This window comes from Sapajus apella, unplaced genomic scaffold (assembly GCF_009761245.1).
Source record: "Sapajus apella isolate SASKATOON/1434 unplaced genomic scaffold, GSC_monkey_1.0 scaffold101, whole genome shotgun sequence".
Lineage (NCBI taxonomy): Eukaryota > Metazoa > Chordata > Mammalia > Primates > Cebidae > Sapajus > Sapajus apella.
Window position 1 is genome coordinate 7,584,825 of NW_022437041.1, and position 61,680 is coordinate 7,646,504.

At 46.4% G+C, this 61,680-nt stretch overlaps 1 protein-coding gene, 1 long non-coding RNA gene and 2 pseudogenes across 3 annotated transcripts; 2 read left to right on the top strand and 2 right to left on the bottom strand.

Moving 5' to 3' along the window:
• The first annotated feature begins 6,253 nt into the window (after positions 1-6,253).
• On the top strand, positions 6,254-36,585 carry LOC116536536 (annotated as a pseudogene).
• Positions 36,586-37,774: 1,189 nt separating this feature from the next.
• LOC116536525 lies at positions 37,775-39,427 on the bottom strand. Of its 2 annotated transcripts, XM_032258304.1 has the most exons (3): positions 39,351-39,411; positions 39,045-39,222; positions 37,775-38,580 (listed from the first exon to the last, which is right to left on the bottom strand). In XM_032258304.1, the coding sequence occupies exons 1-3, from the start codon at positions 39,405-39,407 to the stop codon at positions 38,168-38,170; spliced, it is 648 nt and encodes a 215-aa protein (XP_032114195.1). In that variant the 5' UTR covers positions 39,408-39,411; the 3' UTR covers positions 37,775-38,167. The 2 variants fall into 2 exon arrangements, with proteins under 2 accessions (XP_032114195.1, XP_032114194.1); XM_032258303.1 differs by having other exon boundaries at positions 39,045-39,427.
• A 1,457-nt stretch (positions 39,428-40,884) lies between these two features.
• Positions 40,885-58,108, bottom strand: LOC116536527. The gene is made up of 3 exons (XR_004262687.1): positions 58,099-58,108; positions 57,371-57,372; positions 40,885-41,128 (listed from the first exon to the last, which is right to left on the bottom strand). It is a non-coding gene; the product is annotated as an uncharacterized LOC116536527 (long non-coding RNA).
• Positions 52,805-52,900, top strand: LOC116536553 (annotated as a pseudogene).
• Positions 58,109-61,680: the final 3,572 nt, after the last annotated feature.

Sequence of the window (61,680 nt, forward strand, 5' to 3'; positions counted from 1 at the left end):
GAGAGTTTTTTCCGAATACAGTTAAAATAATTTCTGGCTACACCCAGGGACACTTCCCAGAACCACAATGACTTGTAGTCTCGTGCCCCAGAAAGCCAAAAAGGCCCAGCAATCCTGGTTGCCACCAGGCCCCCGACAGATTCTAAGGAAGAAGAGAGGTTCATCAACTAACACTCAGTGTGTCTGCATTTTTCTTCATAATTATGTAAGTTTCACTTAATGTGGGTGTCACTGTAGCTCATTTTAATTGCTAGACAATCAATGAGGTAAATATTTTGGATATATATCAAATATTACCATCCTGATGTTAGATATTTTCTTTCCAAAGCAAATAGAACTTTCATTAAAAAAGGATACTTAGAGCACCAAGAAAACAGCAGTAGCTTCTATAAAGCAGAAGTATGAAAAACACTGTGATACCAGTCCCAAGTGAAATTAAAAACAAAACTAGAAAATAAAAAGTTCTTTCTAACTAGAAATTTTAAACCTTTTATACAGTGTACAATCAAAAGGGAAGTACAAACTAAAACAATACAATTGTTCATCAAGGTATCAGGAAATAATTAAAATGCAAAAACAAATAGCCTTGTATCTACAAATAATAACCAATTAAAAGACATAATGAAAGGAAAATGTTCAAAGCCTACACAAAGAAAACTATAAGCACTCCCAAGAGACAGCTGACCTGAACAAATTCCATATTCTTGGTTGATATGTTAGATGATAGTTCTACCTAATTTAATTTACAATTTTAATACAGTCTTAATAAAAATACCAAGTATTTTAATGAAGTTGAACAAGCTGCTAATAAAGTTTATAAGGAAATATGAACATGCAAGAATCACTAGGAAAATGATGAAAATACAAAGCTGAGTGGAGACGATCTCTGAGTGGGGACTACCAGAAATTAAAACATATTACAAAGGATCTATATCAAAACAGTGAGGTACTGGCAAGTGAATAGACAGATCAATGAAATAGAATAGAAAGTCCAGGATAGACCCAAATACATGTAGAAATTCAATATATAATCAAGATAGTATTGCAAATCACTGGGCAAAGATTGGTACATATTAATTATGTTAGGACAATTAGAAAAATAAGATGAATTCCATACAACGTACAAAGGAATAAACTACAAATGAAGTAGAGATCTAAACGAAAACAATAAAACTATACAAGTCCTAGAATAAAACATGAGTGACCTTCTCTATAACCTGGCTTTAACAAAACCGGTTGGAAGTCTAGACACAATAAAAGAGGTGTCTGTGTGTGAAAGACAGAGTGAGAGAACAAATGGTGAGACAAAATAAAATCTAGATAAAGGGTGTGTGTGTGTGTGTGTGTGTGCACGCGCGTGCACTTTGAACTGTTTTTACAATCTTTCATAACATTTAAATTACTTCTAAATAAACTTTTTTAAACTCAAAAAGTATATATAGTACCATCCAATTTTTATAAATTTATGTCATCTAAAGGAGACAGATAGATAGACAGAGATAGGTAGATAGATAGAGAAGATTGATGCACACAGACACATTTACAGACATGCACAACCGAAAAACATTTAATAACTATTTCTAAGTAAGTGTGATTTTAGGTATTTTCACACATTATCTTTTTGGTTTCTCTATGTTTTCTTGCATGAATATTTCTTTTCACATAAGATAATTTTGTTAATTAAAGTTCTGGCTGGGCGTGGTAGCTCATGCCAAGGCAGGCCGATCACCCGAGGTCAGGAGTTTGAGACAAGCCTGGCCAACATGGTGAGACCCCCCATCTCTACTAAAAATAAAAAATTAGCCAGGCATTGTGGTGCACACCTGTAGTCCCAGCTACTCGGGAGGCTGAGGCAGGAGAATTGCTTGAACCTGGGACGTAAAGGTTGACATGCGCAGAGGTCATGCCCCTGCACTCCAGCCTGGGCGACAGAGTGAGACTCCATCTTAAAAAACAAACAAACAAGGCCGGACGCGGTGGCTCACGCCTGTAATCCCAGCACTTTGGGAGGCCGAGACGGGTGGATCACGAGGTCAAGAGATCGAGACCATCCTGGTCAACATGGTGAAACCCCGTCTCTACTAAAAATACAAAAATTAGCTGGGCATGGTGGCGCACGCCTGTAGTCCCAGCTACTCGGGAGGCTGAGGCAGGACAATTGCTTGAACCCAGGAGGCGGAGGTTGCGGTGAGCCGAGATCGCGCCACTGCATTCCAGCCTGGGTAACAAGAGCGAAACTCCGTCTCAAAAAAAAAAAAACAACAAACAACAAACAAATAAAAACAAGTAATAAAATGAAGCAATGAAAAAAGAAACTTTCACTTTAAAGGTGATTAATATTAGAGAATTCCTGTGGCACTATATAACAAGAAAACATTACTTGGATGAAACTGCAATTGGTTAAAAATATTTAAAAATAACTTAGGTTTTCCTAAATATATATTGAGAGAAAAGATGCAATGAAGCAAGTATAACCTTTTTAATCATAGTTTGTAATGCTCTCTAATCCAATTAGTGAAAGGGCAAGCAGCAATAACTTATGTTCCTATTTCCCTTCCCCAGTCTCCTTGGCTTTCATTAATGAGTATGTAACAAAGAACCATACGTAGGTTTGGGACTTGAAAAGTAATATTCTTCGGCAGTTTAAGTTTGTCCTCATGATCTCATCGTTGTTTGCACAGAAGGGCTGCAGTCCATTCTTGGCCAAAGCTGCACAGTTCGCTTCCGTAAGACTATATGCACTTCAATGTCATTAAAGTATGTTTTCCTGGAAATGATAGTGCCATGCCTCATCATGCTCAACATGCTTCACTTTGCAGCACATGGCACAGAAAGAAATGCAACGCTGTTTGCTACACATACAAAATCTATATATTTTTTTACAATATTTAAATGGTGATAACTTTGATGGCTGGAAGTTTGTTTGGGTAAAAGCTAATTTAGAAGCTTCTCTCTCTCTCTCTCTCTTTTTTTTTTTTTTTCCAAATCTGCTTCTAAAAAATAGATGTTTTAATAATAAGTATATTTCAGAGAGGCACACATTTTCTACTTTCTATGTTACAGTGCAATCCTCTGTGCTGTTAGCAGAGCTGAGGTCTTCCAAAAGACAACATTACAGAATAACATGAACCATCTGCTTCTGTAAGAAGCCTTGAGTGATGCACAAACCCAGGACAGATACAGAGATGCAGACAGAGAAGATGTAAGATGAGCAAATGGACCACAACAGAGAATTCTATTCAGAGTACTGTTTGCCTAAATGTCATAGCATTTTTTCATAATTCAAAATACATAGATATTTACATTATGGATATATTTATGAATGATTGTAAATAATCTAATAACATATTGTCAGATACGATTTGCTAAATATTCATCTGTGACTATAGTATGTGTGTATATATATTCATGAATATATATATTCATATAAGTTCATATATTCATAAATGGGACTTGGGTATGAGTTTCCTTTTTCAAAATGTCCTTGTCAGGTTTTAGTATCAAAGTTATACGGGCCTCATTAAAAAGTTGTTGAATGTCTCTAATTTTCCCAAAGAGTTTGTAAATTGGTGTCTTACCTTATTGGCTGCACGCAGTTGATTTATTTAGGAAGTAATCTCAGGTAACAGAAGAAACTGGGAAAAATGAAAGTAGGAAATAACAAAAGCAAACAGAAATGTGGTGGGGACAACTGAGGCTTAATTCTTCTGGAATCTCTCTTGTAGTGATATAGAATGGAGTACACTGTCCAATCGAAAGAAAGAAAGGAGCAGCAACCAGTTTCATACAGGTGTAACGTGACAGCAGCTCCCTGCATATATTTCACCTTCCACCCCATGGCTTCTCTGACCTGTGGGAACCTCCTTACCAATACCCACTTATACATTTACAACCTGAAAATGCAAGGGAGTTAACACCCCAAGGACAAATATTTATCAGCGGAAGACAGGAAACTAGATAAATTCCCCCCTCCCCTGGATTAAAAGGCAAACTGGCAGAATGTGTCTTTGAGCATAAAATTGTTACAACTGGTATTGTTTTTTCCTCAATTGCTTGGCACAATTCACTGGTAAAACATGAACATAATTTGCCTATGTTCTTCTTATGGGAAGATTTTAGTTACAAATGCAATTCATTTAAAAGATACAGGTCTATTCAGATATTCCATTTCTTCTCGTGTTTGGAGGTCGAGTGAGTAGGGCCCAGGGAGGCGGCCGTGGCACGGTGGGAGCCTCGTGTTCAACGGCTCCACCCGTGGGACCAGACCCCTGAAGCTCCCCAGCCAGCAGGGCCAGGACCTGCCTCGGGAATCTGAGTGCTCCCCCGGGCCCGGAGCATTCGGGGGCGCGGTGCCTTCCAGTGTCTGAGCTCCAGCCCCAGTCTGGGAGACCAGCCCGGCGCACCTGGGTCCGGGTGCACCCACTCGCCCTGGCTACTCTCCCAGTGGGGCCCGGGAGCCAGGGCCTCGTGCAAGCCCGGCTCCGACGCATCCTTGTATTCCATCTCTTCCCGCCGCGCCGTGTCGCCGGGAAGCCTTTCCCGCCCCAGTCACCCAACAGAGGGTGAGGCGAAGTGAGCGGTTGGGGCTTGTGCCCCGCAGGCTCAGGCGAGTGCGCGTGCGCCCGGTGGAGGCGGCCCTGCGCGCTTGCCGTAGGTCGCTTCCGGGACGCGCCCAGCCGCTACTCCGGTGCAGAAAGCGTGTGCGGCTCGGTTGGGGCTTGCTGGGCGGCTCGGCTTCGCGGACGCGGCGGGCTGCGACGCGGTGGGACCGCAGCGCGCTGGAGCAGCCCCGCGCCCTGGCCAGGTAAGCTGCGAGACCCGCGCTGCCTGACTCGCTGGTGGCAGCCTGCGGCCTAGCGGGGCGCCGCAGGCACCGGGACGAGTGGAGGGAGGCGCGTAGCTGGCTGCCCTTGTGCCCGGAGCGCTGCCCTCTGGACTCCACTGGGTTGTGGGACGGCTGTTGCTGGGATCTGGGGGTGCAGACCGGCGGCCCCACTCCTCTCCCACGGCCACTTCCTCCTCCCAAGACCCACAGGCGTGTGTAGCGAGGACAAGGCGGCGGCTGTTGCATCCCGCGCGGGGGGCCACTGCAGCGACGGGCCACTTCGTTGCGGCTCAGGCGCTGTCTGGTGGGGTGTGGGTGTGGGTGTGGGTGGTGGTAGGGGTGGGGGAGGGAGGTCTCCCTTTCGGGTCCCACCAGGCTGGCCGTGCAGCTGGTGCGTTCCGTGGCCGGAGAACCCGAGCCCGGATCTTGTCCCGTTTCCGTTTTCTTTTATAGTAAGGTCCAGAGGGAAAACCTTGTCAATTAAAAATCCCACACCCTGTTGCCCCTGGGCCGCAGGCTCCGGGTTGGGTGTGTGTGGCTGGGCACCGGCTTGCTGAGGAGCTCGGCTTCGCAGCCGAGAGGGCGGCGGCGGGGCGGGGACGGCAGCGCGCTGAAGCAACCCCTCGCCCTGGCCAGGTAAGCTGGAGGTCCCGGGCTGCCTGACTCGCCGGCGGTGGCAACCTGGGGCCTCCCGCGGCGCTGCAGGGACCTGGATGCGTGGGGGGCGGCCGGAGGTTGCGACCCCAGTGCCCCGAGCACTGCCCTTTGGACTCAGCTGGGCTGCGGGGAGGCTGTTGCTGGGATCTGGGTTTCAGCCCAGCGGCCCTATTTCTCTCCTACCGGCCACTTCCTTCTCCCACGACGAGTGGGTGGGTGCAGCGGGTACTAGGCGGTGGCTCTCGCATCGCCGGGTTGGGTCGGGGTGGAGTCTCGCAGCCAATGGCCACCCGGCGCGGGCTAGAGACGCTGTCTGAGGGTGGAGGGGCGCCGGTGCGTTCCCCCGTTGCATTCCCCCGTCCTCTCTTGGCGCTGGCATCAAGTCCTGGTGCGGGGCGGCAACTGGGTGGGGGTCACCTCTGGGTTAGCTGTCCCCAGAGATCCCAAGCCCGGATCTTCGCCCCCTTTCCTTTTCCTTTATAATAAGGCCCAGAGAGAAAAACTTCTCAATTAAAGACCCCACATCCCATTGCCCCTGGACTGCAGGCGCCAGGTTGGGGGCACGGCAGGGACCTGTCCCTGGGCGGGGCCCCTTCCCCAAGGCAGGCACTGTCTGGAAAGGCTGTTGGAGGTAGATCTGTCTATAGATGGTGAAGGAGAACATTGAAGACAGTTCCCCCCATTTTTGGCTGTGCTGAGCCCATCTGGAGTGTTTTTCGTTCAGTTTCAGTGGAGCTTATAGGTTCATGTCAGTGATGAACTTGGGTGGAGATGGTGACACAGCTTGTTCTCTCCTCCGAGGCTCTTAGTGCATCCAGGATCCTGAGCTGCCAGGGCCTGGCCACTCCCGCCCCGAGCCCTGCTTTGGCGGAGCTGGTCACTGCTACGTGTCCCGGGCTGCCGACCTGCCTGTCCTCTGCAGTGTGCAGGTATGCATGTGTGTGCATATGTACACGTACCTCACACACACCATGCCCATCTCACACACACCTCACACATACACGATACACACCATACACAACACACATATACCCACCTCACACACCACACACTACATATATACCACGCCCACCTCACACACTCCACACACTTAACCCATATGCAGCACACACACACCACACACATACCATGCCCACCTCACAGACATCACACCCATACCCCATACACACCATACAAAACACACATATATCCACCTCACACACCATACACTACATTATACACCAGGCCCACCTTACACACCTCACACATTGAATTTGTACGGATACATACTATAACCACCTCATACACACCATACCCATATCACACCCACCTGACACACCAGGAACATATCATATCCAACTCACACACACCACACACATACCCCATACACACCACACACAACACACATATCATACACACCTCATACACCACATAACACTTATAAACCATGCCCACCTCACACACCCCACACATTTAACCCATATACACCACACACGTCATTCCCACCTCACACCCATACCCCATACACGTCATATCCACTTCACACACACCCCATACATGCCACACACAGCACACATACACACCTCACACAGGACATCTATGTCATGCCCACCTCACACACACCACACACTTAACCATATACAACACACACCACACACATCATATCCACACCACACACATCACCCATGTATTACACCCACCTCACACTCACATCCCATACACAGCACATGCATATGATACCCACCTCACACACACCATACACATAACATAACCACTTCACACTGCACACCACATATACACCATGCCCACCTCACACACACCACACATTTAACCCATATACACCACACACACATCATTCCTACCTCATACACACATCCCATACACACCACACTCAACACACATCCCTGCCTCACACACCACATATATACCATGCCCACCTCACATACACCACACACTTACCCATATATAGCACACACACCACACATACACATCATACCCACCTCACACACACCACACACTTAACCCATATAGGCTACACACACACTACACCGATGTCATACCCACCTCACATCCGCTACACACAYATCGCACCCACCTCTCACACACCACAGACTTAACCCATATACACTACATACACACCACACACATACTGTACCTCACGCACACCATACACACCCCATATACACCACACAGACACCACACATATATACCCATCTCACACAACACACACCATATATATGCCATGCCCACCTCACACATACCACACACTTAACCCATATATACCACACGCATCATACCCACCTCTCACACACCACACACGTATTTTACCCACCTCACACACATACCCCATACACACCACATGCATATTATAACCACCTCACACACACCACATATATACCATGCCCACCTTATACACACCATGCACTTAACCCATTTACACCATAGACACCACACACATATACCCACCTCACACACAGCACACACTTCACACCACACATACGCCATGCCCACCTCACACACTGCACATATTGAACCCGTATATACTACACCCACCACACATGTACCCCATACACACCACATGCATATAACCCTCACACACACTACATATATACCATGCCCACCTTACACACACCACACACTTAACCCATATACACCACATACACCACACAGATATTAAACCCACTTCACAGACAGCATACACTCCCCTTATACACCACACACATACCATGTCCACCTCACAAACATTACACATATACTTCGTACACATCATGCACTCTTCACACATACCACACACCACACATATACCCCATACACACCACAGACACCTTATTTACACACAACACACATACCACACTCACCACATAATACCATACATACACCATATACATTTCATACACACCACACACTCCATACATGCCACACACACACAGACACTTCATAAATACCACATACACAGCACACCACACTCCACATACATATCACATCACCTGTACAACACACCACATTCCACACAGACAACTTATTCACACTACACAGATACCACACACACCACACAATATCATGCATACATACACCATACACACCTCATATATACCACACACACCCCATACAACCAGTTACATACACCCCATACATACCACACACCACAAACACTACACCATGCACATAAAACATACATACACACTCAACCCTTCCACACCACATCATACTCCACACACTATCACAGTCACATCACACACCACATACCACACACCATACATAGTACACTCCACACATTCAACACACCCTCCAGGACGCCCCACCACCGTACACACACACACAGCACACACTCCCTACTCACCACACCACACACACTGTATCTCACGCATGTACCACACACCCCCGCCACACACATTAGCATGCAGACTACTCATTTTGCATTCAAAGTACTCAATGAAACTGAATGACTTAGTTTTTCCCAAATTAATACTGCCTGTCTGTGTGCCCCGGCTGTGCTGGCTGGCACATCCCCTGGTCCTGCCCTCCCTTGGGTCAGCACCCCCTCCTGTGTTTTGGGTGCCTCTGGCTGTGCCCCGTGGAGTGCTCATGTCTGGATCTCGTGTGAGGCTGGCCCCTCTGCACCAATGGCTGCTTTCCTGGAGGAAACTGGCCTGTTTGCCACCTCTCCTGATGCCCAGAGCAGCAGCTGGTGCAGGAGGTCCCACTTCCTTCCCTTGGTGTCTGCCCTTCCCCATGGGATGTTTTCTCTCAGTTCTGACATCTCCGCAGCTGGAAGAGAGACCCTCAAAGGTGTGCAGGTCATTTTGATTATAATGCTGGTGAACAATCAATGCGTTTTGGTAAAACACTTAACCAGTACATACATCTTTAATAAAGTAAAATGTGCACAGCCCCTCTGCTCCCACCTCTCTCCCCTCCCCTTCCTTTCCCTCCCCAGAGGACATAGCTGACAAGCCACAGGGAGCTCCCCCTTTCTGTGTGCCGTTGCTGTCCGTGTATGGGCTGGGGAGTGTGTGTGTATTCTCTTGCCATCTCGACAGAGCTGGAACAGGGATCTACACACGTGCGCTCGCTATAGGTCACTTGCCATTTTCCATCCAAAACAGGCCTTTAAGATCCCTCACTATAGTGCGTGTTGTCCTGCCTCTTTAAAAATGCCATCGACTCCAGCACGCAAACTCTGCCATCATTTATTTAACCATTCTTTTATTTACGGGTACTTAGGTAGTTTCCAGTTTTTTAAAAGAATGCTGCAGTGAAAGTCCTCAGCTGTCATTTTTCCCATTGCTGTGGGAGAATGTGGTAGGAGGCACCATGGGGGTGAGTGACCCCATGTGTGACCAGGCTTTGTGAGATTTTGACTATGTCCTTCCCAGTGTTTCTCCTACAGCGGTTGCCCACGGGCGATGATGGCTGCATGAGTGCCTGCCATGGCCCACTGGAAATGTGAGAGCATGGGGAGCGGCATCCTGGACCACAGGGTGAGGCCAGGCCCTGTCTCCCATAGCCAGGAGTGAGAACGTGGAGCTGCCCTAGGAGGGCTGTGTGCCCGAGGGCCAGGAGCTGGCTGCCCTATGGCCAGAGATCTCCATGCCCAAGGAGCAGGAGTGCCACTGCCACAGCCCCGATGGGGACTGCAGCTCCGACTACATGCATAACACCTCTGAGGAGAAGGAGGACTACGACAAGGGCCTGTCGGAGGAAGAGGGCATCACCTGCTATATCCACTACTGCCCCGAGGATGATGGCTACCTAGAGAGCATGGACTACAACTGGGAGGAGTACCTGGCCCATGGTGTGCACCCTGTGGACACCGACGAGTGCCAGGAGGCGATGGAGGAGTGGGCAGAGAGCGGACTCGGTGGCCCTGCACCCTTACGGCCACCGGGCTGAGGGAAGCCAGGATTACCCGGGCAGCCACCTGCCCATCCTGGAGGATGAGCCCTCTGTCCTGGAGGCCCATGACTAGGAAGAAGATGGCCACTACTGTTACAGCAAAGAGGGCTACCAGGACTACTACACCATGGAGGCCAATGGGAACACCAGTGCCTCCCCCTACCACCTGAGGTGTGGCGATGGGGAATTGGAGGACCAGGAGGAGGACATCAACCAGATCATGACTCTGAGCATGACCAGCATCACTCGCGCTAGTGAGGCGAGCATGGGCCTGAGCCGGGACCTGGGGATTCTGCAGAGGTCTGCCTGCCCAGCAAGGCCAGCTGCAGCCCCAGCAGGCATGAAACAAGGCCCAAGTCACTGAACTTCCCTCTGGAGGCCAGGCACTGTGGAGACCCCCAGGGAGGCTTCAAGCCCAAGATCAGGATCCCAGAGGAGCGACCGAAGTGGCCCCACAAGCAGGTGGGACTCAGGATGTCTCAGGGAAGGTTGCAGAGGGCCTCAAGAGCAAGAAATGTCTTGAGGGGTTGCGTGCCTTGCAGTTCTTTTTTGTTGTTGTTGTTTTTTGTTTGTTTTGTTTTGTTTTTGCCTTGCAGTTCTAATGGTGGCTGAGCTCTTTATTGGTCCAGTTGCCAGGCATGTTGTGTGGCTGCTCCAGCCAGTCTTATGCTCACCCCTTAGACTCAGGAGTAAAGTCTTGTTGAGGGCCGATTGGCAACTAGTTTTTGGCAGAAGATGCCCCTCCTCCCACCTAGAAGTGGTTCAATATCTCCCCCACTGCCCTGGGTCAGCTCATGGTGGGGCAGTGTCTGTGGGAGAGCCCTTTGATCCTCAGGGGTGTACTTGTTCCAGTGGGGCAGTGGCAAAGATGCAGTGGCTTGGTGGCTGGGGTGGGACCTGGAGTGTATTTCACAGTGGACAGGTCTCTGAAAGCCTGGGGCCCTTGGCCTGATAGGCAGTTAGCTGTGAATACTTATTTGGAAAAGGATCCTGCAGATCTTACCTTGCAGGATTGTTACATAGGTATACACATGCCATGGTGGTTTGCTGCCTCCATCCCCCTATCACCAATGTTAGGTATTTCTCCTAATGAGAATGATGGTTTCCAGCTTCGTCCACATACCTGCAAAGAACATGAACTCATTCTCTTTTTATGGCTGCTTAGTATTCCACAGTGTATATGTGCCACTTTTTATTTATCCAGTCTATCTCTGATGGGCATTTGGGTTGGTTCCAAGTCTCTGCTATTGTAAACAGAGCCACAATAAACATAGATGTGCATGTGTCTTTATAATAGGTTGATTTATAATTCTTTGGGTATATACCTAGTGTTGGGATTGCTTGGTCAAATATACAAGAAAAAACCCCATCAAAAAGTGGACGAAATATATGAACAGACACTTTTCAAAAGAAGACATTTATGAGTCCAACAAACATGAAAAAATGCTCCTCAGCACTGGTCATTAGAGAAATGCAAATTAAAACCATATTGCATTACTGTATCATGCCAGTTAGAATGGCGTTCTTTAAAAAAACCTAGAGACACCGGGCGCGGTGGCTCAAGCCTGTAATCCCAGCACTTTGGGAGGCCGAGGCGGGTGGATCACAAGGTCAAGAGATCGAGACCGTCCTGGTCAACATGGTGAAACCCCGTCTCTACTAAAAATACAAAACATTAGCTGGGCATGGTGGCGCGTGCCTGTAATCCCAGCTACTCAGGAGGTTGAGGCAGGAGAATTGTCTGAACCCAGGAGACAGAGGTTGTGGTGAGCCGAGATTGCGCCATTGCACTCCAGCCTGGGTAACGAGTGAAACTCCGTCTCAAAAAAAAAAAAAAAATCTAGAGACAATGGATGTTGGAGAGGATGTGGAGAAATAGGAACACTTTCACACTGTTGGTGAGAGTGTAAATTAGTTCAACCATTGTGGAAGACAGTGTGGCGATGCCTCAAGGATCTAGAAATTGAAATATACATATATAATTCTTTAATATACATAATCTATATCTTAGAATGTAGAATATAATTCTTTAATATACATAATCTATATCTTAGAATATATTTATAAATATCAGACATAAGACATGCAAATATTTTCTTTTATTCTGTGGATTGCCTTTCCATTCTTGAACATATCCTTTGATGCAAAAGAATTTTAAATTTCAAATAAGTGTAATTTATCTACTTTCAATTTAGTTGCCTGTATTTTTGGTGTTTCATCTAAGAAAGCATTGTCAAATCCAACATTACAAAACCTTTTCATTCTATTTTCCTCTAAGACTTTAGTACTGTTAGCTATTGCATTTAGCTCTTTGATCCAATTTGAGTTAATTTTTTGTATATGGTGTAAGGTAAGCATCCATATTTTTCTTTGGCATATCGATATCCAGTTTATGCAGGATCACTTTTATTCAAAAGACTGTCTGCTTGGTCTGTGAGTTTTTGTTCTCCTAAAGTTTATATGTTAAACCCCAACTCCCTTGATAACGGTATTAAGACGTGGGACCTTGGAGAGGTGATTAGTTAGGACATAAAAGCTTCATCCTCATTAATGGGATTAGTTCCTTTATGAAAGAGGCTGAGGCTGGGTGCAGTGGCTCACTCCTGTAATTCCAGCATTTTGGGAGGCCAGGGTGGGTGGATCACCTGAGGTCAGGAGTTTGAGACCAGCCTGGCCAACATGGTAAAATCGACTCTCTACTAAAAATACAAAATTAACAAGGCTTGGTGATGTGTGCCTATAATGCCAGCTTCTCTGGAGCCTGACGCAGGAGAATTGCTTAGAACCTGGGAGACAGAGGTTGCAGTGAGCTGGGATAGCACCACTGCACTCCATCTTGGGCGACAGGGGGAGACTGTCTAAAAAAATATAATGCGTAAGGAAGCCTGTTTACCCATTCTGCCATGTGAGAATGCAACACATAGAAGATGCCGTCTGTGAGGAATAGGCCCTCATCAGACACTGAGTATGTTGGCGTCTCGATCTTGGACTCCTCAGGCTCCAGAACTGTGAGCAATAAATCATGTTGTTTACAAATTGCCCAGTCCAAGTTATTTTCTTATAGAAGCCCAAATAATTTAATACACAGTCCTTTCCTCATTGAATGTTAGTGCCTGTGTCAAAAATCAATTGATTATAAATATGCTGATTTATTTTTGGAGTCTCTACTATATTCCATTGGTATATGTGTTTTCATGCCATAACCACACTAATGTGATTATTGTAGCTTTGCAGTAAAATTTGAAATCAGAAAATATGAGGTATAAAACTTTGTTCTTCTTTATCAAGATTATTTTGGCTACTCAGGGTCCCTTGAATTTCATAGGAATTTTTTATATTTTTTTCTATTTCTGGAAAAAACACTTTTGGAATTTGGATAGGGATGAATACTTTGGGTTATATTGACATCTTAACATTACCTTTTCCAATTCATGAGAAAGTTGTCTTTCCATTTATTAATATCTTCTTTAATTTGCATCAGCAATATTTTATAGTTTTCAATGTATTAATATTTACCTCCTTGATTGTATGTACTATAAATACTTTATTATTTTCAAAAAAATTATTTTCTTGTTTTCTGTTTCAGATTCTTCAATGGTAGTATATGGAAATTTTTTTTTTTTTTTTTCAGTCCCTGATGTAGCCATCCTGGCTATTGATTTTTATGTGGTAGTTTTTTTAATCCTGCCACGTTGTTTAATTTATCTGTTAGTTTTTTTTTTTTTTTATTGCATTTCAGGTTTTGGGGTACATGTGAAGAACATGCAAGATTGTTACGTAGGTACAGACATGGCAGTGTGATGTGCTGCCTTCCTCCCCATCACCTATATCTGGGATTTCTCCCCATGCTATCTCTCCCCAACTCCCCACCACCCACTGTCCCTACCCTATTTCTTCTCAACAGATCCCAGTGTGTGATGCTCCTCTCCCTGTGTCCTTGTGTTCTCACCTATGAGTGAGAACATGAGGTGTTTGATTTTCTGTTCTTGTGTCAGTTTGCTGAGAATGATGGTTTCCAGGTTCATCCATGTCCCTACAAAGGGCAAAAACTCATCATTTTTGATGGCTACATAGTATTCCATGGTGTATATGTGCCACATATTTCCTGTCCAGTCTATCATCGATGGGCATTTGGGTTGGTTCCAGGTCTTTGCTGTTGTAAGCAGTGCTGCAGTGAACATTTGTGTGCACGTGTCCTTACAGTAGAACGATTTATAATCCTTTGGATATATACCCAGTAATGGGATTGCTGGGTCAAATGGAATTTCTATTTCTAGGTCCCTGAGGAATTGCCACACTGTCTTCTACAATGGTTGAACTAATTTACACTCCCACCAACAGTGTAAAAGTGTTCCTATTTCTCCACGTCCTCTCCAGCATCTGTTGTCTCCAGATTTTTTAATGATCGCCATTCTAACTGGCATGAGATGGTATCTCAATGTACTTTTGATTTGCATTTCTCTAATGACCATTGATGATGAGCATTTTTTCATATGTTTGTTGGCCTCATGTATGTCTTCTTTTGTAAAGTGTCTGTTTATATCCTTTGCCCACTTTTGAATGGGCTTGTTTCTTTTTTTCTTGTAAATCTGTTTTAGTTCTTTGTAGATTCTGGATATCAGCCCTTTGTCAGATGGGTAGATTGCGAAAATTTTTTCCCATTCTGTTGGTTGCTGATTCACTCTAATGACTATTTCTTTTGCTGTGCAGAAGCTGTGGAGTTTGATTAGGTCCCATTTGTCTATTTTGGCTTTTGTTGCCAATGCTTTTGGTGTTTTGGTCGTGAAGTCCTTGCCTATGCCTGTGTGCTGAAAGGTTTTGCCTAGATTTTCTTCTAGGGTTTTTATGGTGTTAGGTCTTATGTTTAAGTCTTTAATCCATCTGGAGTTAATTTTAGTGTAAGGTATGAGGAAGGGGTCCAGATTCTGCTTTCTGCACTTGGCTAGCCAGTTTTCCTAACGCCATTTATTAAACAGGGACTCCTTTCCCCATTGCTTGTTTTTGTCAGGTTTGTCAAAGATCAAATGGTTGTAAATGTGTGGTGTTACCTCCAAGGCCTCTGTTCTGTTCCATTGGTCTATATCTGTTTTGGTACCAGTACCATGTTGTTTTGATTACTGTAGCCTTGTAGTATAGTTTGAAGTCAGGTAGTGTGATGCCTCCCACATTGTTCTTTTTGCTTAGAATTGACTTGGCTATGCGGGCTCTCTTTTGGTTCCATATGAAGTTTAAGGTAGTATTTTTTTAGTTCTGTGAAGAAGGTCATTGGTAGCGTTGAATCTGTAAATTCCTTTGGGCAGTATGGCCATTTTCACAATATTGATTCTTCTTAACCATGACCATGGAATGTTTCTCTATCTGTTTGTGTCCTCTCTTATTTCGTTGAGCAGTGGTTTGTAGTTCTCCTTGAAGAGGTCCTTTACGTTCCTTGTTAGTCGTATTCCTAGGTATTTTTTTCTCTTTGTGGCAATGGTGAATGGCAGTTTGTTCTTGATTTGGCTCTCTTTAAGTCTGTTATTGGTGTATAGGAATGCTTGTGATTTTTGCACATTGATTTTGTATCCTGAGACTTTGCTGAAGTTGCTTATCAGTTTCAGGAGATTTTGGGCTGAGACGATGGGGTCTTCTAGATATACAATCATGTTGTCTGCAAATAAAGACAATTTTTGACTTCCCCCTTTCCTATTTGAATACCCTTTATTTCTTTTTCTTACCTGATTGCTCTGGCTAGAACTTCCAATACTATATTGAATAGGAGTGGTGAGAGAGGACATCCTTGTCTACTGCCAGATTTCAAATGGAGTGCTTCCAGTGTTTGCTCATTCAGCATGATATTGGCTGTTGGTTTGTCGTAAATAGCTTTTATTATTTTGAGATATGTTCCATCAATACCTAGTTTATTGAGGGTTTTAGCATAAAGGGCTGTTGAATTTTGTCAAAGGCCTTCTCTGCATCAATTGAGATAATCATGTGGTTTTTGTCTTTGGTTCTGTTTATGTGGTGAATTACATTTATAGACTTGCATTATGTTGAACCAGCCTTGAATCGCTGGGATGAAGTCTACTTAATCATGCTGGATAAGCTTTTTGATGTGCTGTTGCAATAGGTTTGCCAGTATTTGATTGGAGATTTTTGCATCTGTGTTCATCATGGATATTGGCCTGAAGTTTTTTTTTTTTCTTGTTGAGTCTCTGCCAGGTTTTGGTATCAGGATGATGTTGGTCTCATAAAATGATTTGGGAAGGATTCCCTTTTTTCGGATTATTTGGAATAGTTTCAGAAGGAATGGTACCAGCTCCTCTTTGTATGTCTGGTAGAATTCGGCTATGAACCCATCTGGACCTGGGCTTTTTTGGGTGGTAGGCTCTTAATTGCTGTCTCAACTTCGGACCTTGTTATTGGTCTATTCATGGTTTCGACTTTTTCCTGGTTTAAGCTTTGGAGGATACAAGTGTCCAGGAATTTATCCATTTCTTCCAGGTTTACTATCTTATGTGCATAGAGTTGTTTGTAATAATCTCTGATGATGGTTTGTATTTCTGTGGAATTTGTGGTGATATCCCCTTTATCATTTTTTATTGCATCTATTTGATTATTCTCTCTTTTCTTTTTTATTAATCTGACTAGTGGTCTATTTTGTTGATCTTTTTGAAAAATCAGCTCCTGGATTTATTGATTTTTTTTTAAGGGTTTTTTGTGTCTCTGTCTCTTTCAGTTCTGCTCTGATCTTTGTTATTTCTTGTCTTCTGCTAGGTTTTGAGTTGTTTTGATCTTGCTCCTCTAGCTCTTTTAATTTTGATGATAGGGTGTCGATTTTAGATCTTTCCTTGCTTCTCATGTGGGCATTTATTGCTATATATTTTCCTCTAGACACTGCTTTAAATGTGTCCCAGATATTCTGGTATGTTGTGTCTTCGTTCTTGTTGGTTTCAAAGAACATCTTTATTTCTGCCTTCATTTCATTGTTTATCTAGTCAACATTAAAGAGCCAGTTTTTCAGTTTCCTTGAAGCTGTGCGGTTCTGAGTTAGTTCCTGAATTCTGAGTTCTAACTTGATTACACTGTGGTCTGAGAGACTTTCTTATGATGTCCGTTCTTTTGCATTTGCTGAGGAGTGATTTACTTCCAAGTATGTGGTTAATTTTAGAGTAGGTGTGATGTGGTGCTGAGAAGAATGTATATTTCTGTGGATTTGGGGTGGAGAGTTCTGTAAATGTCTATTAGGTTTGCTTGTTCCAGGTATGAGTTCAAGTCCTGGATATCATTGTTAATTTTCTGTCTCTTTGATCTAATATTGACCGTGGGGTGTTAAAGTCTCCCACTATTATTGTGTGGGAGTCTTAAGTCTTTTTGTAAGTCATTAAGAACTTCCTTTATGTATCTGGGTGCTCCTGTATTGGGTGCATATGTATTTAGGATCATTAATTCTTGTTGCATTGATCCTTTTACCATTATGTAATGTCCTTCTTTGTCTCTTTTGATGTTTGTTGGTTTAAAGTGTATTTTCTCAGAGATGAGAATTGCAACTCCTGCTTTTTTTTGCTCTCCATTTGATTGGTAAATCTTCCTCTATCTCTTTATTTTGAGCCTTTGTGTATCCTTGCATGTGAGATGGGTTTCCTGGATACAGCACACCGATGGATTTTGGCTTTTTATCCAATTTGCCAGTCTGTGTCTTTTGATTGGGGCATTTAGTCCATTTACATTTAGGGTTAATATTGTTAGGTGTGAATTTGAGTCTGCGGTTTTGATGCTAGCTGGCTGTTTTGCCCATTAGTTGATGCAGTTCCGTCATTGTGTTGATGCTCTTTACCATTTGGTGTGTTTTTGGAGTGACTGGTACTGGTTGTCCCTTTCTATATTTAGCGCTTCTTTCAGGAGCTCTTGTAAAGCAGGCTGGTGGTCATGAAATCTCTGAGTAATTGCTTGTTCTTAAAGGATTTTATTTCTCCTTATGAAGCTTAGTTTGGCTGGATAGGAGATTCTGGTTTGAAAGTTCTTTTCTTTAAGGATGTTGAATATTGGCCCCCACTCTCTTCTGGCTTGTAGGGTTTCTGCTGAGAGATCTGCTGTGAGTCTGATAGGCTTCCCTTTGTGGGTAATCTAACCTTTCTCTCTGGCTGCCCTTAGAATTTTCTCCTTCATTTCAACCCTGGTGAATCTGACGATTATGTGCCTTGAGGTTGGTCTTCTTGAGGAATATCTTTGTGGTGTTCTCCGTATTACCTGGAGTTGAATGTTGTCCTGCCTTGCTAGGTTGGGAAAGTTTTCCTGAATAATATCCTGAACATATTTTCCAGCTTGGATTCATTCTCTTTGTCACATTCAGGTACACCTATGAAACGTAGATTAGGCCTTTTCACATAGTCCCATATTTCTTGGAGACTTTGCTCATTCCTTGCTCATTCTCATTTTATTTCATTAAGTTGGTCTTCGACCTCTGATATCCTTTCTTCTTCTTGATCAATTCCACTGTTAAAACTTGTGCGTATTTTGTGAAGTTCTTGTGTTGTGTTTTTCAGTTCCATTAATTCACTTATATTCCTCTCTAAATTGTCTATTCTCGTTAGCATTTCATCAAACCTTTTTTCAAAGTTCTTAGTTTCTTTGCATTGAGTTAGAACAAGTTCTTTTAACTCACAGAAGTTTCTTATCCACCTTTTGAAGCCTACTTCCGTTAATGGAACACATTTGTTCTCCATCAGGCCTTGTTCCTGATGAGGATGTGTGATCACCTGTAGAGGGAGAGGTGTTCTAATTTTGGATATTCTCTGCCTTTTTTGGCTGCTTTCTTCCCTTCATTATAAATTTATCCATCTGTTGTCTTTGTAATTATCGACTTTCTAATTGGGTTTCTGATTGGATGTCCAACTTGTTGATTCCCAGTGCCGGATCTGAGCAACCCACTGTGATGGCCAAAACAGCAGTGTTAAGATTGATGATGCTTTTCTGATTCTGCACCAAGAACCGCGCAAAACAGCAACGCCGGCCACAAGAGTCGGGCTGGCGACCCGTGGGGCTCCTCCACTGGGAATCTCCTGGTCTGTGAGCAACAAAAATTCGTCTAAAAGTGTGGCGTCCTTTCATTCTCTGCACTTTCACTGGGAACTACAATCCCCAGATGCTAGTGATCAGCCATCTTGGATCTCTCTCTAAAAAGTGTTTTATAGATACGAGGTCTCGCCGTATTGGCCAGGATGGTCTCGAGCTCTTGGCCTCAAGTGATCCTCCTGCCTTGGCCTCCCAAGCTGTTGGGATTACACTCATGAGCCACTACCCCTGACCTCCAACACTGTTTTAACATTTTTGATGTATCTGTGATTTTTGGATTATACCTGTTTTGTTACTTCCATTAGAGAAAATTGACCTGTCCAGGCAAGGTGGCTCACACCTGTAATCCCAGCACTTTGGGAGGTCGAGGTGGGCAGGCAGATCACATGGCATTTCTCCTGTGAGAGTTTGAGACCAGTTTGGACAACATGGTGAAACCCCACCTGTACTAAAAACACAAAAATTAGCCAGGCATGGTGATGGGTGCCTGCAATCCCAGCTACTCAGGAGGCTGAAGCAGGAGAATCTCGAACCCATGAGATGGAGTTTGCAGTGAACTGAGATTGTGCCACTGCACTTCTGCCTGGGCCACAGAACAAGACTCTGTCTCAAAAAAAAAAAAAAAAAAAAAAAAAAATCTTCAAAAGCAGAATTTTGTCACTGCCAGTTGACCTTACTAATCAGTAACCATGGGTGTACAAGGACAAATGAAATGAGGGCAAAATAATTTATGCCTTGTTTTCTTTGCCTTTGACCTTCAGCCCCATGCATTCCTGCAAATAATTTGCTCATGGCAAACCTTTGAAGACCTTAACTTCTCTGTTTTAAGTGAGATTTCCAAGTGAATTTATGTTGTCTGGAAAGACAGTCCCTTTACTGGAGAGCAATTGGTATTTGAAGAGAATGAGATCAGGTTGCTAAAGGCACCCTTGTTTGCAATTTTTGATTTAGATAAATTATTGGTGAATAAGAAAAATAAGTTTATTCTTTATTCCAGATGGTAAACCGGAAGGGAAGTGTATTATGGGGTAAAGTGAGTCATGGGGCATGGGAGGCTCAGATGGAACAGGGCTCTGGGACACCTCTCTTTCTTGACTTGGTACTTCTAATTTACCTAACCGGCCTCAAATTCAAAGAACAAACAAAGGCTTCTGATCTGGTTGGGTGGGAACAGATAAAATTCCTCTGGGTGGATGGATAGGGGAGGGAAGGAGGAAGTGTGCAGAAACTGAAAGAGGACATTTTTTGGGGAGAGAGGAAGAAATCTCTTGTTTAATTACAAAACCAAAATAACATTTGCAGTGCCTTCCTTCTCCTACCAGTCGTTTAAGAAATTGACATGTAATTCACATACCACAAAATGCAGCAATTTAAAGTGTGCCATTCTCTGGTATTTGTTTGTTTTTGAGACGGTGTCTTGCTCTGTCACCCAGCCTGGAGTATATGGCATAATCTCTGTTCACTGCAACCTGTGCCTCCCAGATTCAAGCCATTCTCTCACATCATGCTCTTGAGTAGCTGGGGTTAAAGGCACAGCCATCGTGCCTGGCTAATTTTTGTATTTTTAGTACAGACAGCGTTTTACCATGTTGGTCAGGCTGGTCTTGAACTCCTGACCTCAGGTAATCTGCCCACCTCGACCTACCAAAGTGCTGGGATTACAGGCCCGAGCCACTGCACCAGCCTCATATTCTCAGTTTTTAATAGTTCCATCAAAGAAGTAGGAAGCATACATATTACTTATCTATTTATCTAATATTAATAGAGCTTTCTTATAACTAATGTTTACATAGATAGCTTTTTCATCCTGTTGTTTTCATCTTAGCTGTGTTTTTGCATTTGAAGTGTGCGTCTTCTACACTTTATATAGGTGGGTCATGTTTTTGTGTTTCTTAAAATTCAGTCTCACTATCTCACTTTCACTTGGAGTGTTCAGTTCACTTACAGTTCAGTGGAGTTTCTAACTTATGCCATTTGTGTGTGTGTGTGTGTGTGTGTGTTTTTTTTTTTTTTTTTTTTTCCTGAGACAGTCTTGCTGTTGCCCAGGCTGGAGCTCAGTGATGTGATCTCTGCTCACTGAAATCTCCGCTTCCCAGTTTCAAGCGATTCTCCTGCCTCGGCCTCCCAAGTAGCTGGGATTACAGGTGTTTACCACTGTGCCTGGCTAATAATTTTTTTGTATTTTTAGTAGTGAGCCAGCGTGCCTGGCCTATTCTCTTTTGTTTTTTGTTCTTCCTTTCCTGCCTTCTTTTGGATGAATGGAGTGATTCTTCACGTATCCTTTCATCTCTAGTGGCTTTTTGGCTGTATCTTTTTGCTCTATGTTTTCAGCTATATGTGCTTTCTTTAGCAATTGTTCCAGGGATTACAACACACACCCTGACTTTTCACAGTTCACCTGCAGTGCTTATGACACCACTTGGGCAATAAGACTGTGAAAAGGAATGAAGCACAGACATGGGCCACAGCCAGTCACCAAGGGCCACATACTGTATCATCCCATTTGTATGAAATGCCCAGATGGGAAAATCCAGAGAGACAGGGAGCAGATTACTGGTTACCTAGTGCTTTGGGTGGAAGAAAGAATTGGGAGGGGTGATGACTAAGGATAACAGGTTCATTGTTGGGGAAATGAAAATGCTCTAAAATCGATTGTGGTGATGGATGCACCATTCTGTGAGTATACAAAGAGCCACTGATGTTGACACTTTATTTATTTGTTTGTTTGGAGACAGTCTCACTCAATTGCCCAAGGTGGAGTGCAGTGGGATGATCTTGACTCACTGCAACCTACACCTCCCGGGTTCAAGTGATTCTTCTGCCTCAGCCTCTCATGTAGCTGGGATTACAGGCATGTGCCACCACACCTATTTATTTTGTTGTTTTTTTGAGACAGAGTCTGGCTCTGTCACTGAGGCTGGAGTGCCATGGCGTGATCTCTGCTCACTGCAACTTCCACCTTCCAGTTTGAAGTGATTCTCCTGCCTCAGCCTCCCGTGTAGCTGGGATTACAAGTACGCGACACCACATTGGGTTACTTTTTTGTATTTTTAGAAGAGATGGGGTTTCACCGTGTTGACCAAGTTTGGTTTCAAACTCCTGACTTTAGGTGATCTACCTGCCTTGTCCTCCCCAAATGCTGGGATTATAGGCCTGAGCCACTGCATCCAACTCCATAAAGTAAATTTATATTTACCTTTTAAGAAACTGCCAAACAGTCTTTTGGAGTAGCCATGCTGTCTTATGTTTCCCCAGCGTGTGTAAAGGCTACACTTCCACACACATCCACTTGATATTGATAGTGACATCTTTTTGTTTTTTGAGATGGAATTTCACTCTGTCACGCAGGCTGGAGTGCAGTGGTGCAATCTCGGCTCACTGCAATCTCTGCCTGCCGGATCGAGCAATTCTGCTTCAGCCTCTGAGTAGCTGGAACTCCAGACATAGGTCACCATGCCCGGCTGGTTTCTTTTTTTTTTTTTTTTTAGTAGAGACAGGGTTTTGCTATGCTGCTCAGGCTGGTCTCAAACTCCTGACATTGTGATCCGCCCACCTTGGCCTTCCAAAATGCTGGGATTACAGGTGTGAGCCACCACATCTGGCCGTGACATCTTTTCAGTGTTGAACCTTTCTTGATAACATGTGCAGCGTGGCTTTCTTTGCATTCAAAGTGTTTCATTGAAAGATTTCTTCACATGGATTATGTGTGCATATTTTCGCATGTTTATTTCTGAGAGTTTTGGGTTTTTTTTTTTTCAGTTGTGCTGTTGCAAATGGGATGTTTTCTTCTAACTGCTTGTTTGTACATAGGAAGACTGTCTGAGGCCAGGCTTAGTGGCTCAGGCCTGTAATCCCAGCACTTTGGGAGACTGAGGCAGAAGGATTGCTTGAGCCCAAGAGTTTGAGGCCAGCCTGGGCAGCATAGTAAGGCCCCATCTCTTTTTTTTTTTTTTTTTTTTTTTTTTGAGACAGGGTCTTGCTCTGTCGTCCAGGCTGGAGTGCAGTAGTGCAGTTCCGGCTCACTTCAACTTCCACCTCCCAGATTCAAGCAATTCTCATGCCTCAGCCTCCCGAGTACCTGGTATGACAGGTGTGTTCCACCACACCCGGCTAATTTTTGTGTATTAGTTGAGTCAGGGTTTTGCCATGTTGGCCAGGCTAGTATCGTACTCCTGGCCTCAAGCAATGCACCTGCACTGGTCTCCCAAAGTGCTGGGATTGCATGCATGAGCTGTGCCCAGCCGCATCTTCTAACTTCTTACCAAATTCTGTTTGTCTCATTTTCAGAGTAAATATAACTATTTCACCTTCTGCTTTTTTATTTAATGTCTTACTTTCCTCCTTGCCTAGTTTCATCAGCAAGGGCCTCCAAAATAATAGTGTTAACAGAGGGCATTCTTTTGTTCCAAAGGTTGATGGAAGCTTCTAGTGCTTTCACCCCTTACAAATGATGCTGGGCTTTGGCTTGATGGGTATGTATCTCGGCGTAATTTCCTTTTATTGTGTGTAATTTAAGGAAGTATCCCTCTTTCTAATTTAATAAGTTCATTTTATAAATTTTGTAGTAAATTCTGTTAAATGCCTTTTCAACATCTGTGGTGATTATGATTTTTAACAATATAAATGAAACGAACAGACACTCTAATTTTGAGCCATCCTTCTCACATTGTACAAGTCTCATTTGGTTTAGGTAAGTTTTTTTTTTTTTTTTTTTTTAAGCCCCAGGGGGTTTATTTGCTAATATTTTATTTTGGATTTTCATACATTGATTTTTATGTAAATGTCTTATCTTTTGTTTTAGAGAGAGGGTCTTCTCTGATGCCCAAGCTAGAGTGCAGCAATGTGATCATACTTTATTGTAATTTTAAACTCCTGGGCTCAAGTGATCCTTCCACCTCAGCCTCCTGGGTAGCTGACACTACAGGCACATCCCACCACGCCCTGCTAATATTTAAATTTTTCATAGAGACAGAGCCTTGCTATGTTGTCTAGGCTGCAGTTCAGTATACAGTGTAGATGTGTATATTTATTGGTCTTTCTGCTGGAATCATTCCCTCTCCCATCTGTTTGTCTTTAAATTCTTGGCATGCACACACACTCCACCCGCACCCCCTAACTGCAAAATATTGATGTTGTCCAACCTGCTTTGTGAAGGGAGAACCATTTTTCCCTCTTTGTATCTCTGCTGGTGTCCAGTCCACTGCTGTGTTTTTGGTATATACTTAACCCACAGAGTGTGGGAGGCAGGAAGGGAAGGCTTCTGCATTTCCTTTGTGGACCCGACATCATGGATCCATTAAGCATATTGGGAAACCAGCAGGTCAGGTGGCTGTACACTCTAGTTGCCTCTGACTCTGAATTGCTCAGGGCCCCTACGTGCCAGTGAATTGCTTTTCTTTGTGAGTTGCCTCTTCACTCATACTCCTAGGTTGAGTTCCCCAAAACAGTGGCTAGCACAGCACCTGTAACAGTTGTGGGTGCATTTCTGATCTTGCATGACCTGATTTACAGGGTGTTTTGAACAGGAGCTACCTATTATGGCTTGGGATATGGCTAAAGTTTACTTGACTTTCTTTCATAAAGTAACTGGTAGAATATGTGGCATAAGGCTATTACTACAAAAGCAGAAGTGGTGGGGGGTGATTGAGCTTGGGCAGCATTGGGAGGCAGACAGGCCTGCATCAGCACTGTCCTGGCCATTTGTAGGTTGTATGACCTTGGGGGAATCCACTCAACTCTCTGAGCCTTTGTTTCTTCCCTCACTAAGGATATCATCCATTCCTCGTTGGACTATTTTAAGGCTTATGATCAGACATCTTTCAAGGCACTTGGAGCAGTGCCTGGGCTCTGGGGTCTTTAGGCTGTAACCATAGCAAACACTCAGATCCCAGCCACCCTCCCTTCTCTTCCCTCCAGCATGGGAATGTGGAGGACCAACCTGCTCATTCCCATTTACCCTGGAGTTCTTTCTTCTGAACTTCATCTAGCACCTGCTGTGCACCAGGGATTCATGGATATGGAGGCCAGGGACAGCCAAGTCTGGGATCTGGCCTTCAGCTTGCCTCAGTCCCCGTGGCGGACATCTGGTCCTTTGCTTTGGAATCTGGACCCTACAATCTACCCAAATGCTCAGCCCAAAGAGGGCTCCCTCTATCGGTGAGAAGATTGCATAACTGCCCACGTCTCCCCATCTCCTGAGTTGATGATCAGCCCCAGCAATCCAGAGACACATTCTTGGATTCTGCTAGGTTTATTCTTCAGTTGAAAACTCAAAGGAAAAGGTTATGTTCCAAAAGAAAGTAAAAAAAAAAAAACAACTTTGAATGCTCTAGCCTGGGAGCCTGAGTTCACAGGTTCCCTACCAAAACAGAGGCCCTCGAAACCCTTCAGTCCCTGTGTGTCTACCCCAGAGAACAGCTCTCTATCAGGCTTCTGAAGAGCTATGAGTTCCCCTCAAAGAAGCTCCTGCCTCAGGAGATCCCTGGATCAGGCAGGGAATGCTAGGACCAGGCAGCTGAGAACCTGACTTTGTGTCCCCCTGCACACAGTCAGCATTCTGAAGCGGTGGCTTCCCACATGGCTGTTGAATAAGTTAATAAATACCTTGAGCATGAACAGAAGCCGATAGAGCTCTCTCTGCAGGGCTGGGACTCGCTGGCCATGCTGTCTCTTGGTTTACAGTGGAGATGTGGAGGAAGGGGGAGAATTACCCAGACCAGTGGGAGAGTTTCATGTCCTCAGAAGCATTTTGAGTGCAATGACAAACAGCTCTTCTTCCTGCATTTGAAGCACGTGTGGCTCTGAGTTTCCTGGTGTTCCATGCTGGTTACTCTGTCCCTGCCAAGAATCTTGCCCTTGTCAAGAAGCTGGAATTCAGAGTAGAAGGTGAAGGAGTTTGAAGTCTTTGGCAGCCTAGTGCTGGCTTAGATGAAATCTTAAACTGAAAAGAGAGAAGTAAGGCCAGGCTCTGGGCCCCAGAGGAGAGAGGCCCTGCTGTTTCCTGAGATAAACTGTGTTGGGGCCCCTATTACAACTTCTGGCCCTCCTTGTTAAAAGGACAACTCTCCATCCACTCCCACTCATCTTCCTCTCCTCTTTCTGTAAGAGCAGCAGGGATGGGTCGATGAGTCCCTACACCTGCCAGGCCTTTGCAGGCAGTGGTATTAGTCCCAGCCTGCTGGGTTCCTAGGAAACTGAACAAGCATCTATGGAGCACTGACTCCATGTCAGGCTCCGCCACCAGCACCCTGGAGACAGAAGACCAAGACATACTTCCCAGCCAAGGGGAGGGTGGAACCTTAGCACACGATGCATTGAGAGCTCGGGATGCATCCAACCCAAAATGCAGGCTAAAGGTAACTCTCACTGTGTGGGTGGGGTCTTCAGTACAGCTTGCAGTGGAGGCTGCTCTACTGTTTCCCCATCAAGTGTGGTGGGAAAGGGCACAGACTGGACACTCAGAGCTACCGGGGTAAGGAAGCGCTCTTCTATCCCTCATCTGCTAGGAGAATGGCTTAAAAGATGGACTGTATTTAACTTCTTTGAGATGGAGTCTAGCTCTGTCACCCAGGCTGGAGTACAATGGCTCACTGCAACCTCTGCTTCCCTGGATCAAGCAATTCTGCCTCAGCCTCCTGAGCAGCTGAGATTACAGATGCCTGCCACAACACCCAGCTAATTTTTCTATTTTTGTTAGAGATGGGGTATGGCCAGGCTGGTCTCCAGCTCTTGACCTCAAGTGATCTTGGCCTCCCAAAGTGCTGGGATTACAGGCGTGAGCCACTGCAGCCTGCTATTTATTTTTTTGAGATGCAGTCTTGCTCTGTTTCCCAGGCTGGAGTGCAGTGGCACAGTATCAACTCACTGCAATCTCTGCCTGCTGGGTTCAAGTGACTCCCCTGCCTCAGCCTCCTGAGGAGCTGGGACTACAGGCATGAGCCACCATGCCTGGCCAGGAAGTGTCCTTCTGTCCCTCATCTACTAAGAGCAATGTCTAAAAGAGGGGCTTTCGTGGCCTTTCTGCCATCTCTTTCTACAACATTCTGGTTCTTTTTCAGTATGTAATTTTCAGTAATTAGTAAATTAGCTGATTGACTAAATTAGCTGATTGACTAAATTACTAAACTACAAATTTAGTGATTAGTAATTTTAATAATTTCTGGTTCCCTGCTGAAATCTATAATCTCTGTCTAATAAGCCTACTATCTGAGTCTTGTGGGTCCGTGTCTATTATTGTCTGTCTGTGCTGGTTTTTACACTTAGAATTTACCTCCCAAAGTGTTTTTTGTAACTACGGTGCTCATAATTATATCATCATGCCCAGCATGGAGATGTTCAATAAGTCTACATTTCCAATGTCAAAAAATTTTAATGTGGTAAAACACAAAAAATTTACCACAACCATTTAAAGTACACACTTCAGTGTAAGTACATTCATATTTTTGTGCATCCAAACTCTGGAACTCACTAAATCCTGCAAACTGAAACTCTGTCCCCATTAAATAAGCCATTACTGCTCTCTCCCGGCTCCTGACCGCCACCACTCTACTTTGTGTCTTTGTGAATCTGATTACTCTAGGTCCTTCCCATAAGTGGAATCATACAGTATTTCTCTTTTGTGACTGCCTTATTTCATTATGTCTAATGTCCTCAAGGTTCATCCGTGTGCTGGCATGTGTCAGAATTTCCGTCCTTTTTAAGGCTGAATAATGTTTGATTGTATAGAGAGACCACATTTTTTTTATCTGTTGGTGGCACTTGTGTTCCTGCTATTTTTCGGCTCCTATGAATAACTCTGTGCCGAGACCAGCTCAGCCTTGGAGACCCCAACTCATGCGGCACTGAAGGAATTAAGAAACAGACACAGAGATAGCAAAAGTTGGGTTCAGAGTGGAGCACCAGGAGTCTCACAGCATTTCCAGCTGAGAATCCAGAGCAGACTCTGACCTATGTATTTATTCTTGACTTTCCATTGACAAGTTTTACAAGCGGATGCTCTGTGTTCTTTCATTGGTTAAAGGTAAACTAACCAGGCAGCTAGTGTGTGTTTACTATAGGTTAAAGATGAACTAGAAAGCACTCTTTACGAGGGAACAAAAGAAAGGGTCACACATCCTGTGTTCAAAGAACTAATTCATCTGGCCTGAGGCATAATTATATTGGATACTGTTTTATAATGCTTTGAGTAGCTTGCTGCTTTGGGGGCAGTTTTCCACTTTGCGGGTGCGGACTAGGTTTCCTTTGCCGCTGCTCTCAATAGGATTCCTCAGCAAACAATATGATTTCTCACACATTTCAGAATTTTCTCTCAACAACGCTGCTATGAACATCAGTGTATAAATGTGTGAGGCCTTTTGAATTGTAGGGGATACATACCCAGAAGTGGAAATGCTGAATTATGTGGTAATTCTTTGTTTTGAGACAGAGTCTCCCTCCATCACCCAGGGTGGAATGCAGTGGTGCAATCTTGGCTCCCTGCAACCTCTGCCTCCTGAGTTCAAGCAATTCTTAACCCTCAGCCTCCTGAATAGCTGGGATTACAGGCCTGCACCACCATGCCTGGCTCATTGTTGTGTTTTCAGTAGAGATGGATTTCACCACATTGGCCAGACTGGTCTTGAACTCCCATCCTCAAGTGATTCACCTGCCCCGGCCTCAAAAAGTGCTGGGATTACAAGTGTGTTCCACCATGCCTGGCCTGTTTTTAACTTTTTGATGAAAAGTTTAAACACTGTTTTCCATAGCTACAGTTCCATTTTAAACTCCCAGTAAGAGTACACAAGGCTTCCAACTGCTCAGCATCCTCGCTAACACTTTATTTTCTGTATGGATTACAGCCATCTTAATGAGTCTGAGGTGGCCTCTCCATGTAGGTCTTCTTTTTTTGAGATGGAATCTCGCTCTGTCACCCAGGGTGGAATGCAGTGGTGCAATCTTGGCTCACTGCAACCTCCACCCCCAAGGTTCAAGCAGTTCTCCTGCCTCAGCCTCCTGAGCATCTGGGACTTCAGGCACATGGCACCACACCCAGCTAATTTTTCTATTTTTAGTAGAGACGTGGTGCTACTATGTCTGCCAGGCTTGTCTCAAACTCCTGACCTCAGGTGATCCGCCCACCTTGGCATTTCAGAGTGCTGGGATTACAGACGTGAGCCACCAGGCCCAGCCTCTCACGTGGTTTTGGGTTGTTTCCCTAACAGTGATGGTGAGCATCATTTTATGTGCCGATTGGCCATTTGCATCTCTTATATTTGGTGGACTGTCTATTCACGTCCTTTGCGTATTTTTGAACTGCCATAGTTGGGTTTTGTTGTTGCATTGTGAGGGTGCTTTATCTATTCTAGATGGGAACTCTTTGACATGTAATTTGCACATCTGTCATTCCATAGGTTGCCTTTTCAGTCTGTTAACAGTATCCTTCGATGCAATCCAATCTGTCTACTTTTCCCTTTTGTTGTTTGGGCCTTTGGTGTCATATCTAAGAAATCATTGCCAAAGGAAGCTCTCCTTCTATGTTTTAAGAATTATCAGCTGGGAACAGTGGCTCCTGCCCATAATCCCAGCACATTGGGAGGCCGAAGGGGATGACTCACAAGGTCAGGAGGTCAAGACCAGCCTGACCAAGATGCCCTGTCTCTACTAAAAATAAAAAAATTAGCTAGGTGTGGTGATGGGCGCCTGTAATCCCAGCTACTTGGCAGGCTGAGGCAGAGAATTTCTTGAACCCAAGAGCTGGAGGTTGCAGTGAGCCAAGATCACGCCACTGCACTCCAGCCTCGGTGTCAGAGTGAGACTCTGTCTCAAAAAAAACAAGAGTTGTATAGCTTCAGATCTTACACTTGGGTCTTTGATTCATTATTGAGGTTTTTTTTTTTTTTTTTTTTTTTTTTTTTTTAACATGATATAAGGCTTTCATTTCATTCTTTCGCCTGTGGATATCTGGTTTTCCCACACCATTTGTTGAAAGACTGTCCCTTCCCTGACTGAAAAATCTTGGCATTCTTATTGAACTCATTTGACCACGTGTGTAAAGGTTTCCTTTTGCACTCTGTATTCCATTCCACTGGTCTTTATTGTATGTCTTTACTGCCGTACTACACTGTCAACCACTGTAGCTTTTTTTTTTTTTTTGAGACAGAGTCTCGCTCTGTCACCAGGCTGGAGTGCAGTGGCACAATCTCGGCTCACTGCAACCTCTGCCTCCTGGGTTCAAGGGATTCTTCTGCCTCAGCCTCCCGAGTAGCTTGGACTACAGGCGTGTGCCACCACACCTGGCTAATTTTTGTATTTTTAATAGAGATGAGGTTTCATCATGTTGGCCAGGATGGCCTTGATCTCTTGACCTTGTGATCTGCCCACCTTGGCCTCCCAAAATGCTGGGATTATAGGCTTGAGCCACCATGCCCAGCCCACTGTAGCTTTTAATAATACATTTTGAAATTGAGAAGTAAAAGACTTCCAACTATGTTACTTTTTCAAGATTTCTTTGGCCATTTGGGATCTCTTGAAATTGGTGTAAACTTTACACAATTTATAAGGATGGATTTTTCTATAATTGAAGAAAAAATGTCACTGAGATTTTGAGAGCAATTAAACTAAACCTGTAGATCACTTTGAGTCGTATTGACATCTTTAACGAAACTAAGCCTTTTAGTATGTATGAGATGCCTTTACATTTGTTACACAACCGGTCTCTGGAACTCAAAATCCTGCCAGAGTCTTTGCCTCCTGGTTCAGTTTATTCCTGTTTTATTCTTTTTGATGCTATTGTAAACTGACTTTTTTCTTTTTTTTTAGGTTAGTGTCTCACTATGTTCTTTTTTTTTAGGTTAGTGTCTCACTATGTTGCCCAGGCTAGGGTACAGTGGCTATTCACAGGCGTAATAAAAACTGACAGCATTGACCTCCCAGGCTCAAGTGATTCTCCTACCTCACCCTCCCAAGTAGCTGGGACTATAGGCATCCACAACCAAGCCAGCAGGAACGGTTTTCTTAATTTCCTTCTTGGATTGTTGACTGTTAGTGTGTAGAAATGCAACTGACTTTAGTATGTTGATTTCGTAATCCTGAAACTTGGACAAATTATTAGTTCTAACAGCTTATTTTGTGCAGTCTTCAGAATTTTCTATAAAGATGATCATGTCATTTGTTAACAGAGAAAATTTTACTTCTTCCTTTCAATTTCGATGCCTTTTCTTTTTCCTTTCTTTCTTAATAGCTCTGGCTAGGATTTCCAGTATTATGAAAGCAGGCATCATTGTTTTATTCCTCATCTTGGAAAACTTTGTCTCTCATCATTGAGAATAATACTAGCTGGCGGTTGTTCATATGACCTTTATTACATTGAGGTTGTTTTGATTTCTATTCAGTATGTTTTTAATCATGAAAGGATAATTAAACTTTATTAAATGCTTTTCTGTACTAATTGAAACAAATTGTCATGTGTTTTCTTTCTTCATTCTGTTATTGTGATATCTTACCCTAATGTTTATATGGTAACCACCTTTCCATGCCAGGAATAAATCTTACTTGATCATGTTATATAATCCTTCTATGATGCTGTTGAATTCTCATTAGTATTTTCTTGAGCACTTTTGCATCTGTATTGATCAGGAATAGTGGTGTGCTTTCTTCTGCTGCTTTTCTTTGGTATCAGTAATGCTGGCCTCAGAATGAGTTTGGAGGTATTCTTTCTTCAGTATTTTGGAAGAAGATGAGCAGCATTGGTATTGATTCTGTAAATGTTTGGTACAAGTCACCCATGAAGCCATCTGTTCTTGTACTTTCTTGTCAAGTTTTTGGTCACTGATTCATCTTCTATTTCATTTATTCTGTTCTAACCTTTAGTATTCCTTCTTTCCTTCTCCTAGCTTTGGGTTTAGGCTGTTCTTCTCTAAATAATTTAAGGTACAAAGTTAGGATTGCAGTTTGAGAGCTTTTTCTTTTTCTTTTATTTGAGAGAGGGTCTTGCCACTTGCTTAGGCTCAAACTCCTGGGTTCAAGCAATCTCCTGGCCTCAGCCTTCCAAGTAGGTGGGATTATAGAACAGTGTCACTATGCTGGCTGCCACTTCTTTTTTTTGTGGGAGTGGGGGGGAAATGGAGTCTAGCTGTGTCTCCCAGGCTGGAGTGTAGTGGTACAATCTTGGCTCACTGCAATCTCCTCCTCATGGGTTCAAATGATTCTCCTGCCTCAGCCTCCCAAGTAGCTGAGACTACAGGTGCTTGCCACCACACCTGGCTAATTTTATGTTTTTAGTAGAGATGGGGTTTCCCCATGTTAGCCAGGCTGGTCTTAAAAGTCCTGAAATCAGGTTATCTGCCTGTCTTGGCCTCCCAGAGTGCTGGGATTACAGATGTGAGCAACCACCTCCAGCCAGCTTTTTTTTTTTTTTTAATGTAAGCATGTACAGCTATAAATTTCCCTCATAGCACTGCTTTTGCTGCATCCCATAAGATTTGATACATTGTTTTGTCTCAAAATGCTTTATAATTTTCCTTATTATTTTTCATTGATCCATAGTTTTGTAGTATGTTGTTGAGTTTTCATAGATATGTGAATATTCCAGTTTTCCTTCTGCTATTATGATTTCAGTCCTTCAAAATGTATTAAATCTTGCTTTCAGGCCTAATATATGATCTTTCCCAGAGAACATTCCACATGTACTTCGAAGAATGTGTATTCTGCTGCTGGGTGAACTCATCTGTGTATGTCTGGAAGGTCCAATTCGTCTATAGTATCATTCAAGCTCTCTGTTTCCTTCTTGATCTTCTGTCTGGGTGTTGTATCCATTATTGAAAGTCAGTTATTGGGCCAGGCACAGAGGCTCATGCCTGTAATCCCAGCACTTTGGGAGGCCAAGGTGGGTGGATCACTTGAGGTCAGGAGTTCAAGATCATCCTGGCCAACGTGGTGAATCCCTGTATCTACTAAAAATAGCTGGGCATGGTGGCATACTCCTGTAATCCCAGCTACTCTGAGGCTGAGGCACGGGAATCACTTGAATTCAGGAGGTTGCAGCTGCACTCCAGCCTGGGAAACAAAGATTATCTCTGGGGAAAAAAAAAGTGAGGTGTTGAAATTTCCTACAATTTTCATAGAACTGTCTGTTTCTCCTTTCATTCTGTCAGTGTTTACGTTATATATTTAGGAGCTCTGAGGTGTGTTGCATGTACCTTTTTAACTGTTGCATCTTTTTGATGAATGGACTGTTATTATCTCTTAGAACCGCTTTTGACCTTAAGCCTATTTAGTCTGAGATTAATCTAGCTCCTCTTCCTTTTTTCAGTTACCATTTCCATGGAGTATCTTTTTCATCCTATGTGTAAGTCTCTTACTGTCTTTAGATTGTGGAAATACTTTATATTTTTAAAGATTATCATCTGATGAAACTCAATAGCCTGGAGGGTGACTGTGCCATGAGGCCCACAGCCAGGGACTAAGGTGAGCAGTTGTTCTGGGAGGACCCCAGCACACCATTTATGGGGCCTTCACGTGCCACTCTGTGGATTGTTTTCTGCATGGCTTATCGTTTGTTTTCTCTCTCAATTCCTTCCTTCTGCCTTCCTTTGTGTTTGATTTTTTTTGTGACACACTTAGAATGCCTTCTCACTTCCTTTTGTGTACATTCTGTAGATATTTTCTTTGTAATTACCATGAGGATTACATAAAACATCCCGAAGTTATAGCAATTGATTTTAAACTAGTAAGTTCAATCACATACAAATACTCTACTCCTTGACAGCTCTGCCCCGTCCTGTGTTGTTGATGCTACAAAGTGTATCTATATTTTAGAGAGAGAGAGTCTCACTCTGTCACCCAGGCTGGAGTCCTGTGTCACTGTCATAGCTCATTGTAACCTGAAGCCCCTGGACTGAAGCGATCCTCCATAGCTGAGAGTACAGGTGCACACCACCATGCCTAATTTTTTAAAATAAATTACATATTTAACATAGGCTTATGGTTACACGTCTCTTTTAAATCCAATAAAATAATTAAAATCAGAGATGTGAATCAAAATTCCAACAATACAGGTCTTTATATGTGGCTTCAAATGTCTACCTAGCATCTTTTTGTTTTGACTTGAAGGACTCCCTTTAGCATTTCTTGCAGGACAGGTCCCAATGTAATGAACTATCTCAGCTTTAGTTTACCTGAGAATGCCTTAATTTCTCTGGTCAGTGCTAGGTGGAAGGATCACATGAGGTCAGGAGCTTGACACCAGCCTGGCCAACATGGTGAAACCCTGTCTCTACTAAAAATACAAAAACATGGTGGTGGACATCTGTAATCCCAGCTACTTGGGAGGCTGCACCACCGTACTCCAGCCTGGAGGACAGAGCAAGACCCTATCTCAAAAAGATAATAAAAAGTGTCTTAATATTCTTTTTTTCTTATGAGAGTTCATAAGATACCTTTATTTTGTAAGTTACAACCACCTTTAAATTTGTCCTTCAAATGTTAACTGTAATTGGTGACTGCTTTTCTTAAATACTTCACTGGTGTCCAAGAGAGGGGAAGAATTTAGCCCTTGATTTAACATAAACCCAGCCAGACACGGTGGCTCACACCTGTAATCCCAGCACTTTGGGAGGCCGAGGCAGATGGATCATGAGGTCTGACATTTGAGACCATCCTGGCCAACACAGTGCAACCCCGTCTCCACTAAAAACACAAAAAAATTAGCGGCGTGTGGTGGCACATGCCTGTAATCCCAGCTCCTCAGGAGGCTGAGGCAGAAGAATTGCTGGAACGCAGGAGGAGGAGAAGGTTGCAGTGAGCTGAGATTGCTCCACTGCACTTCAGCCTGGGTGAAGGAGCAAGACTTCCTCTCAAATAAATAAATAAATAAATAAACCCTAAGAGGAAGACAGAGGACCTTAACTTCAGATAATACTCCATTGTTACCCTGTGGCTATAAATTTTCTGAGTTGCCTGTCCTCCCAGATGTTCTGTTAATCGCTGTAGTAGCTGACAGTTTTGTATTTACATGGTCAGAACAATGAGTGCTTCTGCTTGATTCCAGATTCTCCAAGCTTCCCGTGGAGCCACACCACCTCCTGTCTTTTCACTTCATGAGTCCAATGCTGCTTCCCAAGAGGATCTGGTTGGTAGACCGTGACCTTGATTCCTGCCTCTAAGCCTCGTTTTTTCTCAGCAGCCACCACCTTTTTGGCACTAGAACAGTGCTTTTTATAGTGCACTCATCAGTGGGTGCTGAAATCACAACCTGGCCATTTGGATGTTCAACTAATGCTTTATGCTGCGGAGTCCCTGCAACTCAGCAACCCGTGCTAGAACTCACTGGAGCTCAGGTGTGTAACACTACCTTGTTTCTCTATGGCTGGGAGTGAAAACATTGCTCATGTGTTTATTTCCCACTTTTTACTTTGAAGGTTTTGTTTTGTGAGACAAGGCCTCACTCTGTCATGCGGCCAGGAGTGTAGTCATGGCTCACTGCAGGCTTGACCTCCCAGGTTCAAGCCATCTCTCCTCAGCCTCCCAAAGTGCTAGGAATACAAGCATGAGCCACTGTACCTGGCCTACTTTTGAGCTTTGAGTTCTTCATTTATTCTAGAGATGAGTCTCTGGAGATGAGTCCCTGGTCCGATAGGCGGTTTGTAAACATTTTTCTCAATCTGTAGCTTATCTTTCCATCCTCCTAATTGAGTCTTTCAGAGAGCAAAAATGTGGTCTCCCTTGCAGATACTCTGCCCCTGTAGCAGGAAAGCAGACACAGACAGCACGTAAATGAACATGCGGATGTGTCCCTTGAGTAAGTGTCCATTTGTGGTAAAGAGATCTCTAGACAGATCAGTGCAGAGAGGTTATTTCATTCAGTAATAGTTGAGCTGGATGTAAACTCTAACCTCATGCTTACTTTCCCTTATTCCACTGTCTTCCATTGCTGCTGGTGGGAAAGCAGTTGTCAACATGTTCTTCCTTCTCTCCACCCTCCTCAGGAGCTTTTAGGACCTGTTCTTTGTCTTTCCTGCAATTGTGTTTTGATGGGTCTAGGTATGGATAGATTTATTATATTGGGGATTGTGCCTCCTGACTCTAAAGGGTCCTGGGTCCTGTCTCTGTTTTCATTCTGGAATTTTTCTTGAGACAGACTCTCATTCTGTCACCAGGCTAGAGTACAGTGGCAAGATCTCGGCTCACTGCCACCTCCACTTTCTGGGTTCAAGTATTTCTCCTGCCTCAGCCTCCCGAGTAGCTGGGATTAAAGGAACACACCAACAGTCCTGCCTAATTTTTGTATTTTTTGTAGAGATGGGTTTTCACCATGTTGGCCAGGCTGGTCTTGAACTCCTGACCTTAGGTGATCCACTCACCTTGGCCCTCCAAGTGCTAGGATTACAGGGATGAGCCACCACACCCGGCCTGGAATTTCTTTGAGACATCTTGGATCCTCTCATGTCATCTGCCCTTTGTCATATTTTCCAGTTGATTAATTTTCTCTTCTGCTGTTGAATTAAGTTTTAAATGTCTGTGAATGGAGTTTTAAATGTCTGTGAATGGCAGCCACTAATTCTGGCATCTGTAGCTCTTGGAAGTCCACTCCTCTTGTTGATCCTGACCTCTGTGCCTTTTAGTGGGGCTTTGGCTGTAGCAATCATATGCAGCACTGGTTAAAGAATCTCAAGGTAGCTAGTGTTAGAACTGAATTAGAGGTCCACCCTGGTAATGGGGACAAACCTTAACACATTTGCTCACAGAAGTCATCTTCTGTGTTGATGATGATTTTTGTGGTATGAGAGCAGAGGGAAAATGGGCTGAGCATTTTCTCTAAACGGGGGTGGACATTCAAATCCCTAGTGAGGCTGGGCATGGTGGCTCAAGCCTGTCATCCCAGCACTTTGGGAGGCCAAGGCAGGTGAATCATCAGAGGTCAGGAATTTGTGACCAGCCCGGCCAACATGGAAAAACACCATCTCTACAAAAATACTCGACTATATTTTTGGGAGGCTGAGGCAGGAGTATTGCTTGAACCTGGGAGGCGGAAGTTGAAATGAGGCAAAATTGTGCTACTACACTCCAGCCTGGGCAGATCATAAATAAGAGATATAATGGACTCACAGTTCTACAGGCTGTACAAGCACAACTCCAGCATCTGCTTGGCTTCTGGTGAGGCCCCGGGAAGCTTACAGTCATGGCAGAAACAGGAGGGGTGCAAAGAGAGAGAGGAGGTACCCGGCTCTTTATAAACAAACTGCTCTCATGTGAACTAATCGAGCAAGAACTCATACTTCACCAAACGGAGGCTGCTAAGCCATCCATGAGGGATGTAGCCCCTCTAACAAACGTGATATTTGGAGGGGACACACATCCCAGCTGTGTCAGGCTATAAATGTTTTGTTTTGACTCTTAGCTCCTTGAATGACAATTATTTGTTCTCTCTGACGAGAGAGAGACAGGTTTTCCCTCTGGCTGGAAGGCAGATGCCAGATGGGGCAGAGTGGCAGCCAGCTGCGGCGGCTTACTGCACTGTGGAAGAGGGGCCCGGGACACGAAGCTGTGGGCACACAGGTGGATGTAGGCAGCCGCCAGAGTGCAGGCACGCTGGAGTTCCCAGATGCCACAGGGCTCCTGCACACACAGGCCAAGGAATGATGCAGGCTCCACCTGAAATCAGGGCCACCCAGTCACTGTCTCTAGCCTAGGCCTCCCCTCCATGCCACTCCCCAGGGTAGATTGGGGAAAGGGCTTTCTGTGCCCCAGGGCCCAGGCTCACACTCACCACCCAGAAGCAGTTCCTCAAGCTGGAGTAGGGGTCCTGGAAGGCCAGGCAGGCGGGGCTCTGTCCTGGGCAGGCCTGCTGAGTCTTCTCGGTGGCCCTACAGTCACCATCCACCTGGCAGGACAGGTACAAGACTCAGGCCCCCCGCTGGACCATGTGGCTCCCCCACATGCATTGGTCTCAGCAGGAGACTCCCCCCAACCCTGGGCCTGCAAAGACCTCTGCAGAGCCAGCAGGCCACCTGCCTCTCCTTCGTCTCTGCAGCGAGCAGCCCTGAAGAGCCTCAGCCAGAGGGAGGAAGGGCAGGCGCACCTGCTCAACTGCCAGGCTAGGCTGAGCTCCTCCAGGATGTGGGCCACAGAGCCATCCAGCAACATCAGATCATTGCCTGCTTCATTGTCGGTGGTGCTCAGAAGGCCAGCGGATATGCCTGTGGGGAGGAGGGAAGCTGAGGAGGTTCTGAAAGCCCATGATCCTCCCCCAGGGGACCTGTACGAGAGACAAGCCTGAGGCACACGGAGTATTGGTAGAATCCCTCCATCCCGGACTCCCGGAGCCCAGGGTTCTGGCTGCAAACTCTCATCAGAAGAGGAAGAGAAAGCAGGGACTGACGACAGCGTGTGTCCCTGCATACCCTCTCCACGTTCTCAGCCCGAGTGGCCGGAATCCAGGCCTGCCCTTTGTGTCCTTGGCAGAGGGACCACAGAAAGGCCAACTCCACCTTGGAGCCACATATCCCAGGGATGTGGGCAGAAAGCCCTGGGCCTCGGTGCTTTCATCTCAACCACAGTGGCCGCCTATAGCCCCGGGGACCTGTCGCAATGGAAGCTGAGAATGGTGCATCCCGAAGAGGCTCTTGGTGGTGGGGCCAACCCTGCTGGGGCCCAGACTTACCGTGGTGCCAGAGGCCCAGAGTCAGGCTGCAGAGGCTGGTGGGCACATCACAGGAGATGGAGACCCCGTCCTCACTGGCCTGCTCAATCCTGGGGATGTCCCTCCTTTTCATGGCAAGAGGCAGCTGGAGGTCTAGACAGCTCTCCCCTGGCAGGGAGGAGTTGTACGGCCTGTAGGCCTGTGGACAAGATGGGGTGGTCAGGAGGGCTGACCCACAGCCAGGGGACAAGCTTGAAAGGGTCATCTCCCCAGGCAACCTGCCACAGGCACAGGTCTCCAGGGGAAGCTTGGGCCTCTCCTCCTCACCTGCAGCCTGGGGTAGAAGATGAAGGTCAGGTGGTTCAGCTCCACAATCAGGGCCATGAGCCCCGAGTCTGTCTGACTCAGCATTGGGGAGAATGTGTTGTGAGCAAAGTCTTGGGCCAGCAAGATGCTGCCACACTGGGTACTGAGGTCCCACACCTGGCTGTCAGAAGTCACCACATGCTGGGCCTGGGCCACCAGGGCATGGTCTGGGGAGAATCAGCCCCAAAGGCAGGGTGAGTGGAGTCAGCTCCACACACCACAGTGGGAACACAATGCCTGCCCCGGCTGAGCCTGCCCTGAGGCCAGGAGTCCCCCTCCCCTGGTGCAGCAGCCAGAGGCCCAGCGATCCCTCACCTGCTTCAGGATGACGTGAGCTGAAGGGCTATGGCCCAATTCAGCCCTAACAAGGAATGGAGTCCCCAGACCTGCTACAAAATTGCTGTGCTAAGTAATAAAGCCTGGCTCAGAGGCCACATAGTCATGCTTCTATTTACATCAGATGTCCACAGCAGGCATAGCCATGGACAGAGCAGGCAGGCTGGCAGCTGCAGGGTTTCATTTTAGGATAAAAATGTTTTAAAATCGATTGTGGTGAGGCATGCACAACTCTGAATAATCTAGAAGCTACTGAATCGTGCACTTGAAATTCACACATCGGCCAGGTACAGTGGCGCTAAGCCATCCCAGCACTTTGCCGGGCTGAGGCAGGAGGACACTTGAACCCTGGAGGTCAAGAGTGCAGGGAGCCAAGATCATACCACTGCATTCCGACCATGTCCAACCATGACAACAGTATGAGATCTAGTCTCAAAAAAAAGAATCATACAAGTCAACCACTTAATCTCAAGGAAGCTACTGGGATGAGGGGGAAACACTGACTGTTTAAGTGGATGGCCAACGGCTCCCTCAAACATGACAACAGTGTACTGCAGACCTGCCCTCTTCAGGATAGGGAAGAGATGGCCTGTGAAGGAGCAGGTCTGACGAGTCCAGCCAGCGCTGCCCCGAGCTGTGCGTTGGGAGTGCTCATGCCCATGGCAGGAAAGCACCATCCATCGTGCACAGCCAGACACCTGATGGCCAGGGCCAGCATCCCAAGGGAGGGACTACCAGCCCCCTGGTCAGCTGTCAGAACTGAGGGGCACAGAGAAGTCCATGGTCACACACACATAGAACTTGAAGACCAGGCTGCTTTCTACAAGATCAGCGTGCTGCTTAATCCTGACTACACCCACGCTTCTAGGGAGCTGTAGGCCTCCGTGTGAGTCCCACACAGATAAACCGCTCCTTGCCAAGCCTGGGTACTATGGCTGCCCCATGGACGTGAGGGCCTCCCTCGTGTATTAAGAACCGCACATGCCCCTTACCCATGTGAGGGAGCCACATGGTTACTTGCATTTGACAGTGGAGGAAGCTGAGTCCACAAAGGTTAGCAGACTCACCTGAGCAACACGCAAGCTCCCCAGGAGCCCAGAGCTGGTCATCCCAGCACCGCCCTTGGCTGTACTGCTGGGCCAGGCCTTATAATCTGGAGAAAAGCAGGATGTGCTGCCTCAGCCCGAGTCCCATAGGACCTTGGGAATTCCAATAAGCTGGGCCTGGCACTGTGATGCCATGAGCCTCTGCAGGCTTCCCTGTGCCCCCACAGTACCTGCCTCTGCATGGCCCTGCTGCTGTGCCCACAGGGCAGGGGGCTCCCAGGGAGGAGGGTAGCACAGCACGGGGCAGGACTCATACTCACAGAGACCCTGCAGCAGGCTGCATCTTAGCTGGTAGAACTTGGCCAGCACGTTGGCCCTGGACAGCTCTCGGAGCTGCTGCAGCAGCTTCTACTCCATCAGGTAGCTGGTCACCTGGGCCATGTCCAGGGGCTCATTCCCCTGAGCCAGCAGTGGCAACATCATCACCACTGTAATAGTTCCTAGAGGGAACACACGGGACAAGTCGCTATGCCTAGCCGAGGCTTGCTGCTTTTGTCTGCAGAGGGGGAGCTCACAGGTCTGCAGGAAGAGCTTTGCCATGGAGAACATTAGGGTGCCTCTCGGGGAAGGGCTGTCCTTGTTCTAGGAAATCCCATAATGAGGTGGAGGAGGACAGAGGGCAGCATGACAGCGGAGTTAGGGGGTGAGGCCAGGACAGAAACAAGCTGTCCTATTTTGAAGACACAGATGTCTGATCTGCCCCCTGGGTCTTTGGCAGCATGGGCCTGTGTGTGCGGGTGCCAAGGACAGGAGCTGGAAGGTGTAGGAAATTGTTGTTTTTTGAGACAGAATCTTATTCTGTTCCCCAAGCTCGGGTATACTGGTACGATCTTGACTCCCTGTGACCTCAGCTCCTGGGTTTAAGTGATTCTCCTGTCTCAGCCTCCACAGTAGCTGGAACTACATGCACTCACTGCCATGCCCAGCTTATTTTTGTATGTTTAGTAGAGTCAGGGTTTCACCATGTTGGCCAGGCTGGCCTCCAACTCCTGACCTCAAGTGATCTGCCCAAAGTGCTGGGATTACAGTCATGAGCCAGTGTGCCTGACCAAAAGGTCTAGGAAATTTCTACAGTTGAGGGGAGGACTGGAACTTTTCAATATGTAGAGTAGGGTCAAGCCTGTGAGATCTGAATGATCAGGGAGATCTTGGCTCATGTGGGGGTAGAGTGGGCAGAGGAACATTGCACACTCTGTTGTTGATGGGCCGGTGAGGAGGAGGGGCAGGTAGCCTCACTTACCTTTTAGGGAGCCCAGAGGCCCTGCAGCTGGGGACAGGAAGCAGCCAGTCCCTCCCAGTTGCATCAGCCCTACCACCTTGCTATTCAAACAGGCCACGCAAGGTGGTTCATGCCCGTAATCCCAGCACTGAGTCTCTGGCGCCCAGGATTCTGAGACCAGCCTGGGTAATATAGTGAAACCCTGTCTCTACTAAACATACAAAAATTAGCCGTGTATGGTGGTGAATGCTTGTAATCCCAGCTACTTGTGAGGCTGAGGCAGGAGAATCACTTGAATTTGAGAGGCAGAGGTTCCAGTGAGCCAAGATCACACCACAGCACTCCAGCCTGGGTGACAGAGCACGAGACTCCATCTCAAAAACAGGCCAGGCACATCGCTCTCCCAGGCCTCTGTGCAGTGGTGCCCCCACCTGGAGCTTCTGTTCCCATACTGGCCCCATGGCTCTTTCTCAAACTGTACCTTCTCCTCAAAGTTGGCCATGGCCACACCATAGAATTCCCAGCCCACCATCTCAACAATGTTCCTTCTTTAGCATTTGCCACCTAATGTATGGCAGAGTGGTGGTAAATGATGGGCAGTGGGCCACACCCAGCCTGTGGTCGGCTTCTGCAAGGCCTTCAAGAAAGAAGGGCTTTTATGTGTTTAAAAGATTACAAAACAGGCCAGAAGTGGTGGCTCATGCCTGTAATCTCGACATTTTGGAAGGCCAAAGGGGTTGCATCACGGAACGTCAGGAGTTTGAGACCAGCCTGGAGTGGCAAAACCCTGTCTCTACTAAAAAGGCAAACAATTAGCCAGGTGCAGTAGTGCACACACCTGTAGTCCCAGCAACTCGGAGAGCTGAGGCAGGAGAATCACTTGAACATAGGAGGCAGAGGTTGCAATGAGCTGAGATCACACCACTGAGACAGAGCGAGACTCCATCTCAAAAAAAAGATGATTACAAAACAAAAGCAAGGAAATGTGACAGAGCAGAATGGCCTGCTTAAGAGGTGACTCTGAGGCTCTCTGCAGGGAGCAGTGCACACCCTGCTGTAGATTTCTTGTGCTTCATGTCTGTCTCTGAGTAAAACTGAGCTTCCTGAAGGCAGGGGTCAGCCTCGCCCACTGTGGTCCTCTGCAGCAGCTCCTAAAATCCTGCCTGCCCTGGGATCATGCTCACAAGGTCTCTGTGGAGTGAGGAAGAAACCCCAGCTTCCTCTCCTGTGAAATGGGGAGTGAAGAAGCCTTTGTGTAGGGCGGTCAGAGTAGTCAGGGAGTCAAGAAAGTGTCGAAACATTCGTCATTGCACCTGATATGTGGCAGGAATGCCGGATGTGCCACTCCCAACCCTGCATTACCTGGTTACGAGGTCATACAGGTCCAGCAGGGGTTTGCTGAGCCTCTTCAGTGCCCATGAGAACGTGGCCTCAGCCCCGGACAGCATCTGCTGAGCCACCTGGAGAGGGAGGGGACAGTGAATGCTGTCTCGGTCGTCCTAAACTGCCAGCCACGCCCCATCCTTACTCTCACTTTCCAGCTCCAGGGTGCCTTTCACGGACCTCACGTCCATCCTGATGGGCCTGGGACCCCGGTTGCCTGGCATCCGGGGCCCCCAGGCCTGAAGCCACCACATGGCCTCCTCTGCCCACTCTCGCCACACCTCCCCCAGGGGCCGCAGCATCACTTCCAGGAAGGTGTTCTTCAGTGTGGCCAGGGACCCTGCAGTGGGCAGCCACCACCCACCATGAGGCCTCTGGGCGCTCAGAGGCCCAGCCCAGGCCTCAAGGAGATAGGGCCTGTTCCTGGGATTAAGATGGTGGGGGAAGTGGGGGAAAAGGAATAGAGCAGAAGGCACTGAAGATTGCAGGCGAGTTGTTACAACAGACGTGAGCTGCCTCTGCATGGCCTGCTCATAAGTTGTCTGGGAACTTGAATTAGGAGGGTTCCCACCAATCCTAGAAGTGATACGAGGCTCTCTGCACCTGAACTGTTTGTACAAACGTGGTTTATGCCAGATCCCTTCTTGCCTCCTAGGAGTCTGACAGTGTGCTCTGAGCGAAGCAGCACCTGCCAACTAGGCAGCCCCACTAAACACCCTGGGTGACATAGTGCTAGGCCAGCCAAATGCATCCCATGTGAAGGCACAGGGACAGGGAGAGGACACTGGGTGCTGGCCCTGGTTCCCCCTGGACTCCACCCCAGACCCCTTCCTTGTGCTGACACTCCTGCCTCCCCTCACTGTAATCAATGACAGCTGCGAACAGCAGAGTGTGCCGAGTCCTGGAGCCCTCTTCCAAATTCACTGCCCTACGGGTGGCCATGGGACTCTGGCACGGCAGAGAGGATATGGAGGTGACATTCAATAGCCAGTCAGAGGGACACCCACCCTGGCATTGGGCAAGGTCTTAGCCCCAGATGGTGGAGAGTCCAGAAGTTCCTAGTCCTGCCAGGAGGGCAGTCGGGGCAGCCACTATGAGCGTTTATCGACCACACGGCCACAAAGAACTTACTGTGGAATCAGAAAGAGACCCAGTGGCAGTGAGCTTCACAGAAACAAGGCTGTACATGTAAAAGAAAGCAGGCAGAAGACTGAAGAAACCGAGGCAGCAGGCATAAGGGCTATTAGCTTGGATACCTTGTAAGAATAAGATAGAAGCCCATGAAAAAAAAGAAGGTTGGGTCAGGCACGGTGGCTCACACTTATAATCCCAGCACTTTGGGAGGCTGAGGCTGGTGGATTACGAAATCAAGAGATCAAGATCATCCTGGCCAAAATGGTGAAACCCTATATCTTCTAAAAATACAAAAATGAGCTGGGCATTGTGGTACATGCCTATAGTCCCAGCTACTTGGGAGGCTGAGGCAGGAGAATCGCTTGAATACGGGAGGCAGAGGTTGCAGTGCGCCGAGATCGTGCTACTGTGCTCCAGCCTGGTGACACAGCGAGACTCCATCTCAAAAAAAAAAAAAAAAAAAAAAAAAAACACCACCGTTTGCAGGACTGGATGTGAAAAGGAAAAAAAAAAAATGTATAAGGTTCAATGCGTGCTGTAGAAGAACCACCACCTGTTAGCTTCTGAGCATACCATCATTCCTAACTCAGCAAAAGAACCCCCACTCCGGGAAAAACTAAAAGCAAACTGCTGTTTCCAAAATGCATTTTTTACGGTTGGAAATCTGTGTTTCCCAAGCCCTCCTTCCAGTCCTTGGCACTGTGAGAAGCGTTTCTTACCACTGGGGATGTGGGGCTGGAGATGCAAAAGGGAAACTCACCAAGGCTGTGGTTCATATGCCTGCCTGCATGCTTACAGCCAGGGCCAGAGGGCCACGAGGGGTTCCCTAGCTCCTGCCATCCACGCTGGACTCACAGGGCACGGCTCTGCTGCAGTGGCCGGGCTTACCTCCATGAAGTGATTGCTCAGAGTGGGCCCCGAGTCATTCTTGAAGGTCTGGCTCACACAGAGATGCCTCTTGTTGCTGCTGTCATCCCAGTGCTTCCCATAGCTCACCTCCAGTTCAAGCAATTCTCCTGCCTCAGCTTCCAGAGAAGCTGAGATTACAGACACGCACCACTACGCCTGGCTAATTTTTGTATTTTTAGTAGAGAGAGGGTTTCACCATGTTGGCCAGGCTGGTCTTGAACTCCTGACCTCGTGATCCGCCCACCTCGGCCTCCCAAAGTTTCGAATTACAAGCGTGAGCCACTGCACCTGGCCTTGTTTTTTTTTTTTTTTTTTTTTTTTAACTTATTGTTTTAGAGATGAGAGCTCACTCTGTTGCCCAGGTTAGAGTACAGTGGCACCATCTTAGCTCACTGCAACCTCTGCCTCCTGGGCTGAAGCAACCCTGGATGAATAGACATAAGACTGAGGCTGAAGGGCCGCCCTGGATCCATTCCTATATGGCTATGCTATTGGGAGCAAGTTCATCTCTGGGGATGAGCTCAGGGTACTAGGATCACCACTTGCCAGACTGGTGCTCTCTCTGGACATCCCACCTGTCATGGGCACCCACCTTGTGGCTGAAGGCTGGGATCTGTGTGCAGTGGAGCTCGTGGCCGAGCTCCAGCCTGTAGGCGCCGTATGAGCCACCCTCTGTCTGCAGCCTCTGGCCAGTGCTGCACTGGTGTGCTGGCTGCTTTGCCTGAGCTGTGAAGATCGATCAAGGGACCACTGCCCTCCTCTGCCAGGCAGCTCTCCAGCAGGGCTCCAAGAGGAGGAGGGCCCAGCCCAGCCTGGCCTCAGCATTGTCCTCCCAGCCCTGTGCTCTGCTTCACCTGTCACTCCATTAGAACCTGTCCATGGGGAGGTCTTAAGAGTTAGATGAATGTCCCCTCAACAGACACACCTTTTTTTTTTTTTAATGAGCAGGTACTAAGTCCTACTTAGAGCCCACAGAATGACTAATGGAAAATCCTGTGGTGACAGTATATCTTAGCTCACAGAGCCACAGCCACGGGAAACAGGGCAGGCCCTGCCACCTCCACCTCCCCTGCAGCCAGGCATGCAGTGCCTTACGCAGGAGGTTGTACTGGATTCTCAGGGAGTTGGTGCAGAGCTGTCTCTGCTGCTGCAGCAGGCCAAGGGCACACAGCCCCACCAGCCCTGGCACGAACACCTCGGCATCCAGGGCGACCACCCAACGTCCATCCTCTTCTTTCCAACAGTGCTGCAGGGACAGAGGGCAGGCAGGTGAAAGGGTCGGCCCCCAGGGACAAACACTCCCAGCCCTAGGCTGGGGATACCACAGGGGCCTTGGGGTTGGGGGGCTCCTTGAAGAGTCAACACCTGTGCCGTGCACAACAGCCCACAGACAGACCTGATCACGGCTCACTGCGGCCTTGACCTCCCAGACTCAATCAATCCTTTCACCTCAGCCTCCCAAGTAGCTGGTACTACAGACATGTGCCACCACCTTGGCTAATGTGTGTGTGTGTGTGTGCGCGCGCGCGCGCATATATATATATATATATATATATATATATATATATTATTTTTTTTTTTGTAGAAACGGGTCTCACTATGTTGTCCAGGCTGGTCTTGAACTCCTGGGCTCAAGCAATCCTCTTGCCTTGGCTTCCCAAAGTTCTGGGATTATAGGCGTGGGACACTGTGCTTGATCCAAGAATAAAGTAGAATGAGGCTGGGCACAGTGGCTCATGCCTGTAATCCCAGCACTTTGGGAGGCCAAGACAGGCAGATTTCCTGAGGTTAGGAGTTTGACACCAGCCTGGCCAACATACTGAAATCCCGTCTCTACAAAAATACAAATAGATAAATAAATAACCAGGTGTGGTGATGGGCACCTGTAATCCCAGCTACTTGGGAGGCTGAGGCAGGAGAATCACTTGAACCCAGGAGACAGAGGCTGTGGTGAGCCAAGATTGCACCATTGCATCCCAAAAACACTGTGAGACTGTCTTAAAAAAAAAAAAATAGAATGAAACAAAAACAGGACATATGACAAAAGAATTAACCACACATCATGGGTTATTGGGTAAAATTCACCTTCTGAAGCTTCTGCAACACTGAAGGTCATCCAGAACAGACAGGTGGACCCCCAAACACCCACATGAGGTGGTCAACAGCCACCGCTCCAAGTGTCCCCAGCCCCAGCTCCTGTCCTTATCTTGGAATCTTTCGGAACCCATAAGCGGCACACCCAGGCGCCACCACCCCAGCTCTGGCACAGGGTCAGCACCTGCTTAGCCTGTGTGTGTGTTTTAAATGCCCCGTGTATTTTAGGTCAAAATGTCACATGTGTTCCTTATCATGGCTGAGAATAAAAACAGCCCAAATCTGCTATTTGATGGTTTGTGGGGGCAGTTGGAGGTTTTGGGAGGTTCTGGGGGCTCACACTGAGCCTGCATCTGTCCTTAGATGGGATGTTAATATTGAGAGTCTGGGGTGATGAGGACCATCAGGAGGCATTTGGCCCACACCCTAGCCTGGCCACAGAGAAGACAGGGCACAAGGGGTTTCATCTCCTACCTGTCAATTGGGCCTGGTCATTCAGCTGTTGGCTCAGGATGCAGATAGGCCAGCTTGCTGCCTGCCTGCCACGTGAGGTTCCCTGTAAAGATGACAGGGCTGCCCCCATCACCAGTTTTATCTCCAGCTGTGCCTGGAACCATTCAGCCTTGCCGACTATGGGTGGCTGCAGGTCTCTCTAGCCCTGAAAAGGCCATGGTGTCACCTGGAATGACAGGCTTGGCCAGCAAGCCCAGCCATGATCATGCAAGCTGGGACTGGAGAAGGGGCAGCAGACAGCCTAGCTAATGGCTTTCTTTGCTGATCCTTCCCCAGTTTTCAATTTTTCTTGAGACGGAGTCTCACTCTGTTACCCAGGCTGGAGTGCAGTGGCAGGATCCAGGTTCACTGCAAACTTCGCCTCCTGGGTTCAAATGATTCTCCTGCCTCAGCCTCCCAAGTAGCTGGGATGACAGACGCACACCACAATGCCCAGCTAATTTTTGTATTTTTAGTAGAGACGGGGTTTCACCATGTTGGTGAGGCTGGTCTCAAACTCCTGAGCCCAAGTGATCCGCCCGCCTTGGCCTCCCAAAGTGCTCAGATTACAGGTGTGAACCACTATGCCCAGCCCTTCCCCAATTGTTTAAACTCCAGATTTCTCAAAATTAGAAACCTGTGTGATAAACTCAGACATAAACACAAAGGACTCCTCTTCTCTCCTTGACAACCCCGCCGTTGGATCCATCAGGAGCTCAGTCGACCATAGCTATGGAATGTGACCAGGGTCGACGCCGTCTGCCACCTCCGCTGCACACCAGCTCCAGCCCCGGTTATCGAGCCTGTCTGACTGCAACATCCTCCTGGTTCTCCCGGTTCCCATCCTGCCGCTGGCAACTGATCTCCACGTGGTGACGAGACACATCCAATGATGGCACACTAGCGTTTCCTACAGTACAATCCAAAGTCCTTGAGGCCCGTGAAGCCAGAACTTTGTTGGTCACTGGTGCAGACACTGGCAGGTGAGCCACAGGGACAGCTCACTACACTTCAAGGCCCCACATGGGACATCCTCTAGAAAAGCCATGAGCAACTACAAATACTATGTTTGATGCCTGCCACCTGCAGACACACCCTGCACACCCCTGATAGTCACTAGCTAGTCAGTTCATACAAAAGATGTCAAAACAATACTCGCTATTACCAGACTGTCACTACTTAATGCTGTGTTTCCCTGATCCCCACTGACGTGTGTGCAGATGTGTGTGTACGAATGTGTATGCATCTGTTTACAGATGTATCTGTACATGGATGTGTGTAGATGTGTATGTATACAGATATACGGAAATACACAGATGTGTGTGTACGAATGTGTGGATATGGATGTGTGTGTATATTGATGTGTACATGGATGTGTCAATATGTAGACATGTATGAATGGGTATACAGACGTGTGTGGATGTGTCTAAAGAAGTGTGTGTATGTATGTATGTATGTATATATATATATATGAATGTGCATATATAAATGTATGTGTACAAATATGTCTACATGTGGATGTAGATGCTCACAGCTCTTCCTGCGGACAGGCACATCCTAGCGCCAACTTTCTCCAGTGTGTATCAGAGGCTGTGCAGTGGTGTCAGAGTTTCCTCAGGGTGCACGTGAACAGGGTGAGCACAGAATTTCTCTCCCAAACCACAACACTTTACAGTTAAAGAGAACACTAGTCACAAATGCGTCAGGTCAGCAGGCATAAACAGGCTCTCCAGGCAACCCAGGACCCGACACCTACACACCAGGGTAGGGAGTGCCAAACAGAATACTTCCCACACTAACCTTAAATCTCACCAACTTGAAGGTTGAACCCAAGGCTCGAACCCCTGGGCCCAGGGATTCGAGGTTGAACCCAAGCTCTGGCACTTTGTATTCATTAGCTCATCTGCCGCAGTTTCCTCATCTTGTGTGAGGTTGCAAAGAGGACTTGAAAAAGGGACCTCCTGTCTGCTGGAACAGGATCCAGAAAGTTACAGAGCGCAGGCTGTTACTGTAATTTTGATGAGTCTGGGGTAGATGGAACTAGAATTTCTCCAAAGGCAAATAAACATTTCCAGGCTTCAGACAGCTCTATAGGGAGCAGCAGGAAAGTCCAAGGGGAGGTACAGGCAATCTGTGCTTGCACATTTAGCAAATAACAAGACGTTCAAGGGCCCCTGGGAGTTCTGTAAATGAGGCAGAAGTCTTAGCCATCAGACAGGTGGCGCTTTAGGAGGAAGACGGCTCTCCCGACATGGGTTTTCTCCCCACCCAGGCTGATGGCACAGGTGGAAGTGGAGAGAATGTTTATGCAGCAAGACATCCAGCCCCAACTTCAGATGCGCTCCACTCCAGCTCTCTGAGAAGACACTGGAAACTGAGGCAGAATCGGGTGATCCACTGCTGAATGTGCCCAGTGGTCATGCCTGGCGGGATCAAGTGTAAAGTTGATATTTGTACCCTGGTTGGAGTGCAGTGGTGCTATCTCGACTCACTGCAACCTCCACCTTCCAGATTCAAGCAACTTGCTGCCTCAGCCTCCTGAGAAGCTGGACCTACAGGCATGCACCACCACGCCCAGGTAATTTTTGTATTTTTGGTAGAGACAGGGTTTCACCTTCTTGGCCAGCCTGGTCCCAAATTCCTGACTTCTTGCTATCCTCCCACCTCCACTCCCAACATTGTTACACTTTTTGAAGTCACTGATCTGCTTGAAAAGGGGGTAGAAGTTTTAAATCTTCTGCCGAGGATGGAGGAGACAGACACAAAACTTCAACATAATGACAAGGGCTTCAAGTGACTAAGTTCTATCCAGGTATCCTTGGGTAAGAACCCTTGAAAAGTACCTACTAAGATGAAAATTAGCCTGGACAACATAGTAACACCCATCTCCACAGAAAAGAAAAAAAAAGAAAAGAAAAAAAATGGAAGGGCATGGTGGCACAGGCCTTAGGCTAAGGCAAGAGGATCGCTCGGGCCCAGGGGTTCAAGGCTGCAGTGATTTAGGATCATACCATTGCATAGAAGACCTTGTAAAGAGGAAAATGAGGGAGAGAGAAAAGACGGGGGAAGAGAAGGGGGGAAAGGGAAGAAAAGAGGTAGGAAGAGGAAAAAAGAGGGAATAGAGGGAGGGAGAAAAAGGAAAGAAAAGAAGAAAGGAAGAAAAAACAAACGAGAAAAACATATAAACCTTGTGGCCAGTGGAATTCCACTGTTAAGAATTTACTCTGCAGAGAGAATGGTGTTCACCACAGAATAATTGTAAGAGAGGAAACCTGGGAAAAACTCAAGAGCACTTCATTATTAACCTAGCTGAATACATTCCATTCCATGGACTATTACATGGTCATTCGCACTACACAGGAGACACTGATTTTTTTAGGTGGATATATTAACTCCACATGCTGACTGTGTGCATAGATCATCTCAGAAAGGAATCACCAAAGAAACTCTAACAGAGGTTGGCTTTCAGGAGGGGTCAGGGAGCAGCTTTAAGGCTGCACCAGCACCAACCAATAGAACTTTTTGCAATGAGGACCATGTTTCCGGGCCATCAGCAGCTGTGGAGCACCTGAAATGTGGCCCACGCAGCCAAAGAACCAAATCCTTCATTTTCTTTAATGTTAATTCATTTAGATTTTTTTTTTCTTTTTTGAGATGGAGTCTAGCTCTGTTGCCCAGGCTGGAGTGAAGTTGCGTGATCTTGGCTCACCACAACCTCTGTCCCCCAGGTTCAAGCAGTTCTCCTGCCTCAGCTTCCCAAGTAGAGGGGATTACAGGGGCTTACCACCACATCCGGCTAATTTTTGTGTTTTTAGTAGAGATGGGGTTTCTCCATGTTGGTCAAACTGCTCTCAAACTCCTGACCTCAGGTGAGCCACCTGACTCGGCCTCCCAAAGTGCTGGGATTACAGCCGTGAGCCACCATATCCAGCCACACTTAGATTTCAATACTGGATGCCATATGGGAGACTCAGTTCTATACTCTTTCATAGTTTTTGAACTTTGAATCATTTAAATGCATTGCCTATTATTTTTAGTTGTGGAACTTAACAGAATAGTATTTAGATTGTATTACTCTAAGTGAAATCTATAGAATTTAAATTGTATCAGCGAATGCTGATATATAAAAAGATTGTCAAGGGGTGTGTGTGTGTGTGTGTGTGTGTATGTGTGTGTGTATTACGTGTTTGTGTATATATTCATGTATGTATATTTAATTTTTTTTTTTTCTGAGTCAGAGTCTCGCTCTGCCACCCAGTCTGGAGTGCAGTAGTATGAACTTGGCTTACTGCAACCTCTGCCTCCAGGGTTCAAGTGGTTCTCCTGCCTAAGCTTCCCGAGTCACTGGGATTACAGGCATGCACCACCACGTCCAGCTCATTTTCTTGTATTTTTAGTAGAGAAGGCGTTATACCATGTTGGCCAGGTTGGTTTTGAACTACTGACTTCAAGTGATCCACCTGCCTTGGCCTCCCAAAGTGCTTTAGTGCTGTGAATCACAGGCATGAGCCAGCATGCCCAGCTGCAAAGGTGTATTTTTGAGTAAAAAGAACAACGTACAAACAAAAAATAGGGAACAGCTGTGGGTGGTGGCTCATTCCTGTAATCCTAGCACTTTAGGAGGCTGAGGTGGGAAGATCGCTGGAGCCCAGGAGGTTGAGGCTACAGTGAGCCATGTTTGCACCACTGCTCTCCAGCTTGAGTAATGGAGCAAGACCCTGCCTCAAGAAAAATTAAAATAAAACCAAAACCTAAGCATGACGTTTGGGTTTTCATGCTATTTTATGATCTGCCTTCCTCAAAACTTGTTACGGTATCATCACATCACCCATCTGACACAAAAAAAGAAAAAATAGCCGGGCGCGGTGGCTCAAGCCTGTAATCCCAGCACTTTGGGAGGCCGAGGCGGGTGGATCACAAGGTCAAGAGATCGAGACCATCCTGGTCAACGTGGTGAAACCCCGTCTCTACTAAAACTACAAAAAATTAGCTGGGCACGGTGGCGCGTGCCTGTAGTCCCAGCTACTCAGGAGGCTGAGGCAGGAGAATTGCCTGAACCCAGGAGGCAGAGGTTGCGGTGAGCCGAGATCGCGCCATTGCACTCCAGCCTGGGTAACATGAGTGAAACTCCGTCTCAAAAAAAAAAAAAAAACAAAGAAAAAATAAAACCCAGAAACTGAAACTAAAAATATTCGTTCACACAGAAGACAGCAGGAACACTGAGAGAACAGGATCCAAAATGTGTGGGTTTTGATGGACAGGGTGGTAGGATCTGGGAGGCTCCACCTACCTCACCTCCTGACCACATTCCTGCAGTCCTATTCGGCATACAGACTAGAGTGACATCACCAGAAATGTAGACGCTTGGAAGGACACCAGTGACACAGAGAAGAGGAGGTCAGAGGTCCACAAGGCACCCAGCTCCTGGCCTCGGATGCCCAGGACTCTGTCCAGAAAGGCTCCCTCCCAGCCATGAAACTTGATGGTCCTCAAGTTCCTGAGGATGGAGCTGGTGAGCCGGGCCTGCAAGTCCTTCTGCCTCATTTGATCTCCTGGGATTGGAGGGAAGAGAGAGATGAAGACACGGCTGGTCCAGAATTCTCCCCTGCACTCTGACAGTCACCCTGCGGCAAATCCCACTGATCTCGCCAACTGTCCCAATGCTGTCTGCCTCTGTGCATCTCTGACCCTCAGTCCCGATCCATCCACCGTTATTCTGTGCCTGGACCCCTGCAGTAACTGACCCGGGACCACTGCCCCAGGGAGGCAGCTTCTGATGCCCGGGGAACAGAAGCTGCCCCTGAGCCCACCTGGGTATGGCACCATCAGGAAGGCTACCTGGAGGTAGGTAATGCCCTAGCTACATCTTTTTTTCTTTCATAGGAGGTCAGCACAGGATACAGGTCACAGAGACCTTGCTAGTAAAACAGCCTGCAATAAAGAAGCCTGTCCAAAACCCACCAAAACCAAGATGGCCAGGAGAGTGACCTCTGGTCATTCTCACTGCTACATTGCCACCAGCGCCATGACAGTTTACAAATGCCATGGCAACATCAGAAAGTTGCCCTATATGATCTAAAAAAGGGCAGTCATGAATAATCTACCCCTCGTTCAGCATGTCATGGAAAAAATAACCCTAAAGATGGGCACCAGCACCCTCTTGGCCGCTCTATGGAGTAGCCATTCTATCTTTACTTTCCTAAAAAACTTGCTTTTTTAGGAAAGAATAAACTTGCTCTGTGGCTCACACCTGTAATCCCAGCAATTTGTTAGGCTGGGGCAGGTGGATCGCCTGAGGTCGAGTTCGAGATCAGCGTGGCCAACATGGTAGAACCCCTTCTCTACTAGAAACATAACAATTAGCCAGGTGTGGTGGCATGCACCTGTGATCCCAGCTACTCAGGAGACTGAAGCAGGAAAATCACCTGAACCCGGGAGGCGTAGGTTATAGTGAGCCAAGATCACACTGCTACCCTCTATCTAGGCTGGGCAACAGAGTGAGACTATCTCAAAAAAAGAAAACAACAACAACAAAAACTAAAACAAACAAAACAAAACAAAACAAAAAATGTGCTTTCACTTTACGGACTCACACAATTGTTTCTTGCATGAGACCCTCCCTCAAGGTCTGGATGGGTTCCCCTTTCCTGTAACATAGCTGCAGATCCTGAAGAGGGTCAGACTTGGATTCTAAGATGGGGAGTCAGGGAATGTGATAAGGGCAGCTACCAGGTCTCAGGGATTTGGGCTCATGGGGGTCTGCTGGGTCAGGAGGCGCCTGCTGAAGATGGGGTACTTCAATGTCAGGGATGGGAATGGCCCACTTACACGATGGGGAGAGGGTTATATTCAAGACAGAACATGCACACACTGGAGTAGGACTGCTGGGTGTTCCTGGTCACAACGGTGAAGTTGAAACCTCTGGAATCAGAACTGGGTTCAAATCCTGACTCTGATGCTTGTTAATGTGGCCTTGGGGCAAGTCACCTCCCTAACGTGCAATTCCCTTGTCTGCAAAATGGGAACAGAATTGTCCTCATTTTGCATGTTTGCTCATTACATTTACGTATTTTCCTAATCTTCATTTTACCCTCATGAGGTTTGTCAGACTTAGCATTCATCATACAGATGCCCAGTTCCCTTTGAAGACAAAGAGTGAATAAGGTTTTAGTTTAAGTCTCGTGCATTATTTGAGACATACACACAGAGTCTGAAACTCACACTTCACTGTTTTCTCTGGCAACCTTGATCCCTACCAATGTGGCGCTTTTGGGATAGTTATCTCCACCCTCTCAGCTTTGGTTTCTATATCTGGAAAATGTGGAAGTGGGAGGTAGAATAAATAATTTTTAAGTTTCTGTGACTTTCTGAGAGCCTTTCACAGGTTACTTGAACTCATTCTCTCACCAAGCCCCACCCCAACTCCAATCTGCATGCCTCAGTTTTCCCTCTCAGTCCTTAGGAATACTATATATACTTTTTTGAGATGGAGTCTCGGTCTTTTACCCAGGCTGGAGTACCAAGTCGCGATCTTGGCTCACTGCAACCTCTGCTTCCCGACCAACTCTCCTGTCTCAGCCTCCCGAGTAGCTAGGATGACAGGTGTGCATCACTATGCCTGGCTAATTTTTGTATTTTCAGTACAGACAGAGTTTCACCATGTAACCAGGCTGGTCTCTAACTCCTGGCCTCAAGTGATCTACCCGCCTCAGCCTCCCTAAGTGCTGGGATTATAGGTTTGACCCACCCCACCCAGCTCAAAGAAAGCAAAACACTATTTTCTAATGTTGGGTCAGTTTGTTTCATTCACATGGTGGCTTCATGGAGAAGTGCCCTGAAGGTAAACCACCCACAGCAGGGGTTGGAAAAACAAAGGAATCTGACAGAAGATGAGCATCTCTCTCTGGGGGAAAAATGGTTCATTAAACTGTAGCAACCTCAGTATCTACCCCTCCTTCACCAGGATCTCATGGTGATGTTAGGAGCTGTCTACCAAGAGGCAGGAAAAGTGCACAGGGAAAGTGACCTGGTGCATTATCTGCGGATATCTTGGTCTTCTCTGATTTTTTTTTTTTTTTTTTTTGAGGGGTTGTCTTGCTCTGTCCCTCAGGCTGGAGTGCAGTGGTGTAATCTCGTCTAACTGCAATTTACACGTCCCGGGTTCAAGCGATTCTCCTGCCTCAGCCATGCCCGGTTCATTTTTGTATTTTTAGCAGAGACAAGGTTTCATCATGTTAGCCAGGCTGATCTTTAACTCCTGAGCAGAAGTTATCTGTCCACCTCAGCCTCCCAAAGTGCTGGGATTACAGGTATGCACCCCCATGCCTGGCAGAAGGATCAGGTTTTCTCATTTTATTTCTATATTTTAGACGGAGTCTCTCTGTCACCCAGGCTGGAGTACAATGGTGTGGTCCTGGCTCACTGCAACCTCCACCTCCTGGGATTCTCTGGCCTCAGCCTCTCGAGTAGCTGGGACTACAGGCATGTGCCACCACACCTGGCTAATTTTTGTATTTTTAGTAGAGATGGGGTTTCACTATGTTGGCCATGATGGCCTCGAACTCCTGACCTTTGGTGATCCTCCCACCTCGGCCTCCTAAAGTGCTGGGATTACAAGCGTGAGCCACCGTGCCTGGCCATGGGTCTTCTTGAACCAAAGCATATCCCTTGTCATGTTTAACAGAATTGTGCCCCAGCCCTGTACTGTCCTTGATTCATCCTCCTTTAAATAGCGAACCTCTCAAAGGCTGTAACAAACATGGAAGAGCCACTGGCCAGGTGGGCTGGGTGGTGGCAGGGGTGCTGGGCTCCCAGCAGTTGTCATCCCCTTTCCAGGATGTACACATGGCCTCATGTACCTGTCCTTTTATCTCCTAGGTCAGTTCGTCGACACCGTCTGGGTGAAAAAAGGAGACCAGATCTTGTTTTCATCCATGTTCAAAAGCCAATATCACCACCCACAACATTGCTGTCAGTGCTTGCCCAAGCCACCGGTAGCCTAGAAATATTTAGACCTGGTTTATTAACCATACACCTGCCAGGCCCAACCCAGCCAAAACATGAAATTGACCGGGCACAGTGACCCACATCTGTAATCCCAGCACTTTGGGAGGCCAAGGCGGGTGGATCTCCTGAGGTCAGGAGTTTGAGACCAGCCTGGCCAACATAGTGAAACTCAATCTCTACTAAAAATATAAAAATGAGCTCGGTGTGGTGGTGCACACTTGTAATCCCAGCTACTAGGAAGGCTCAGGTGGGGGAATCACTTCAACACAGGAGGTGGAGGTTGCAGTGAGCCAAGATTGAACCACTGCACTCCACCCTGGGCAGAGCGTGAGACTCCATCTCAAAAAACAACAGTAACAACAACAAAAACACAAAAATCGGGCCCGGCGCGGTGGCTCAAGCCTGTAATCCCAGCACTTTGGGAGGCCGAGGCGGGTGGATCATGAGGTCAAGAGATCGAGACCATCCTGGTCAACATGGTGAAACCCCGTCTCTACTAAAAATACAAAAATTCAGCTGGGCATGGTGGCGTGTGCCTGTAATCCCAGCTACTCAGGAGGCTGAGGCAGGAGAATTGCCTGAACCCAGGAGGTGGAGGTTGCGGTGAGCCGAGATCGCGCCATTGCACTCCAGCCTGGGTAACAAGAGCGAAACTCCGTCTCAAAAAAAAAAAAAACACACACAAAAATCAAACCCCCGCCCTTTTTGTTTTTTTTAGAGATAGATAAGGACTTCCTGTGTTGTCCAGGCTACAGTGCAGTGGTACAATCATAGCTCACTGCAGCCTCTTACTCCCAGGCTCAAGCAGTCCTCCCACCTCAGCCTCCTGAGTAGCTGGAGTTACAGGTGCATGCTACCATGCCCAATTAATATTTATGTGTGTGTGGAGATAGGGTCTCACCATGTTGGCCAGGCTGGCCTCAAACTCTGGGCTTTAAGTGATCCTCCCATCTCAGCCTTCCAAAGTGCTGGGATTACAGGCATGAGCCTCTATTCCTGGCCAAAACCTGATTATACATTCATGAATGACCGAGGGCATGAGTTTCTGTGTCCTTTAACAATGAAATGGATTATTCCTTGGGTATAACTTTGCTGGGGATGCTGTAACAAAGTGCCACAAACTAAGTGGCTTAGAACAAGACAAATTTGTTGTCTCAGGCTAGATGCCATGGCTCATGTCTGTAATCCCTGTACTTTGGGAGCATGAGAGGATCTCTTGAGGTCAGGAGTTCGAGACCAGCCAGGCCAATAGGATGAAACCCCATCTCTGCTGAAAAAATACAAGGCCGAGAGTGGTGGCTCACGCCTGTAATCCTAGCACTTTGGGAGGCTGAGGTAGGCAAATCGTGAGGTCAGGAGTTCGAGACCACCTTGGCCAACATGGTGAAACCCTGTCTTTACTAAAAATACAAAAATTAGCTGGGTGTGGTGGTGTGCGTCTGTAATCCTACTCAGGAGGCTGAGGCAGGAGAACAGCTTGAACCCAGAAGGTGGAAGCTGCAGTAAGCTGAGATCGCACCACTTTACTCCAGACTGGGGGACAGAGCAAGAATCCATCTCAAAAAAAAAAAAAAAAAAAAGCCAGGCACGGTTGCATGTGCCTGTGTTCCCAAGCTCCTCAGGAGGCTGAGGTGGGAGGATTGCTTGAGCCAGGGAGAATGAGGCTGCAGTGAGCTGAGATCGTGCCGCTGCACTCCAACCTGGGTGACAGAGCAAGACCCTGTCTCAATAAATCAATAAATAAAATAAAAAGTTGTTGTCTCCCAGTTGGGAGGCCGGAAGTGTAAAGTCAGGTGTCTGCAGGCCGGGCTCTCTCTGGAGGCTCTGGAGAAAAATCTGTCCCAGCCTCTCTCCCAGCTCAGGCATCTCTTGATTTATAGTGGCCATCGCCCTTCTATGCATGTGTGCCTCTGTGTGCAAATTTACCTTTGGGCAGGCACAGTGGCTCACACCTATAATCCCGGCACTTTGGGAGGCTGAGGCAAAATTAGCTGGGCATGGTGGAAAACACCTGTAGTTCCAGCTACTCAGGAAGCTGAGGTGGGAGGGTCACTTGAACCTAGGGGTTTGAGGCTGCATTGAGCTATGATCACACCACTACACTCCAGCCTGGGTAACAGAACAAGACTGTCTCAAGAAAAAAAAATTTATTTTTTCTTTTACTGGCAACAAATTTCCCTTTTAGTAAGGACACCAGTTATATGGGATCAGGGCCCCATCTACATGACCCATTTTAACTTGATGACCTCTGTAACGACCCGGTCTCCAGGTAAGGTCATGCTTGTAATCCCAGCACTTTGGAAGGCTGGGGTGGGAGGATCACTTGAGGCCAGGAGTTCAAGACCATCCTGGGCAACATAGTGAGACTTCACATCTACAAAAAGAAAAAAAATTAGCTGGGTGTAGGGGTGTGTATCTGTAGTCCCAGCTCCTTGGGAGGCAGGAGCACAGAGCGAGCCCAGGAGGTAGAGGCTGCAGTCATTTGTGATTGTGCCACTGCACACCAGCTGGACAACAGCAAGACCTAGTCTGTCTCAAGAGAAAAAAAAAAAAGGTTTTCTGATCCAATGTGGGTTAATTTTTTAAAACTTTAACTCTGTATTTTTTCATATTGCTTAGCTTTTCCACATGAACTCTGTGATTATAACCAGAAAATAGCAGTCACATTACTTTTTTTTACCTTTTGAGATGGAGTTCTGATCTTGTTGCCCAGGCTGGAGTGCAGTGGCATGATCTCTGCTCACTGCAACCTCTGCCTCCTGGGTTAAGCAATTCCCCTGCCTCAGTCTCCTGAGTAGACGGGACTACAGGCGCATGCCACCCTACCTCGCTGATTTTTGTATTTTTAGTAGAGAGGAGGATTCACCTTGTTGGTCAGGCTGGTCTCGAACTCCTGGCTTCAAGTGATCTGCCCGCCTCAGCCTCTCAAAGTGCTGGAATTGCAGGCATCAGCCACAGCACCCGGCTATACTTATCTTTTTGTCCACAGAAATGACCAGCATTTCAATTTTTGTTTGTCTTGGTTTGTTTTTCTTAGATGAAAACAAACCAGCAGTTATAATTGGGGAGGACAATTTGCATTATGGGAACCTGGGAGTCGTGCCAAGTTCCGTAATCAAAGTTGGTAAAAAGAAACTGGGGTTATGGGGTGGGGGCGGTGGCACACACGCCTGTAATCCCAGCACTTTGGGAGGCCGAGGTGGGTGGATCACCTGAGGTCAGTTTGAGACCAGCCTGGCCAACATGGTGAAACCCTATCTCTACTAAAAATACAAAAATTAGCCAGGCCTAGTAGTGGGTGCCTGTAGTCCCAGTTACTCGTGAGACTGAGCAGGAGAATCACTTGAACCTGGGAGAGGGAGTGAGACCCTGTTTAAAAAAAAAAAAAATTCATCCTGGGATGCAAGTCTGGTTCAACATACACAAGTCTATAAACGTAATTCACCATATAAACAGAACCAAAGACAAAAACCACATGATTATCTCCATAGATGCAGAGAAGGCAAAACTCTCAATAAACTAGGTATTGTTGGAACATCTCAAAATAATAAAAGCTATTTATGACAAACCCACAGCCAATATCCTACTGAATGGGCAAAAGCTGGAAGCATTCCCTTCAAAATCTGGCACTAAACAAGGATGCCCTCTCTCACTACTCCTATTCAATATAGTATTGGAAGTTCTAGCCAGAGCAATCCGACAAGAAAAAGAAATAAAGCGTATTCAATTAGGAAAGGGGGAAGTCAAATTGTCTATTTGCAGACGACATGATTGTATATTTAGAAGACCCCGTCTCAGCCAAAAATCTCCTGAAACTGATAAGCAACTTCAGCAAAGTCTCAGGATACAAAATCAATGTGCAAAAATCACAAGCATTCCTATACACCAATAACAGACTTAAAGAGAGCCACATCAAGAATGAACTGCCATTCACAATTGCTACCAAGAGAATAAAATACCTAGGAATACAACTAACATTAAATGTAAAGGATCTCTTCAAGGAGAACTACAAACCACTGCTCAACGCAATAAGAGAGGACACGGAGAAACACTCCATGCTCATGGTTAGGAAGAATCAATATTGTGAAAATGGCCATACTGCCCAAAGTAATCTATAGATTCAATGATATCCCCATCAAGCTACCAATGACCTTCTTCACAGAACTGGAAAAAAAAACACCTTAAACTTCATATGGAACCAAAAGAGAGCCCGCATAGCCCAGTCAAATCTAGGCAAAAAGAACAAAGCTGGAGGCATCACACTACCTGACTTCAAACTACACTACAAGCCTACAGTAATCAAAACAGCATGGTACTGGTACCAAAACAGATATAGACCAATGGAACAGAACAGAGGCCTCAGAGGCAATGCCACACATCTACAACCATCTGATCTTTGACAAGCCTCACAAAAACAAGCAATGGGAAAAGGATTTCCTGTTTAATGAATGGTGCTGAGAAAACTGGCTAGTCCTGTGCAGAAAGCAGAAACTCGACCCCTTCCTGACACCTGACACTGAAATTAACTCCAGATGGGTTAAAGACTTAAACATAAGACCTAGCACCATAAAAACCCTAGGAGAAAACATAGGCACAACCATTCAGGACATAG

Coding starts and splice junctions, on each gene's coding strand:
- LOC116536525 (XM_032258303.1), bottom strand. CDS start 39,288: ATGACCCTTTCAAGCTTGTCCCCTGGCTGTGGGTCAGCCCTCCTGACC. Junction 38,581..39,044: donor TCTGGGCCTCTGGCACCACG/GTAAGTCTGGGC, acceptor TCCTCCCCACAG/GCATATCCGCTGGCCTTCTG.